Source organism: Lactuca virosa, chromosome 1 (assembly GCF_052849685.1).
Source record: "Lactuca virosa cultivar CGN04683 chromosome 1, Lactuca_virosa_CGN04683_v6, whole genome shotgun sequence".
Taxonomy (NCBI): Eukaryota; Viridiplantae; Streptophyta; class Magnoliopsida; order Asterales; family Asteraceae; genus Lactuca; species Lactuca virosa.
This window is the reverse complement of record NC_136426.1, coordinates 64,927,340-64,999,428: the sequence shown is the minus strand read 5'-3', so window position 1 is coordinate 64,999,428 and position 72,089 is coordinate 64,927,340. Positions and strand designations below refer to the sequence as shown.

At 35.2% G+C, this 72,089-nt stretch overlaps 2 protein-coding genes across 3 annotated transcripts; both read left to right on the top strand.

The window, feature by feature from the left end:
* Positions 1-7,090: 7,090 nt before the first annotated feature.
* LOC145114538 (uncharacterized) lies at positions 7,091-10,054 on the top strand. Its single transcript, XM_079050572.1, has one exon. The coding sequence runs from the start codon at positions 7,091-7,093 to the stop codon at positions 10,052-10,054; it is 2,964 nt and encodes a 987-aa protein (XP_078906698.1).
* Positions 10,055-33,577: 23,523 nt separating this feature from the next.
* LOC145140932 (uncharacterized) lies at positions 33,578-61,816 on the top strand. 2 transcript variants are annotated; one of them, XR_013722413.1, is made up of 3 exons: positions 33,578-35,496; positions 35,569-35,653; positions 61,268-61,816. XR_013722413.1 is itself a non-coding variant. In XM_079074337.1 (3 exons), exons 2-3 carry the CDS (start codon positions 60,476-60,478, stop codon positions 61,595-61,597), a joined length of 1,053 nt encoding a protein of 350 aa, XP_078930463.1. In that variant the 5' UTR covers positions 59,394-60,328; positions 60,401-60,475; the 3' UTR covers positions 61,598-61,816. The 2 variants fall into 2 exon arrangements, 1 of the variants encoding a protein (XP_078930463.1); XM_079074337.1 differs by lacking the exons at positions 33,578-35,496; positions 35,569-35,653 and adding exons at positions 59,394-60,328; positions 60,401-61,198.
* The last annotated feature ends 10,273 nt before the right edge of the window (positions 61,817-72,089 follow it).

Genomic DNA, 72,089 nt, shown 5'->3' with positions numbered 1-72,089 from the left:
TCACCAAGAACTCGTAATGCCCGTAACGCGTCCTGAACGCCGTCTTCTGGATATCCTCATCACGCACTCTCATCTGATGATATCCAGACCTCAGATCAATCTTGGAGAACCAAGACGCTCCCTGCAACTGATCAAACAGATTATCAATCCTCGGCAGTGGGTAACGGTTCTTGACCGTTAACTTGTTCAACTCCCGGTAATCAATGCACATCCGGTGTGAACTATCCTTTTTCTTGACAAAAAAGACCGGCTCTCCCCACGGCGAGCTACTTGGTCTGATAAATCCCTTCCCCAACAACTCCTGAAGTTGTGAGGATAACTCCTGCATCTCTGGTGGCGCAAGGCGATAGGGCGCCGCTCCCGGAACCAAATCGATGTGAAACTCCACCTCCCTCTCGGGAGGCACACCCGGCAACTCCTCGGGGAAAACGTCCGGGAACTCACGCACTATCGGCACATCATCAACAGAACTAGGCCTCTCCGCTGCTACTCGTGTGTCCATCATGTAGGCCACAAACCCACTACAGCCCTGTTGTAGACTCTGCCTCGCTCTAGCAGCCGAACAGAATGCTGACCCTGAACGGGTACCCTCGCCGTACACCGTAAGAACTCCCCCACTAGGGTCTCGTATGGTCACCAAATGTCGCTCGCAGTCGATAACCGATCCAAACCTGCTCAACCAGTCCATGCCCACGATGACACAGACATCTCCCATCGCAATCGGGACCAAATCAATCGGAAACTCAACGCCGAAGATCTCGAGTACACATCCTTGGATCACATCAGTAGCATACACCGCTCGCTCGTCGGCTATAGAAACTCGTAGAGGTCGACTCAACGCCTCTCGCTGAACACTGATGTGCTGACTAAATGCTAATGACACGAAAGATCGACTCGCACCCGAGTCGAATAACACCAACGCAGGTACAGAACTCATAAGAAAAGTACCTAAGCAGACCACAATATAAGCACAAAATCTCAACTCAAAATAGGTAAGTAAAAGAATACATACCGGCCACGACATCGGGCGCTGCGCGGACCTCCTCTGCTGTCAACTGGAAGGCTCTCCCGCGAGCCTTCGGTGCCTCGGCCTTCGCTGGTCGGACCTCGATAGCTCTAGCAGTAGGTGTAGACCCCTGTGCTGATCCCTGTAGTAGCTGAGTGCATTCGGCCTTCCGATGGCCGGTCTGGTTGCAATGAAAGCAAACCGAGAATCCCTTGGGGCAATCCCTCGCAAAATGCCCCTCCTTCCTACACTTGTAACACACCCCAGCTCTGCACACCCCCTCGTGACTCTTGCCGCACTTTCCACAAGTGCGGCCCTTCGGACCCCCAGATCTCGAATCAGCGGGCTTTGCCCGCTTGGCTGCCGGCTGCGCCTGTGCCGGTCGCCTGTCCCTCCTCTGAGACTCGGCCTCCTCCCTGACCTGAGTCTCCAGCTCAATCTCTCTCTTCCGGGCATTTTCCTGAAGCTCGGCAAATGTCCGGTATGACGAGTTCGCCACGAACTCACGGATATCCCTCCTCAGTATGCTCAAGTACCGACTCATACGTGCCTGCTCAGTCGACACGTGCTCAGGGCAAAACAACGCCCTCTCGTGAAACATCCTCGTAATCACCGTCACAGACTCAGTTCCCTGCTTGAGGGATAAGAACTCCTGGGCCAGACGTTCCCTCTCCACAGGGGGAACATACTCATCTCCAAACATCGCGGTGAACCTCTCCCAGGTCACCGCAGTAAGCTCTGCCGTAGTGAAGTCTGCTGTCACAAACTTCCACCAGTCCTTCGCTCCCAAGCGAAGCTGGTTCAGCGCAAATCGAACCCTCAGATGCTCCGGACACGAGCAGGTGTAGAAGCATCCCTCGATATCAGAAATCCACCTCATCGCAGCAATCGGGTCCTGCGTCCCATCAAACTCTGGTGGCTTCGTGTTGCTGAACTCTCGATACAGCAACGAGTCACCCCCATGTGGCCTGGCAGCAGCGACGGCTGCGGTGGCTGCAGCAACAGCAGCCTCAGTAAGAGCAGCGTACCGCTCATCAAAAGTCTCGATCAGCATGGTCTTGATAGACCCGAACATCTCTGGTATCTCATCTCGAATGACGGCAACCACCTCCTCGGGAATCAACCTACGAATCTCTTCATCGCTGGTACCACTGGTACCACTGCCTTCTGGGTGGTGGCGCGTCCCAACCATGATGTCTCTGAAATACAACACAAAAGAATCAGAGACTCGTTCGAGTATACTCGCACTCGATACTCAACCCTACTTGTTCTTTAGTACCCTGAGGATTCTTACTTGGACTGCTCACCGATCCGGTGTTTCCAGTAGTACGGGCCCTTATACTACCTTCCACAGCGCATCAGTATTCACCCCAAGTCCTCCTCCTAGGATCCCAGATCACAAGTACTCTATATCTCACTAAACTCAGGCTACTCTCTAGTAGACCACTCATAAGTTCCTCGCTGCTACCTACTTACTCTCGAGGTATCTCATAGTAGCAGTAACTCCTAGGCTAAGGCATCACAAATCAGGCCACTCTAGTCCTAATATGAATACCTAGCCTACTCTAGCATGCATATCATATCATAACATATCTCATAACACATAATGTAAGGGTATTTTGGGAAATCACCGTTCAGGCGCTGGCTGATCGTACACACTGCTTCCTTTTGCCTTTCTCAAAATCTTTTACTCTCTTAGAAAAATTGTTTATTTTATGAAAACTTTCTCAATTCCTCAGTTTGAGTTCAGATTCACCCGAAGATGCACCCGAATCCCTCAAACCAAGGCTCTGATACCAACTTGTAACAACGTAAATTTCCAAAAACAAATTTTCAATTTAAAAACATACTTTCATTCATAAAATATCATAGTAATCCAATGTATCACATGTTATCACAATAAACAAATCCCAAGATCCTCAAATACATAAATCTTCTCAGTGTGTACGGATCATGCCGGCGCCTTCCCGTGATCATCGTTAGTACCTGAAACACATAACACAACAACTGTAAGCATAAATGCTTAGTGAGTTCCCCAAAATACTACATACAACATATACGCCACTCGAGGCTACAGTATGACCCTCCGGTCGATGTGTCTCAGCGGAACCCTCCAGTCCCGTAGCTCGTTGGACCCTCTGGTCCTGTCATAGCTCGTTGGACCCTTCGGTCCGGTCTGTATCGTTGGACCCTTCGGTCCGGTCTATATTGTTGGACCCTCCGGTCCGGTCTACACAACACATAGCATACACATATCACAATGCACATAATCTCATATATACACATAGCACACAAGACCCTCCGGTCTACATATAGATACCACTCTAGGTAATGTATAGTGAAGAGACTCACCTCGGGTATCTCGGATGATCTCGCTCACGAATATACTGATCTATCCCCCGCCTAATCACATACACAATATCCTCGAATAAATAATGGCTCTCAAAGGCTAGATTAAATCCCTACGATCTCTCAGAAGGGTAAAAGACCATTTTACCCCTCCTTGACCCAAAAGTCCAAATGTTGACCGAAACCCTAAAAGTCAACAAAAGTCAACAAAAGTCAACGGTCAACATTGACCAGACTCGCAGAGTGCACTAGAGTGACTCAGCGAGTACATGCATGTCCTCCTCGCCCCTGTCCTCACTTGACTCATTGAGTCAACCCTATACTCCACGGGTCGCGAGTCGCGGGGCAACCCGACTCGACTCGTCGAGTCCCTTATGGGCTCAGCGAGTTCCTCTCATGAAAACTCTCAAAAGATCCCTTGAGGTCAGATCTACTTCACCAACTATTAGATCTACCCTTCAAATGCTCAAATGTCACGTAAAGGTGTAACCTTTACGTGCATGCAACCCACAACAAGTCATAAATGGAGAAATAACTCTAAATATGGCAACCTAGTCTCCAATCCTCCATGAACAAACAAAAATCAGAATGGGGAAGGTTCTTTGGACCTCTATGGGTCCAGATCTGAGGCCTAACTCAGCAAGGGACCATAAACTCAACTCTTTAAGCCTTCAAAGGTTATAGAAAAACCCTAAATCATAGATCTTAACCCAAAACAGAAAGGAAGTTCGATTTGATACCTCAATAGTGTAGATCTGAACTTGAAAACCCTGGATCCACAGCTCCCTTGACCTCCTCTTGTTGGAAACCACTTCTCCTTTGTTAAAACACTCAAGAAATGGTGAATTAGCCTTCCTCTAGCACCACAAACGCTCTCTCTCTCTCTCTCTCTCTCTCTAGGGTTTCTCATGGGTGAAGTGGCCGCAATGGAGGCTATAAAGGCCTTTAAATAGGGCATAGGCCCCGAGAATTAGGGTTTCACTTAATAGCGCGGACTCGCCGAGTCCACGCATTGACTCGCCGAGTCCTTCATTAAATCAGACAAGAAATGCGCGATCCTACTCGGCGAGTCTGAGCGCCTACTCGCCGAGTCCCTCCTTAAAACTCAAAATAAATTCTTAAAATAAGATACCTGGGATTCCGGATGTTACAAATATTTAATTTTATTTATAATTTTTGTTTACATTTCAGTTAATCATCACCAACATTTTTAGAAAAGTCAAATCCTTATAGAAGTTGATGAGTTGTCTTTGTCGATAAATTTTAGTGATGCTTACATTTTTTCACTAGCATTTCAGCTTCCGATATTGATCACTTGAAGCTGTATGCCTGCCGTTTGTATTTTCTTGATCCTTAATTTAAATTGAATTTTATCTAATTTATAAGGTTACTACTTTCACACATGCAAACTTAGACACACTAAATATAGTCGGTGTTCCGTGATTAACATCCTATATGACCTTTGGACGAATTGACTTGAGTCATCAAGATGACGCGGTTTATCATTTATTTTACTTTCACACATACAAATATAACAAAATAAAAATAAAAATAAAATATAATTTATATTTTAAAAATATTAAAATTGAACAAATAGATCATATTCACATCATGTCACCACCATATAATGGAACAAATTTGCTACTTAAAATGTGAAGGCAGATACCATCTAAGCATTTCAATCTAAGCATTCCAACAACTAAACATGCAATAGTAGTAGGTCACTTTGGTAACATTTAAAAGATACTTGATGTTTAATGACCTATTGGACATGATTAATGATTGATGATGTTAGGTCTCTTGAAAATATCTGATACCCGATTACCTTATCCGACCCGTTTTAAATTCAGGTAAATCAGGTCGGCTAAATCTGGTATCGGATATATATTTTCAGGTATTCGGGTTATCCGGTTTTTTTAGACCGGGTATAGGGTATATGTATAGGGTTTCGGGTAAATTCGAAATACCCGATTTATTTTAAAAATAAAGGGCTCGTTAGGTAATATCCACACTTATCCATATGTTGTTTACGACTTTACCCTCATTCCCGATCAATGATTTAAAAAAAACCCTTGTCTATTTCTCGAGTCTTCCATCGAAGTATCGAACTCTACGAAGACAAAGAGACATCTCCAATAGACTTCAAACTTAACTCAACTGGTCGTCACCGGTCATCAAGTCGTCACCAACTAGTAAGTGATTTTCTTGTAAATGATTTCGAAAGTAGGGTATTGGCTTCTTGCATTCTAGTTTCTTGTAAATGGTATTATTTTTGTGAAAGAATACTTAATATCTCAAGTACTATTGACTAAAAAATCTCAATGTTCAAAGTTTGAGTAACTTCGTTTATGTCTCGTTTGTTTATATAAATAAAACTAATAATGCACGACATATTTACTTCATTACATTTATTTTCGGGTAATACCCGAATTACCCAAACCCAACCTACTACCCGAATTTAATTCGGGTCAGGTAACATGCATTTTTTTAACATGAAAAACCCAAAAAATTTATCCGATCAACACCCTTAGATGATGCTCTTAAACCGTCTTACACGCAACTCTATTGTCGAATATACAACCTTTCTAGAAAGATTGCATTTGAGTCGTGCAACTTTTATGTTAAAAACACTCTTGTTTTTATTTGTTGATAAACTTTCCTAACAATTACACTATTTTATTATAATTTCTTTCTAATTCTTCCACCTACTCAACTAATACTATCAACAAATCTCTAATTTTATTTTATCATTTATCAGAAACTCCACCAAACAATTAATACTAATTCTTTACCATTTAAGTTAATCACTTAAATTTTTATATAAAAAAAGATAATCTTAAAAAACAATAAAAAAAATAGATTACAATAAATATGTTTCATAGATTAAACTATTTTAAAACAAAAACATGTAAAAGATAGGCAAAATTTAGTAATAACTAACAAGTGGGGGAATAAGGATCATGGTTATGATTAAAAAAGGTTGTCAGTCAATGGGTGACTTTGAGATTCCTTCTTTCACGTTTCAGTTGACTTCAACTTTGAGATTCCTTCTTTCACCACCCTTTGAGTTTGTGATAAACCAGTTGGTCAGACTTATAGATCAGACATGTATCAATGTTGATCTATCAAAATATTCAACAAATTGGGTTCTTAAAAATAAATATGATGAAGGCATACCATATGTTTTACTTCATGATTCCTTCTTACCTATCATCCTCTGTGATTAATCAGTGTATGATATTACAAAGGTTAATGGACTTATTTGTACAACAAACTTATAAATTTTTATCAAACATTCAACGGATTGAGTTCATTTTTTCAATAAGGGGATTTAACACTTTCTCTTCATAAATGGATGCAATCCATCTCTAGAAAAATACTACTTTCATGAATCAAACCTAGTTATTCTTGCTATTTCCTCTGTTAACTGAAGTTGACTTTTGAGTGGAAGGTTAGATGAACTTAAGACATTCATGAAATACTAAAAAAATAAAATTATATACGCAGTCACTGTCATTATGCCAATACTATGTTTGGTTGACTTCAACTTCATCAAGATTCCTTCTTCCTCCTCTCCCTTATCAACCAATGGTTCATGATTCCAAACAAATCTCAAACCCCATATCATCTTCTTAATCAAGAACCTATATAAGGATGTCCAGTTCTTAATCAAGAACCTGCAAAAGAGTTTTCAAGAATCCTGACAGACGTTGAATGTTTATTAAAATTCCTTCCATGAAGAGTGTTTTTTTGTTGGTGCTTTTCTTGATTTTGTGCATTACGTTCGTAAATGCACGCCGCCGATCCACCAAGGCCTTCGAATATGATAGAATCGATGACGTCAAGAGGGAATGCTCTTCAATCTTGCCTCCCGATTTCGATCATAAACGTTACGGAAATCAATTGTACAGACTTCCAGAAAAATTGTCGTTCGTTAATGGAGATTGGTGGCAGGATTTGGATAAGGCTCCACTTATTCCATATGATGACAAACCAAATGGCTTTTTGGTTCACAGTTCGCCATTCAACTTGATTTCTTTCTGGATTACTGACGTAGACGATGCTCATCGGTCCAACAATTCAGTTAACATTAATGGGGTTTTGCAGCTGAGCGTAATGACGGGGGAATTATTCACTTCAAAACCCTATGAGCGATATCCGATGTTTAACATGTATCCGGGGAATTCAGAGTTACGAATGTCGTTCCAAGGTATTGTAACCTACACCGAAGAGAACAATGGTGAGATTGTAATGTGTTTACTAGGAAACGCAATGTTACCTTCTCGTGGCCCCGACCCAAATAACCCATGGGGATGGGTTAAAGAACCCGGGTACATAAACCAGCCACCACACATCCAAGATGACCGAATTTTGATGGTTGTTCATTATCCGGATACGTTTACAGTGAAGAAAAGAGGCATTTATGGCAGCTTGAAAAGTTTAAACCCAAAATCCAGCCAAAAGTACTTTGAAGAAATACACATTTCTGCTTCCTTAAGTCGTTCTGCAAACTACGAGTTTAGTTCTGAAAAGCTTGTATCCAACTTCAAAGGGTGTGAAACCAGTTTCGTAGATAAAGATCTTGATACCTTGAAAGGGGCTAACATTTGTTGTAAACTTGAGCACTTTTTAAGGGAAGATCCTCTTACCGTTGTGCCGAATTGGAGATGTAACGGGACCGAAGACTTTTGCAGCAAGTTGGGTCCGTTTGAGTCGGATGCAAGCATAAAAGAGACTAATGGAAGCTTTAAAGGCGTAGCACTTCATCTTCAAGATATTCGATGTGAAAAACCCTGTTCGGAGACAGAAGGTAAACATGGTGGATCTGTGAAGGTTGCTATGGTTATTAGAGTGGGTCCGCCTTCAGATGATATTTATTATACTACAAGACAGAGAACTGGGCTGAAGAAGATGACGCTTTCAGCTGAAGGGGTGTGGGACCCATCGAGTGGGCAGCTTTGCATGGTTGGTTGTCGTGGATATGGAATTGTGTATAAAGAAGGAGATGGTTGTGATCCTCGTATCTGTTTATACACTCCACTCATGTTTTCCATCAAACAAAGAAGCGTCATTCTTGGAAGCATTTCGAGTATTGAAGAGAGTAATATGTCTTATTTTCCTTTATCGTTTAAGAAACGAGTGGATTATGCACAAGAGCTATCATTTAATCAGTACTATGAGTACTCCAAGATCGAATTAGCACAAGCTGTTGTTGAAAAACACGAGCGTTACAGCTTCGAAACCGTGATCAAGAAGAGGTTCTTGAGTTTCCCAAAAGTCAAACTTCCAGAATCTCTTGATTCTTTTCTAAATGGCCTGTCCCTTCTAGAAAAAGATCTCACGTTTTACCACCCGGCGTCCACGCCACGTCGTTCTCGCTCACATCCCTATGTGGAAATAGAGATTCTGTCGCTTGGGCCTTTGTTCGGAAAGTACTGGACTCTGCAAAATGATTCAATCATAAGAGAAGACACTCCTTTGAATGTATCAGCTCAACTTAGTGTCACTGGAGCCAACTATGGTAACTTTTCTGAAGTTTTCGTAGAAGGGTTGTATCATCCGATTGTCGGGAAAATGTATCTTGTTGGTTGCAGGGATGTAAGAGCCTATTCCAATCTTTTATACGAAAGTACTACGGATCTTAAAGACGGGTTTGACTGTTTGATAGAAGTCGTGGTATCGTATCCTCCTACCACAAACCGCTGGCTTGTGAACCCAACTCCTAGGGTTTCGATAGCAAGTCAAAGGAACAATCTCGATCCATTGTTTTTCACACCCATCAATCTTCAAACCGTCCAGCTAACGTATCAGGATCAGCGTGAAGGCATTAGTAGTTCCAATCGAGGTGGCCAGGGTACCTTACAGGTTCTCACACCTTTAATAGGAATCTGTTGCATTTTGAGCCAGCTTTTTTACATTAAACATAACTTGGACTCCGTTCATTACGTTTCGCTCGTGATGATTGCCACACAAGCACTTGGGTACGGCTTTCCACTAGTTACAGGAGTCGAATCGCTTGTTGATTTGAATGAAAGCTCTTCTAATTATACGATGAATCAAAGGATTCAGGTTATAGATTACATGTTCAAGAAGATTCTTGTACTGATTTCATTCTTATTAACACTCAGACTCTACCAGAAAGTTTGGAGATCCCGGATCCGATTACTTAGCTATCATATGCCATCCGACCTTCCAATTCTCCTCATTATAATCTTTATCCACGTGTTTGGGTTTGGATGGTTTATCATCGTACACAAGCTACAATCATGGTTGGTCAGATTAGATGTGTACCTAAGGCTGGTACAAGATTTATTTTTGCTTCCTCAAGTTATCGGGAACTTGATATGGAAGATCGATTGCAAACCACTACGGAAATCATACTTTGTTGGGTTAACGGTAATTCGGCTCCTCCCTCATGTTTACGGTTACATATCACTGACAAATTTATATCCTTCTTCTGCTAAGTTTTCGGAGTTCATGCAACGATATCTCAAATTCTACTCGAAGCAAGGGGCTATTGGAATACATGCAATTACTATTTTTCTTGTGATCGTTGTATATATTCAACAGACATGGAGTTACGAGAAACTAGGTAACATATTCACTTTGTATACTTTCCACATCGGTCCATGGCGTATGAACGGTTGTTACCGGTGGAAGTGGAGGCTGAACCAAATTCCGGTTTCAATGGGCTCATGATGACGCTGCAACGACGAAGGGGGTGGAAGTAGAATCTACATATCTATTATCTAGATATATTTTCAATCACACCATTGAGTTGAAACTTCCATTACTTTTCATATTTTCAATATCTTTTAATAATGACTATTACTTGTTTTAGCATAAACATGATATATAAACGATTACACTTGATTTTAGATTCTCTCTTTAATTCTCAAGTTTATTTCAATTGTATTGAATTCTTTTTTCACCTTTATTTTCATGGCTTATAAGAGAGGCTATCTTTTTGCTTCATGTTTATTTGAAACCTACGTAACTTATTAATTTCTAACTAGTTTTAACTTTAATACATTAAATTCATTTGTAATTTTAAATTTAGTGTCTCTTTATCAATTTTCAAATAAAATATATTTAAATTATTTATTTCTAACACATATTGATTTGCAACATATAAACTTTGGGTTATCTACAGAAAATTCTCAAACTTTTTTCAAAAGTTTCAATAAAATCCTAAAAGTTTTTTTTTAACAGAAAAATCTCAATATTTTGAAAAAAATCATATAATCATTTGCTATTCAAATATAAAAAAAAAGATTTTTTTTCGTTAATTTAGGCAAAAATCAAAATATTGGGACTTTTCTATTAAATTTTTTTTAAGACTTTATTGAAACTTTTGAAAAAAGTTTGAGACTTTTATGTAGATAACCTTATAAACTGTGCATATTCCAACTAATTAACCATCATTAATTTGATTTTTTTACATTAAACTCATTTATTAATTTCAAATTTACACACCTCATTAATTTCTTACTAACTAATTGTTAGTAATTTGACTATTATTAATTAAACTTATTTGTAATTTTAAATTTAATGCTAACTCTTTAATTTTCATAAAATATATTTAAGTTATTAATTTCTTACAATGTATTGATTAGAAACCTACACAACTCTTCAACTATCAATATAAAATATAACTATCAATATAAAATATAGTTAAACATTATTGAATTATATCAAATAAACTTTAAAAAAAAATCAAAGATTCAACAAAAAAAAAATATAAAATATACTTAAGCATTATTGATTTATATCAAATGTTGCCATTCCAAAAAAAAAAAACGTAATGTCAAATTAATCAAGTAGTTAAAAACAAAAATGTTCCAAAATGCTAGGTTTTTTTTATTAAATAACGATATCATTAGTTAAAAAATAATATTTAAAACAACGTTATGTTATTTTGAAAACAATGTTGAGGTTTGAAAAGATAATAATAAACGCAACAAAAAAATTGTCAAATAATTTCTTAAATTAATTAACGATAACAATAGTTAAAAATAATATCGATTCATAACATATATTTATTTTTATTTACGCACAATCTATATATATATATATATATATATATATATATATATATATATATATATATATATATATATATATATATATATATATATACACTATGGAGATGATAAGAGTATAAACGATCCATCTATAGTAATTAACTTTAATAATAATTAAAAAACAATAATATATCATTGTTTTGCATAACCCACATACAATTGAGATGATGTAATTTTGTTATATCTTTATCGTATCATATATTTTAAATATTGTATATTAACTTAATAATAAAATTATTATTGTATAGTTCATGAAAATAAAATATTTTTTATAACATACATTTATCAATATTTTAACTATATAATTATATTCGACACATCGAGTGAATATTCGCCTATGAAACATATATAACCATCGGCAGCGGTTGGATTTTGAGCATAACCATTCTCTTACACTATAAAAGAAAAAAAAGATTAATTAATAATTAATTATTTTTGTTAGTATGTTTGATGTTTTCATGTTTTAGTCATACTATATTACATTAACAGCTAAAAAAGAGGTTGTTTGGAAAAAAAAGTAAGATACTTGTATTATCACCGATGCTTATAGCCGACTTGATGGAAAAGTGTTCCTCAATCAAACGTTAAATGTTAATATCTGGAACAAAAAATATATAGATTTGGAGAAGGATTTTGGTTGTGTAATACGTGCTAAAAAAACGTGTATCATTTTAGAGAACGAAATTTTTAACTATATAATAAAATAAACTTATAGTTTTTCTTTACCATTTTAAGTGAAATATTAGGGTTTTTAATCTTTTTAACATAAAAGTATATTTATTAGATAGAAAAGTATGGAAAAAGGTGGTTATGTTTGACATAAAATTGTTGTTTATTTATATATTAGTTCTTGCGTGTAAATTTTGTTTGTTTTTTATGATTGGTTTATATGAAATAACATTTTTACCTTTTGATTTTTTTTATCCTTTCATAGATATAATTTTAATCTATAAAAATGCGAAATGATATGGGTCCAACCACACCTTAAACCTTAAACATTTTCTTCTTTCCTCCTTCGTTTGCACACGTTCCTTATCACCTTTCCTCCACTCCCTCCCATATCGTCTTCTCTACTCCCATTATCGTTCACCACTCCCCTTAACCCACCTCTAGGTTCCATCTTTCCCAAACAACAAAGCTTTCAAAAAAAATTCAAACTCTCCATCTTCTTCATTAATTTGTTGTTGGATTAGTGTCTAAGCCCGTAACTATAATTGATATGTACTTGACCCGGTTGTGCATGGTCCTTTTGGGTTGCCTTCACCAAAGCAACTTGACAAGGTAATTTAAAGAGAGAGAGAAGATATTGTGATTTATTAATATATTATAGGAATAATATATTAAAGGAAAAATCATATTATTTAATTAGTATTGGTCATAAGTTAATTAGGAATTAATTTGGTGACTAAAAGGGATTAATTAAATAAAGGGGTATAAACTGCCAAATGTGTGATAGTTGAGTTTTGGGTTAAGGAAACCTAATGGACTTAAGGGGGAACGAAATTATGATGGGGATCCATCATATTTTCGTCCAAGGCCTTATTCCAGAAGGTTCCTTGGGCTGCTTGGTGATTAAGCTGTCCATTAGGGTTTAGTCTGAAACCCTAGTAGCCTGCAATATAAATAGGACCCCAGACTATGAAAATCGGCTACACTTGATTCCAAGGGAACCCTAGGGCCGATTTTAGCACCTCTCACCCTCTCTCATATTGCCTTCTTGCTTGTGGGGTTTGTGAACCATTAGAGGAGTTACAATTGTGACTCTAAGCTCAAGATCAAGAAGATTACAAAGGATTCAAGCTACTTGAAATAGGTAAACTACTTAGATCTTTTTTATTTATGATAATTTCGAATATATATGATAGATCTAGTTTTGTAAGTCTTGGATTCAAAGCATGTACAATAGAGAAACCTAGATCCAAGCATTAAGGTTTGTATGAGCACATAGGATTGTTTCTTATGCATAAAACCCATCAGTGGTATCAGAGCCTTGATTGGTTTCAATTGTATGTGATGCTTTAACTGTTTACTTGTTGAAAATCGTTTTTTGTGCTAACTGTTTGATGAACTCGACGAGTTTCCATGAGGAACTCGACGAGTTCCAAGTGGACTCGACGAGTTTTGACGTCAGAAAGAAAGATTTTCGGGATTTTGTTGCTGTTTTGTCATGGGATTAATGCCTAAATCGGTTTTGAAGTATAAAATCCGAATTTTATAATATTTGCATGATTATCCTTGCCAAATCAATAGATAATTTCAAATCTTTTAATATTAGTTGTTTATATGATAAATATGGAATATTTAAATTATTTGGTAATTATCTCATGTCTAAAATGGATTAGATCAAATATAGATAATTATGAAATTAATTGTTTAATTTAAATTATTTGTTATTTGATCCCTTTTGTTTTGAAAAGGCTCAAAACTTGCCCTCAAGTTTTGAAATTTGAATTTTGTGATTAAAAGTTTAATTTTGAATAATTTAAATTTCAAACCCTTAGAATTTTACAAGTTTAAAATTCATCCCTATACTATTATATTATTACAAGCTTAATTAATATATATGTATAACTTTAAAATGCTAGTCTTACCGTTAGTAGGCCTCATTCACGAAGCCAGTCTATAAGGTGGGTATAAGGTTGCTGCCTATAAAATGGCGCTTAATGGTGTACATTCACACCCACCGCTTGCTTGACTGGTGGAGGGTCGTTAGCCGAACGGGTAGGATAGGGCAATCCTCTCCTCATTAAAAGTATAATGTAAGATACAAAGTAACTACATGTTTTTCAAATTACCAATCTTAGTTACTTTAGGGTAAAATGTGAAATTGATGCTATTCCATGGAATTACACTTTGTACCCCTGTCAAACGTTAGTGGAGCGTGCGTGGCTAACCGGCACACTAATTTGGGATTGACATTGGTGACAAAGGGTGGCTCGAAGTTTTATCATAGATCAATGGAGCGTGCGTGGCTAACCGGCACATTGATTAGGTGATGAAGACATTGAGTGCACCATGTTGATTCGCATGGTTATTCACAAACTTGTTTGCGATCCTCGGCATCCCAGTTGCAAAGTTGAAGTGCATATCCAGATTTAAACATGCCATTGAAAGGTTCAATGAATCTCAAAAGATCTAGGAGTTTTCATTACATTTAAAACTTAATTTCTTTTCGTTTTTCATGATGGAAATTGGTAAATCATCATTTACCTACCTTCAAATATTCTGCAACTAGATTACGGCATCCCTCTTCTAGGTTGTAGAGTATTGTGTAGGATCCTTGCCTTGATGTTTCATTTGGGTGTTACATCAAGGATTCTCATCAATTAACTTGGATTTTCTCCCGTTTTGTAGATGTCTGAATCTAACCGTGGTCTTCCCGAATCCCAAGGAAAAAGTGTTCTTGTTGAAAGGAAAAGGTTGTTCCACAATCAAAATGATGAATCTAGGTGGACTAGCTTGGCTTCACTTCCTCTTCCTCCTCCCGTTGTTCTCCCAAACCCACAAGACCGAAGAATTGAAAGGTTGAATATCACTAAGGCCCTATTGGCGATGAAACATGAAGATGGTAAACCCGTGTGTGCTCGCGTCCTAGGGATGAAATCACACATTGATAGGTTGATTATGTTAGGAGCGTCTTTCCCAAATAAGTTTGATGTGGACTGGGTTCTGCAGTCACTTCCTGAATCATATAATAAGTTCAAAAGAGAGTATTATATGATGGATCGTTACGCAAACCTCATTGACCTAACTTACATGCTCATCGCTGCCGAATCAGAAATGATTTGGCGAAGCAATGGAGCATATTTGTTTGGTGAATCAACCAACCATGCTTCTGAGGACGTTCCAGAAGAACCTGTCTGTTTCTGCTGCCAAGAGAAAGGGCGTTGGATAGAAATCTGCCCTAAGCACCTGAAAAGTCCAAAAGATGGGAGAGTCAAGGAGTATGGCTCTACTTCAGGTAAAATCCGCTATCTAACTTTGTTAAGTTCCTATTCATTGATTCTTAAAACATCGTGTGATAAGATTCCATTAGTATGTTTTGCAGGATCAGGGAAAAGAGAGGAAACTTGATGGAAGAGCAAAATGAGTCTGATCGCAAAGAAATGGATCACCATCACATGGATTCGAAGATCAGACTTCGAGCTTAGAAAGTTATGATAGATTTGTTAGGAATATTTGACTACATAGTTCATCAGTTGATTTTGCATTGTAAGGACATGTTTTCCGCTGTTTTTATAAATGAAATGAATTTTTTGGTTTGAATTATTTATATCCTTGCAATGAAATCGTTGTGAAAAATTGATGTTCGTATATTCCCGCAATGAATGGATGTGATTCTTAGTTACTTTATGGAAGTATTGAAATCATCTAAGTAAGGAAGGTTTCCATCACCCAAGTTTCAATTGGACAGAAGCTTGGAATCACATGATATGAATCATGTGGTGAATGGAAATCTTAGTACTTAAGATAATTCCATGTTCACATAAGAATGTGATACAAATATGGATTAGGGGATCGAGTTCACAATGTTGTGCACTAGTCAAATCCGCCATAAATAAAGTGAGATTATTCGTCTTGGTTTGCTAAAGACTTAGTAGACGTGATTATATTTACAAGTTTAAGTATAATTCAGATCATTGGAAATGTCTCAATGAAAGGCAGGACGAATAATAAGAATCAATTAGGCAGAAAGATAAAAGTTTCTCTATTCTAAGAAGAAGGGAGAGTAGCTTTTATTATGTTTTATGATCGTCTTAATGATTGAAAACCATATCTCAATTGATCCTCTAAGTGAGTCTTAGTACATTTGTATGGCTAAGAAGAGGAATCGAGAATTGTGAAAATGGTTAAATCAAGAAGTCAATCATACTTTGTTCCAATATCAAATCTTAGAGTTACACTCCAAGATTGTGACTTGAGTGATATAGTCTTTATTAGAAATGTTCTTACACCTGTACATTTTAGTAAGTTGTGATGTCTTGAATAAAGACAAAGACCAACTGGTACCATATTGTGTGTAGGTTTGTAACACTTATCAAATGTGAAATAAGGAAAGTTTCTTATTCCTGCACATTTGAAATGGGTAAGTTGTGATGTTTTGCAAAAGACAAAGAACAACTAGAACCAATTATGTGAAGTGATAGTCTTGATAAAAACTACACTAATTCTTGAGTATTTGTTTTGTCAATGAATGTTTCTTGACAAGAGAATCTTATATGTCAAGGAGTCAGTGTGAGTCTTAATGGCCTTGAAAGGTTTCAAGAACAAATCAAGAATAAACCTAATTGATCATCACTAGCACACGACTTGAGGTTTATAACCTATCGTGTTGACGTTATCTTGTTTCCGTGCCATTCCAGTTGAGTTAATTATGCATGTGAGTTCTGTGAGTTCTCATTTGAATGCACAAAGACAAAGCACCTTGATCAATGGAAAGTACATTGATATGTAGGGGTGAGTTACTTGGAAGACATGGTGGGCACTCGTGTTACCATGAGACAAGAAATCAAGATTGAACAAGTTCAATCCATATGGTTTTGGATTTGTCGCAAACCTTCGTTTTGACAAATTCACATAGATAGGAACACATACATCTTAAAATCTAAGTGTCATGAGGTTTCCCTCCTTCATGAAAATAAGTGTGAGGAAATGCTTTCACTAAGAGAGATTTTAAGAAGATAGCAATTGTGAAAAATTGTATTCTCAAATTCGATTATGATTACGACATCCCTTTTCATAGTTCGAATCGTGAGATTTGACAATTAGTCTGAATATTTGGGACTTAGTAACATAAGTTTTGAATTTGTCTAGACACACATATGAGCTTTCTAAGGCAAAGGTGTATGAGTTTAAGAAGCTTAGATAAAGGCTTATCAAAGCATCAAGTATTAGAAATATGAACTTAAGGAATTCAATAAGCATTGTTCTCTGGAAGTTCAACTGTTTTCTGAATACATGTCAAAGCTAGTGGGAGCATAAGTGTTATGCTGGTAAGAAAATAATCATCGTGTTAGTGGGAGCATGATTATTAAATTCAAGTATTGCAAGTTAGCAATATTAATTATAGAAAACAAAGATTCACTTTGCAAAGTTGAAGGGGTTAAAAGGTTGTTTTGCTATAATTAAGGGAGAGAATATTATACTTCATTTCAAATCTAAAGGCTTAGATTGTGGAATTTTAATCAAATTTAGTCAAATATATATGAATGTTGTGTTGGAATAGTTCAACATGAGGAAATTATATATATGGAAAGGATAATTGCATTCTCAAAATTCGTTTATGATTACGGCATCCCTCTTCATAGTTCGAATTGTGAGAACATGGCACATAAAATATTATGGCAAAAGACTGATGAAGTATCATTATGCATCGTGTTCCATACTCTTCGGGTATAGGATCGATTGCATATGCTGTAATATTTGACCGTTCTAAAATTTTCCAAATGCCTAGGGCATTAAGAGGGAAAAGGGACTAGAACCTGTTTTGACTAAATAATTGAACAGCTATCAAAGGACGATCTGAGGTTCACTGAGGATTTGTCGCTTGTGAGTAGTTGGAAGTATAGTAATGGATGGACTATATTGACATTATTATGAATAGATAAGATTCTATTAAGAATGAGTTGTCATATGGCAAATATGGAAATGTTTCCATTAATGGGAGTTGGATGTTAAGAAATATGTCTAGATTAGAAACTTTTATGCGAGAAGGATGTTCAAAGGAATGTACTTTGAATGTGAGACTTCGCGTCTATGGAATTGTCTTGTAACAATTTCCGATAGAATACCTTGTAATTTCATTAGCCGGGTCTTGGTGACTTTTGTGCTATGACATTACAAAAGAATCATTGCATAAAATGTTGGAATCTGACATATTATAAAAGTGGCAAGAATTTGGTATTCTTTTAATAAGGATTGGGGATTGTGAAATGAGTTTCATTGGAAAAGTTTTCAATTGATCTATTTCACAAAATATGGACCATAGAAAACCAAAGTGTACATGCTTGGAGCATGGGACAATTGTGGTTATAATCCAAGAAGAAAGTTGATTATCTAAAACATTAGAACAATGAATAATGGGTAGTCAATATGGTGTTAAATAAAGGTGTTTTATTTACGCTCAAAAGGTTTTGGGGCCATATAGGATTAAGTATTATTATTGAGTTTCACTTTGCATGTTTTGACTTCCAGAATAACTAGGTTATTCAAACATCCACAGTCAATCATACGTTGGGAGTAGGTATGAAAGAAGATTGTCATGAATTGGTGTGTGGATTGTCTAAAGTGTATTAGACATAAGCAAAGTTTTGCTGCAACGTTCATGAGTGCTTATAAATATGATTTGAGCATTGGATTAAACCCACGCTCACATGAATCACTTCATGGATTTTATCAGGAGTGATTGTGAGACGATAATATCTAATATTCTTGAAACCAAGACGTGTGAGTTGTTACTTGCTGATCGGTTGCACATTGATAATATGTAAACGCACCAGTAACTTGGTGTTATAAAACTTATTGTTATGTGTGATTCGATAAGTAAGTGCAAGCGAGCATTTTAGTCGAAGTTTATCTATTCCTTTTATCCAATGTGGATAAGAGCGATATCTGTGGGCCCCTCGATGATCTAGTGATGACACCCTAAGCGCTTGGCCAAGCCGGGACTAAGTTGATGTGTTCAATTGTAGTCTGTTGTCAGTCGTCATGAATTGGATGTCGGGAAACAAACTTATAGACAAGGAGAATGATTTAAATCTGTGTCTCAGTCTATACGATATCTAGAATGGAGGAATATATGATCCCTTATCTAAAGGACACGCTATCTGATAAGATCAGAACTGACAGCGGTTTCTAAAAGCTACGATTGCTAATCGGATCCTGAAGTCATATGTGAGATATAGTTACTAGACTTATCCAAGTGGGAGACTGTTGGATTAATGTCTAAGCCCGTAACTATAATTGGTATGTACTTGACCCGGTTGTGCATGGTCCTTTTGGGTTGCCTTCACCAAAGCAACTTGACAAGGTAATTTAAAGAGAGAGAGAAGATATTGTGATTTATTAATATATTATAGGAATAATATATTAAAGGAAAAATCATATTATTTAATTAGTATTGGTCATAAGTTAATTAGGAATTAATTTGGTGACTAAAAGAGATTAATTAAATAAAGGGGTATAAACTGCCAAATGTGTGATAGTTGAGTTGTGGGTTAAGGAAACCTAATGGACTTAAGGGGGAACGAAATTATGATGGGGATCCATCATATTTTCGTCCAAGGCCTTATTCCAGAAGGTTCCTTGGGCTGCTTGGTGATTAAGTTGTCCATTAGGGTTTAGTCTGAAACCCTAGCAGCCTGCAATATAAATAGGACCCCAGGCTATGAAAATCGGCTACACTTGATTCCAAGGGAACCCTAGGGCCGATTTTAGCACCTCTCACCCTCTCTCATATTGCCTTCTTGCTTGTGGGGTTTGTGAACCATTAGAGGAGTTACAATTGTGACTCTAAGCTCAAGATCAAGAAGATTACAAAGGATTCAAGCTACTTGAAATAGGTAAACTACTTAGATCTGTTTTATTTATGATAATTTCGAATATATATGATAGATCTAGTTTTGTAAGTCTTGGATTCAAAGCATGTACAATAGAGAAACCTAGATCCAAGCATTAGGGTTTGTATGAGCACATAGGATTGTTTCTTATGCATAAAACCCATCATTTGTAACAAACACAAGGCTCAATTATTTCTAAAACTGACTATTGAGTATAGTTTATGTAATTTACCCTTGACTACTTATGTAATTTATTCTTGACCAAAATGTACGGTTTCAATCATTTGCAAGTTTCAAACCTTTATAGGGTTTTTGTATGCCCAATTGATAACATCTTGTAGTTGAATGATATATTTTTATTGTTTGTAAAGCTTTATCGTATAGAACAAAGGGAAGATTGGTTGTATAGAGAAATAGATCCCAAGAGAGGGGATGAAAAATATAATCATAAAGTTTATATTAGGTATTAGTAATTTCAAATTAATTTTGATTTTTATTGTTGATTTATTTTGACTTTTAACCGCATATACCGATTACCTTAAATCGTAGTCGGTAAATGACCACCAAATGCTTAGGCACCAATTAAATCGACTACCTAGGTTGATTTTTATAACACTGGTACTTAGGTTTATTGTAGGTTCACTAATCATTTGAACCAAAATCTTAATAAAAACTAAAAATCAAGTCAAAAATGTTAATAAGAAAATTAAAAAAAAGAAGGAAGAAGAAAAAATCAGCGAACCAAATCTGTAGTAAGTATTAAAAATATTGGTGAAACAGTAAAAGGTTAAAGTTTGGGACCATAAAAAAGTAGTGACTAAATTTGTAAATAATAGTAAAATCTAGTCAAAACTGTAAAAAGAAAAAATAGAAGGACCATAAAAAAATGAAGTAGCAAAATTATTATAAATATTAGAAATATTGGCAAAATCTATAACACAAAAAAGTAAGAATTAAGAAAGGTGGAGATAAGTGGGCTTCACACTATTCATCCAGTTGCATTTTGTTAGTAATAGAATTTAAGGTATTATTTTAGAGAAATTAAATATTCTTCTATATTTTCTTCCTATTTATTTTCCTACCCATGTAAAATATGACATGTGTCATATTTGGATAAGATTAATGATATTTTAATACATTTGTCATCATTTTAAATGGATAGGAAGATATATAGGAAGGAAAGTAGGAGGATATTTAATTTCTCATTATTTTATGACTATGGTTTTGGTTGTCCAACGGATGGTGGTTTTTAGAGTTAAGTAGAGTTGTTGCAGGGAATTTTAATGAGGAAGGGAGGAAAGAAATAAGGAGTTAAGAACCTCTGGTCAGATAGAAATTAAATAAATGATAATGAAAAAAAAATTCAAAAGCCTCCCGTGCCGTCTAGAGAAAAGGTCGTTAAAAGCCTGCAAAAAGAAAACAATCAAAATCTTCCTTCCAATTCCAAATGCCCAAGCTTCTCTGGACGTAAATGGTCCTCAAACCTGATACTTTTGTTCAGCTCTAGCCTTCAGTGTATCCCATGTTCGGACTTAGGAATAGATTTTTATATGGTTTGGTTTGTAGAGTTAAAAGTACACCCAATCCTCTTCAAATCAAAAGTCAAACCAATTTCCTGTTATAAAAAAAAAATCATTTCAGCGATAATATTAATCTTATGATATCATGTGTTGGGTCAAAATATTGGTTTATACTTTGCTTTTCTAGCAAATTGTATTTTTATGTAATATTTTATGTGTTTACGGCCGTAAACGGGTTTACGACCGTAAACCCGATCACGACCGTGAACTGTGTTCGGCCCATGTTCCCTATAAATATAGGTGTAAGGGGTGAGGAGTAGATTGATGAACAGAAGAGAAGGAGAGCTTAAGTGTATGAAACCCAAGGTGTTCTAGAGAGAGAAACTAGAGAGAAGTTTTTGTGTGTGTGAATCTTTTGTATCTGGATCTTCATTCTAATCAATTCATACATAGATTCATCATCTTCTTCTTCTCCTTCTCTTCTTCTATTGATCTGACATCATCCGTTTGATTGGGATTCCGCACCATCAAACGGATCTGATTGATACACAAGCATTTTGGGGACTTACATCATGTTTGGGCCTTTAACTTCAAGATTTCTTCTTTCTCCATCCTTTCAGAATAATGGATGGGTCACGATGCCTAATGTTAATAAATTATTTATGCAATTAATTTTTATTAGTTTATCAAAGTATTCATTGCATTGAACTTCTTTTCATCCGATCACTTTGATTTGGATTGTGTTATCCATCCCTGGTGCTTATACTTATTTTTTAGTCCATTCTTAAATGGTACTACTTCCATAAATCAAACCCAGTCTTTACTTTATGACATTGAGGTCTATAACAGGTTGAGTTTTGGCTACAAAAAGGCAAACCTCAAAAAAAAAAAGGTCAGATTCCTTATTCCTTTGGTTTGGATTGACTTTCGCTCATACCATGTTTGAGTTGACTATTAACTTTGAGATTCCCTATTCCCCACCCTTTGTGATCGGTCAGTTGTTCAGATTACAAGTTAATTGACTTATTGAATAAACATATATATGTTTTTATCAAAATATTCAACAAATTAGATTCCTTCTTCCATTACTTTGGTTTGGAGTTTGGACCAAGTATTATTTACCCTCCTTATTTGTCATAGATGGGTGCAGCTCTCGTCCTTGTCCCTTGAAAAATACTACTTCCATGAATTAAACCTAGTCATCCTCCATATGATATTAGGTTAATTCACGATTTGACTTTTACGGAAAAGGTTGGGTGAACTAAAAAAGAATCACTATATAAAAACAAAATTAGTAAGACAGTCACAGTCATATATGTTTCAGTTGACTTCAACTTCAAGATTCCTTCCTTGTCCTCCGTTTCTGATCAACCCGATATCATGTTCTTAATCAAGAACCTTTAAATGGATATGCAGTTCTTAATCAAGAACTTTCAAAAGAGTATTCAAAAAGAATTTTTTTTAGCTCACATTTCATAAGAATCTTGAAAAACATTGACTTTTTATTCAACTTCCTTCCATGAAGAGTGTTTATTGTACGTTGCTGCTTTTCCTGATTTTGTACATTACAGTCCTAAATGCACGCCTTCAATCGGTGGAACTCGATGAACCCACCAACGCCTTCGAATATGATAGAATCGATGAGGTCAAGAGAGAATGCTCTTCAATCTTGCCTCCCGATTTTGATCATAAACCCTACGGAAATAAACTGTACAGACTTCCAGAAAAATTGACGTTCGTTAATGGAGATTGGTGGCAGGATTTGGATAAGGCTCCATTGATTCCATATGATGACACGCTAAATGGCTTTTCAGATCAAAGTTCGTCATTGAACTTGATTTCTTTCTGGATTACTGACGTAGACAAGACTCATCGGTCCAACAATTCGGTTAGCATCAATGGGGTTTTGCAGCTGAGCATAATGACAGAGCAATTATTCTATTCAGAGACCTTTGAGCTATATCCGATCTTCAACATATACCCGGGGAAATCAGAGTTACGAATGTCGTTCCAAGGTATTGTAACCTATACAGAAGAGAACAATGGTGAGATTGTAATGTGTTTACTTGGAAACGCAGTGTTACCTTCTCGTGGTCCCGACCCAAATAACCCATGGGGATGGGTTAAAGAACCCGGGTACATAAACCAGCCACTACACATATACGATGATCAGATTTTGCTGGTTATTCATTACCCCGATAAGTTTACAGTGAAGAAAAGAGGCATTCATGGCAGCTTGAAAAGTTTGAATCCGAAATCAAGCCAAAAGTACTTTGACCAAATACACATTTCTACTTCCCTACATCGTTCTGCAAACTACGAGTTTAGTTCTCAGAAACTCATATCCAAAGCCAATTTCGCGAATAAAGATCTTGGTACCTTTAAAGGCACTAAATTGTGCGGTATTCTTAAGCGCTTGTTAAACTTAGATCCTCTTACCGTTGTGCCTAAGGCCTTGTGGTATACATACCACGAATGGAATCGTGGTCTAGTTGGCCACGATAACGGTGTTGGATTAATGTCTAAGTCCATAACTATAATTGGTAAGACTTGACCCGACCCGACATGGTCCATTTGGGTTGCATGGCATCATGCATTTGGATAGACTAAAATGAGAGAAATAACACTTAAGGTTTATTAATATATTATAAGTTCTAATATATTAATAAGGTTATTTAATTAGTATTGATCAAGAATTAATTTGGAATTAATTAAGTGATCAAAATGAGACTAATTAAATATATGGGTTGATTGTGTAAATCATTCATTCTTATATATGTGGGCTTGTGATCCAAGATTCCTTATGTTGGACTAAGTCCATGGGGTGACCCATGGATACTCCATGGAGGTTAAAATCCATGGAGCTTAAGGAATGGGTAAAGTTATGAGTTACATGGAGTAACCCTAATAGCCACCATATAAAAGAATCCCATGGCTCAAGAAATCGTGCACTATGTGTGAGTGTGAGGGCTAGACGATTTCAAGGAGTGTTCAAGTTTCTCTCAAGTTATTCCAAGTGTATTTGGTGTTGTGTGAACCATTTGAGGTGTCACACTTGGGGCACTAGGCACTCAAGCTTCATGAAGACATTCTACATCAAAGAGGTATGTATTCTATCTTGTTATATTTATTATTTTTGTATGCTAGATTAGGATAATACCTTGGATGTTCATAATTGTATGTATAATAGAGAAAACATAGATCCAAGGTATTTAGGGTTGCATGTACACTTAGGAGTGTTAGAATGCTCATAACCCAACAGTGGTATCAGAGCCTGGTTATTTTTCAATTATACTTGATGCAAGTTGCTGGAAAAAACTGAAAAAAATCGAATTTTTTTTGCTGTCGTGATAGCAGACTCGACGAGTCCAGTGATGGACTCGACATGTCCATGAACAAATTCATCCAACTCGTCGAGTTGGTTCATGCACTCGACGAGTTGGACCCCTGACGGCTTATCTTCGAGTTTTTTTTTGGCCTGTTTTGGATTAGAATCATTACCGCAAAGTGTTTTTGTTCATAAAATTTGTTTTTTGATACTATGGTAATGTTTATTCTCATCCAAATAAAGGATAATAATCAATGTTTCAAGTTTTATACATGTTTATATGATGCTTGAAAAATGTTGATTATGAATGTTCATGTTTATGAGTTTGTTTAGATTAATAGGAAAAATTATGAGATAGTTGTTTTCAATCCATTTTAATCTAAGAGTTGATTCCAAAGTGTGTTTTTGTAACTTGTCCTCAAGTTATATGAAAAGTCACATTTAAGAATCATAAAACTCATAAAAGTTGGCAAAGGTTACAGAATGAAGAGTCTAGTTCTAATTAAATGGTTTTATGACTCCATAACTTGTCCTCAAGTTATGGAGGTTCAAGAGTCTCTTCATTAAATTAAAAAAAAAAGGTGTAACCTTAATTAGTTCCATAAGTTACAATAAAAAAAAGTTATTTTTTTTATTAATTAGTTTAAAGTCTTCCATAACTTGTCCTCAAGTTATGGAACTTGAAGAGTTTTTTTTTTAATTAAAACTACTTTAAATTCATAAGTTATGGAATTAATTAGTTTTGAATAGTTTCAAAACTTGCCCTCAAGTTTTGGAATTTGAAAAGTTTTCACTTATGAATACTTTAATTCCAAGTTAGCCCTTAGAATTTTAAAAGTTAAAATTCAACCCTTATACTTTATAATATTATAAGTTAATAATATTTATATATATGTATAAGAGTAAAGTCAGTCTTACCGTTAGTAGGCCTCATTCACGAAGCCGGTCTATAAGGGGGGTATAAGGTTACTGCCTATAAAATGACAGTTTAATGGGTGTCCACTCTCACCCACCGCTTCCTTGACTGGTGGAGGGTCGTTAGCCGAACGGGTAGGACAAGGACTATAATTCTCCATTCATTAAAAGTATTAATGATAAATACTAAGTAACTAAACTCTTATTAATACCCAATCTTAGTTACTTAGGAAAATGTGAATTTGGTGCTAACCCATGAAATTACACTTTGCACTTTGCTTAAGTCGTTAGTGGAGCGTGTGTGGTTAACCGGCACACTAACCTGGACTTAACAAGGTAGGCAAAGGGTAACTTAATATTTATCATAGTATCGGTGGAGCGTGTGTGGTTAACCGGCACACAGATTAAGGGGTAAATATTAAGGGTACCAAGTATATTTGCATGGTTATTCACACCTTGTTTTGTGATCCTCGGCATCCCAGTCACAAAACCTGAAGGGCACACTCGAGATTGAAACATGCCTTTGAACAGTTCAATGAATCTCAAAGATCTAGGACTTTCAAATCCAATTAAAACCTAATAAATTATTTCGTTTTTCATGGTGGAAATTGGTGAATCGTCATTCACCTACCTTCAAATATTTTATAGCTTGGATTACGGCATCCCTCTTCTAAGTTATAAAATAGTTTGTTGGGTCCTAGCCTTAATATTTCAAATTGGGGGTCATATTAAGGACTTTAAATCAACTATCTTGAATATCTCCCAAAAAGATGTCTGGTCTAGACATTTATGATCTTCCCAAATCTCTTGAAACAAGCTTTCCTAAATGAAGATGATGTCCCATGGATATTATATTTCTTTCACCTCCTCCAATTATTCTCCCTAACCCACAAGTTCCTAAAAAGTTTAAGGTCACTCAAGCCCTATTGGCAGGGCAAGGTCTAGGTGTGATCACATCTTGGAGATGTAGTCACATATTGACAAGCCGTGAGAGTTGGGTGTCAAAGTCTTGAGAAAGTTGGTGGCTCAACTACTTTCTAAGTCACATAGTGAGTTCTTTTGGGAATCCTATGAAACAGACTAAGACAAGACCCTTAATGATCTTATCTATTTGCTAAAATCAACTTCCTAAAACGCTATGGACATTGACAATGATGACATTGGATATCCAGTAAAGCTCTCTCTTCCCAATGGAAAGGGATCGGCCATAGTCAACTCGGTTGACCCAATGGTAAAGAGAGAGGCGAAGTCTGAGATAGTCCCATTATCAAGGGTCCATAGGTAAATATTGCCAAAGGAAGGGGTATTGGTTGCGAAGCTGCCAAATTTACCTAAGGATGTTAAAGTCAATAAGTTTGGCTCTACTTCAGGTAAAGTCCATTGTCTAACTCTATTAAGTACATGCTGATTCTGATCGCGAAGATGGATTTCAATCGCATGGTTCGGTGATCAGAATTTTGGGCTATTACTTAAGAGTTATGATATTTATATTGCTTAGGAATAGATAACAACAAGGTTTTCATATGGATTGTAAGGATAAGTTTTTCCGTAAAGTTTTAAAATAAAAGAAAAAGGTTTTGATTTTATTTATTTTAAGTATCCTTACAATGGCATTTGTGAAAAGTTGTTGCTTATAAGATTCCATTGATAGCAATATTGGAAAAATGGATTTGATTCTTTCGGTTGTGGTAGTGTCTAATATTACCAAATAAGGAAAGATTCTCATCACCCAAGGTTCAATTGGACCGAAACTTGGAATCATACAAGTTGTATAGTATGATGAATGAGAACTTTCAGCTTGGAAAATTAAGACTAATTCCTTATGTGAATAAGGAAAGGACTAAGGGATCGAGTACACATTCTTGTGCACTGGTCAAGTCCACCACAAAAGATCAAGAAGACTATTCGTCATGATTTACTTAAGTTCAGTAAATATGGTTATACTTATAAGTTTAAGTATAAGTCTGTAGCATTGGAGAAGTTTCAATGTGAGACAGAACGAATAAGAAGAATCAAAGTATGGCAGAAAGATAAAAGTTTCTCAAATCTGAAAAGATGGGAGAGTACTTTAGTATCATGTTTATGATCATCTTAATGATTAAGATACCATATCACAATTGGTCCTCTAAAGTCATCTTAGTGCATTCTTATGACTAAGAAGAGGAGTCATGAATTGTTGAAATGGTTAAATCAAAAGGATGAGTCATACTTCGTTCCAAAACAATTCTTAGAGTCATACTCCAAGATTGTAACTTGAATGACATATCTTAAAGAGGATTTGTTAACACTAGTCAAATGTAAGAGTAAAAGGTTATCTACTCTTGTACATTTGAAATTGGTAAGTTGTGATGTTTTGGATAAAACAGAGACCAACTTAGGCCAATTGTGTAAAGTGTTAGTCTTGATAAAGAATCCACACTATCTCTTGAATATTTGACAAGGGAGTCTTATATGTCAAGAGGACAGTGGGAGTCTTAAAGCTCTTGAAAGTTTCAAGACTTAATCAAGAATAAAACCTAAAGTCCTTCACTAGCACACGACTTGAGGTTTATAACCTATCGTGTTGAAATTTTTGTGCCTATTCAAGTTGACTTTGCATAGGAGTTCTGAGAGTTCTAAATTGGTTGCACAACTACTTGGAAGCAATGGCAGGCACCTGAGCTGCCAAATGGCAAGAATTTAAGATTGCACAAGTTTAATCAATATGAGTTTGGATTTGTCACTAACCTTGTCTTGTGATTATGGTTTTGACAAATTCACATGGATAAGAACACATACACTATTAAATCTAAGTGTCATAAGGTTTCTCTCCGATTCATGAAAATGATGGTGAGGAAACACTTTCACTAAGTAGATTTTAGCTAGATAGCAATTGTGATATTTGCATTCTCAAAGTCGTTAGTGGAGCGTGTGTGGTTTACCGGCACACTAACATGGACTTGTGAGAAGTGACAAAGGTCTAAACAATTGAGACTATGATTACGGCATCCCTTTTCATAGTTTTAAAATTGTTTAGACACACATGTGAGCTATCTAAGAGAGGTGTATGATTTTGATAAAGTTTTATCAAAACAATCTAGTATCAGAAATCTGAACTTTGGTAAGAAAGTCAGCTGATTTCTGAGTACATGTCAAAGCTAGTGGGAGCATAAGTGTTATGCTAATAATCATCATGTTATTGGGAGCATGATAATTATGACAAAGGTTGCAAGTTAGCAATGTTAATTATAGAAAACAAAAGTTTCAATTCGTGAGGCTGCAGGGGTTGAAAAAGTTGTTTTGCTATAATTAAGGGAGAGGAAATTATACTTCATTTCAATTCTAAAAGCTTAGATTGAGATTTTAATCGTATTTAATCAAGGATATATATATGAATTTCATGTTGGAATGGCTCAACATAAGGAAATTCTATATATGGGTCCATTATTTGCGTTCTAAAATTCGATTATGATTACGACATCCCTTTTCATAATCTGAATTTTGAGAACTTGGCAAATTGAAATGGAAATATTATAGCAAAAGACTGGTTTAGTCTTTATGTGAGACATCATGAATCGTGTCCCATATGCTTCGGATATAGGATCGATTACATGTGCTATATTTATCCTTTCTAAAATTTTCCAAATGCCTGGGGCATTATGAAGGGAAAAGGTCTAGAATTGGATATGACTAAAATGATTAAGCAATTGTCAAGGACAATCTAAGGTTTACCAAAGATTGGTTGCTCAAGGACAGTTGGAAGTATAATGTTAATTCTGGAAGGACCATATTGACATAATCTGTAAGGAGGCAACTCTTGTTCAGAAGTGATAGTCAAAATGGAATATGGAAATGTTTCAAAGTTAGAAATTGTTCAATAAATCTGTGTAAGATTAGGAAACTTAATGCAAGAAGGATGTTTCCAAGGAGTTGATCTCCTTTGGAATGCTCTGTAATGTTTGTTGTCAAATCTTTCTGACTTTGTGCATAATCATTACAAGAGGATCAATGCATATAAGTTTAGAATCTAACAGATTTTAGTAAATGACATGAATTTGGAATTCTTGCATTTGCAGTAAGGAATTGGGAATATGAAATGAGAATCGTTGGAGTTATGTTCAATTGATCTATTTCACAAAGTAAAGATCATAGACAAACATAGTATGCATACTTGGTGTATGGCATGACTGGTGTTTAGAAAAACATAGTGTACATGCTTGGAGCATGGGACAACTATTGTTTTAAATTCAAGAATAAAGTTGATAGCTGAAACAGTATACAATGAATAATGTGTAATCATATGGTGATAAATAAAAGGTGTTTTATTTATATTCATAAGTTCTGAGACCATATTGGATTCGACTATTATTGTGTTTCACTTTGCATGTTTTGACTTCCAGAATAACTAGGTCATTGTTCTGATGGACTAAGTTATTCAAACCATCCACAGTCGGTCATATGTTGGAAGTAGATATGAATCAAGACTGTCATGGGTTGGCTTGTAGAGGTCTAAGATGTTGGACAAAGGGCTACAACACTCATGAGTGCTCATAAGTTCTGAGTATTGGATTCAACCCGCGCTCATTGGAATCACTTCATGGATTTTATCACGAGTGATCATGAGACGATAATATCTTATATTCTTCAAACCTAGAGATATGAGTTGTTACTATGAGTTGGTTATACATTGATTGCACGAAAAAGCATTGGTAACTCGATGTTATAAAACGTGCCTTTGTGTATGATTCAACAAGTAGTAGAACAAGCCATATGAGTCGAAGTTTATCCATTCCTTTTACCTTCGGGATAAAAGCGATATCTGTGGGCCCCTCGATGATTTGGTGATGACAAATGTAAGTGCTCGGCCGGGCCAGGACTGATTTGATTTGTTCAATTAGTCAGTCGTCATAAATCGAAAATCGGGAAACAACAAATGGACAGAGAGAATGATTATAATCCATGTCTCAGTCCATATGATATCTAGAATGGAGGAATATATGATCCCTTATTTAATGGACAAGTCATTGACAAAGGTCAGAGTTCATCGACAAGGTCAGAGTTCGACAGAAGTTTTTGAGAGCTACGATTGCCAGTCGGTTCTTGAAGTCATACGCAATAATAGTTTTAGACTTATCCAAGTGGGAGACTGTTGGATTAATTTCTAAGTCCATAACTATAATTGGTAAGACTTGACCCGACCCGGCATGGTCCATTTGGGTTGCATGGCATCATGCATTTGGATAGACTAAAATGAGAGAAATAACACTTAAGGTTTATTAATATATTATAAGTTCTAATATATTAATAAGGTTATTTAATTAGTATTGATCAAGAATTAATTTGGAATTAATTAAGTGATCAAAATGAGACTAATTAAATATATGGGTTGATTGTGTAAATCATTCATTCTTATATATGTGGGCTTGTGATCCAAGATTCCTTATGTTGGACTAAGTCCATGGGGTGACCCATGGATACTCCATGGAGGTTAAAATCCATGGAGCTTAAGGAATGGGTAAAGTTATGAGTTACATGGAGTAACCCTAATAGCCACCATATAAAAGAATCCCATGGCTCAAGAAATCGTGCACTATGTGTGAGTGTGAGGGCTAGACGATTTCAAGGAGTGTTCAAGTTTCTCTCAAGTTATTCCAAGTGTATTTGGTGTTGTGTGAACCATTTGAGGTGTCACACTTGGGGCACTAGGCACTCAAGCTTCATGAAGACATTCTACATCAAAGAGGTATGTATTCTATCTTGTTATATTTATTATTTTTGTATGCTAGATTAGGATAATACCTTGGATGTTCATAATTGTATGTATAATAGAGAAAACATAGATCCAAGGTATTTAGGGTTGCATGTACACTTAGGAGTGTTAGAATGCTCATAACCCAATAAACGGATCGTGCACACCACCCCGACGTTCCGTGGTCGTGCTTCTTCGTGTTCCCGACGACGGATTCAAACGAGCAATGTGATTGGTTGTTGGGTTTTTTGGCCGTTGAACGGCTATTTTGGCCGTTTCCTTTTTTTTTCAAACTCAATTCACTAAATATAAATAAACCTTCTATTATACCAAAACTTACACCCCATTCTATTCTCTAAAACCACAAAACACATACACATGGATTCCACAATACATATGGAATTTTTAAAAAGTTTTGACTCGGATGACGACGTAGAATTCGTCGAGACATTCTTCAATGTTGTGCAACACATTCACGACGAAGAAAGTTCGAATGCAGCTCGTACAAGGGCGGTCGTCAATCGTGATCGCCAAGCCGCACACGACATATTGGTACGTGATTACTTTGCCGATAATTGTCTTTATAATGACGACTCGTTCGAACATCGATTTCGTCTAAAAAAGGCTATATTTTTACATATTAGTAATGCTTTAGAATCTCGTTATGATTTTTTCAAACAAAAACCCGACGCTAGAGGAAGAATGGGTTTTAGTAGTATACAAAAATGTGCGGCTGCTCTTAGGTATTTGGGATACGGTATAGCATTTGATGCATCTGACGAATACTTGAAAGTATCCGAGAGGACCGCAGTTGAATGTGTAGATTGGTTTTCTGCATGTGTTTATGAGGTTTTTCATGAAGAATATTTGCGTAAACCTACTCAACATGATATTGAGATATTATATTCGGCTCATGAAGAGAGGCATGGATTTCCTGGTATGCTTGGCAGTCTAGATTGTACGCATGTGGCTTGGGAAAAATGTCCAACTACATGGCGTGGTCAGTTCACTCGAGGAGATATAGGTGAACCAACTATCATCCTAGAAGCTGTTGCATCTCAAGATTTGTGGATATGGCATGCCTTTTTTGGAGTAGTGGGGTCTAACAACGACCTTAATGTTCTTGGCCAGTCTCCACTTTTCAACGATATTTGGACCGGCAAAGCACCTGATATGACGTTCACGGTGAACGGGCACGCATACAAATACGGTTACTACCTTGGTGATGGGATATACCCGGATTATTCTACATTGATGAAGGCATACTCGGTTCCTCGAAGTGAAAAGGCAAATTTTTTTACAAGAAAACAGGAATCGGCGAGAAAGGATATCGAGAGGGCATTTGGAGTCCTTAAGCAGACATGGCATGTAGTGAAATATGCTACACGACTCTGGGATAAAGAAAGAATTAAACGAATGGTCCTAGCATGTATTATAATGCATAATATGATTATTGAAGATGAAGGTCGAGCGATTTGCACATATGATCCGAACGACGTTGTCGTTCTAATTGAGGAGTCCGTACCCGGAACGAATGCTTTTTTAGAGCGAGTTGTTGAAATTCGTAACAGTGAAACGTGTTTCAATCTTCGAGAAGATGTCGCGGAACATTTGTACCAACGTAGCATGAACGACGATTAGGATTTTTATATGTATGTTTGTTCGTTTTTTTAATTAATGTAATGTTTTTTTTTCTAGATTAACTAAGTAATGTAGTTTGAAGTTGTTATTTTATTTTTATAATTAATGAAAAAATAGTTTAAAAAAATGAATGCTTTTTAATTATAAAAAATGTAATTTTATTGTATTTTTGAATTAAAAAAATGTAATTTTATTGTATTTTTAAATTAAAAAAAATAAAAATAATGATGTGGAGTGGTGTGTTAGTGGTAGGTATCCATGTTAGTGGTAGTGGAATGTGGTGCTGATGTGGCACCCACCACATATGTGGCATGTGGTGGGTATAACGGATGGTCTAATTGGAGATGTAACGGGACAGAAGAATTTTGCAACAAGTTGGGTCCGTTTGATTCGGATGCAAGTATAAAAGCAACTAATGGAAGCTTTAAAGGCGTAGCACTTCATCTTCAAGATATTCGATGTGAAAAACCCTCTTTAGATCTACAGGGTTATAAACATGGTGGACTTGTAAAGGTTGCTATGGTTATTAGAATGGGTCCGCCTTCAGATGCTCTTTATTATACTACAAGACAGAGAACTGGGCTGAAGAAGATGACGCTTTCAGCTGAAGGGGTGTGGGACCCCTCGATTGGGCAGCTTTGTATGATTGGTTGTCGTGGAATTGTGAATGAAGAAGGCGATGGTTGTGATTCTCGTATCTGTTTATACATTCCACTCCTGTTTTCCATTAAACAACGAAGCATCATTCTTGGAAGCATTTCGAGTGTTGAAGAGAGTAATATGTCTTACTTTCCTTTAGCGGTTAAGAAACCAGTTTATTACTCAGATCAGCTATTACTTAATCAGTATTATGAGTACTCCAAGATCCATTTAGCGCGATCTGTCCTTGAAAAACACGAGCATTTCAGCTTCCGAATAGTCATCAAGAAGTGGTTCTTGACTTTCCCAAAAGTCAAAGATGCAGAATCTCTCGATTCTTTTCAAGATGGTCTGTCTCGTCTAGCCATAGATCTCAGGCTTCAACACCTAGTGGTTTCTTCCTCAGAAACCGAAGTGCTATTTGAGATTCTGTCGCTTGGACAGATGTTCAGCAAGAACTGGTCTCTGCAAAAAGATTCAATCATCGGAGAAAACTCTCATTTGAATGTATCGGCTCGACTCAGTCTCACTGGAGCCCAATATGGTAACTTTTCTGATCTTTCTCTAGAAGGGGTGTATCATCCACTTGTGGGAAGAATGCATATTGTTGGTTGCAGGGATGTAAGAGTCTATTCCAATCTTGAAGATGGGTTTGACTGTCGGATAGAAGTTGTGGTATCGTATCCTCCCACCACAAACCTTTGGTTTGTCAACCCAACTGCGAGTGTTTCAATAGCAAGTCAAAGGAACCAACTCGATCCATTGTTTTTTAGATCGATCAAGCTTCAAACTGTCCTACTGATTTTTCAGCAGCAACATGCAGACATTAGTAGTTCCAGTCGAGGTGTCGAGGGTACCTTATAGGTTCTCACACCTTTAGTAGGAATTTGTTGCATTTTGAGCCAGTTTTTTTACATGAAACAGAACTTGGACTCCGTCAATTACGTTTCACTCTTGATGGTTTCCATACAAGCACTTGGGTATGGCTTTCCACTGGTTACAGGTCTTGTTGAGTCGAATCAAAGCTCTTCTACTTATATGATGAATCAAATGATTCATGTTATAGATTATTGGGTCAAGATTCCTGTACTGATTTCGTTCTTATTAACACTCAGACTCTACCAGAAAGTTTGGAGATCCCGGATCCGATTACTTAGCCACCATGTGCCATCTGACCTCCCGATTCTCCTCATTACAATGTTTATCCACGTGTTTGGGTTTGGATGGTTTCTCATCGTCTACAAGCTACAATCATGGCTGGTCGGACTAGATGAGTACCTAGGGCTGGTTCAAGATCTGTTTTTGCTTCCTCAAGTTATCGGGAACTTGATATGGCAGATCAATTGCAAACCGCTGCAGAAATCATACTTTGTTGGGTTAACTGTGATTCGACTCCTCCCTCATGTTTACGGCGACAGATCATCCGCAATCGTATATCCTTCTTCCCAGATCGTGCAGCAAGGGGCCATTGGAATACCTGCAATTGCTATTTTTCTTGCGATCGTTGTATATGTTCAACAGAAATGGAGTTACGAGAAACTTAGTCGGACATTCACTTTAGGAATGTTTAGGCTTTTACCACTTCACTTTAGCTTACTGATCATCTTGACGATCTTCATCCTTCATCCCTCGCATCCGATTTTAGGGTTTATCAACTAAAAATGGTACTGTGTATGTGGAATTTACGTGTTCCTCATACGATTGCACCCGACCTTGAGAAAGATTACAGTGAGTTATTTAATCTTTTGTTTGGTGTTTCTTGGTTTGTATATTCAAAGCTCATCGATTTTTCTTTTTCAGATGGTCACGACAATTTCTTCACTTTAAAGATACATCATGGTGGATTTTTTACAAAGTTCCCTGGTAGAAAGTACGCCGAGGGAAGGTTGGCATTCTTTGACTTTGTTGACACTGATCTTTTTTCAGTTCGTGATCTAAATGACATGATTCGTGAGATAGGGTATTCTAAGGATGCCACAATGTACTATCATTATAGAATTCCTAATGTAGACTTAGATTTTGGATTGAAGGCTCTAGGAAATGATCAAGACGTTATATCTATGGCTCAATATGTCCCTCAAAACAGAGTGATTAATGTGTACGTTGAACATGGTTCTACAAGACTTCACACTTACTTCATGTCCCCAAGTAAAGTTGTTATTGAGCAACTGGATGATGATCCTTCTCCTGAACTTTATAGGATTAGGCCCAAGAAGAAAGGAATTGGTTCTTGTAGCAAGAAATTAGACATGAATGTCCCACTTAAAGAATCAACTAATCAAGAACAGAGAGAAGTGTTGGGTTTTGGTATACTACAACATCCTATGGTGCACATACAACCCTAAATACCTTGGATCTATGTTTTCACTAATTATACATGCAAATGGTTTCCAAGGTATTAATCTTACAACTAGCATGCATTTAACATAAAATTATAATATACTAGTTAGCATGACATACCTTTTGATGGAGCTTGAATTCTTGGTGTATTTGGCCTTAAAGAGCTTAGCCCCAATAGTGTGGAAGCCTCAAATGGAATCACAACACACCATGGACAAAGGATGAACTTGAGAGAGAATTCCATGCACACAAAAGACACCATGAACTCTAAAAAGATACCAGTGGCAATTTTGGGCAATGAAGTATCTATTTATATGTGGGATTTCTAGGGTCATGGATATAACCCAAATCCATACCCATGGGTTTTATGATCCATGGTTCATGTGGCCCAACTCTTTATGTATCCATACATAAACTTGGTCCAACATGGATCATAAGCCCAACACATATAAATATAACTAATTATCATAATTAGTCCCCATAGATTTAATTAGTCTCTTTCGACCACTAAATTAATTCCAAATTAATTCTTGATCACTACTAATTAAAACATATGATTTCATATTAATATATTATTACTTATAATATATTAATAAACCATAAATAACCTTATCTCAAAAGTTCATCCTAACAAATTGTCCTGATGATATGCAACCCAAATGGACCATGCTACTCTCGGGTCGAATACATACCAATAATAGTTATGAGCTTAGACACCTAATCCAACAGTCTCCCACTTGGATAAGTCTAAAACTATTATTCAAGTATGACTCCAAGATCCCGAATAGCAATCGTAGCTCTTAAAGCCGCTGTCAAACTCTGAACAAATCAAATGAAATGTCCATTAGATAAGGGATCATATATTCCTCCATTCTAGATATCATATGGACTGAGACATGGATTATAATCATTCTCTCTGTCCATTTGTTTTTTCCCGATTTCCGATTTATGACGACTAACTAATTGAACAAATCAAATCAGTCCAGGCCCGGCCGAGCACTTACGTTTGTCATCACCAAATCATCGAGGGGCCCACAGATATCGCTTTTATCCCGAAGGTAAAAGGGATGGATAAACTTCGACTCATATGGCTTGTTCTACTACTTGTTGAATCATACACAAAGGCACGTTTTATAACATCGAGTTACCAATGCGTTTTCGTGCAATCAATGTATAACCAACTCATAGTAACAACTCATATCTCTAGGTTTGAAGAATATAAGATATTGATCACTCGTGATAAAATCCATGAAGTGATTCCAATGAGCGCGGGTTGAATCCAATACTCAGAACTTATGAGCACTCATGAGTGTTGTAGCCCTTTGTCCAACATCTTAGACCTCTACAAGCCAACCCATGACAGTCTTAATTCATATCTACTTCCAACATATGACCGACTATGGATGGTTTGAATAACTTAGTCATCCAGAACAATGACCTAGTTTATTCTGGAAGTCAAAACATGCAAAATGAAACACAAGAATAATTGAATCGAATATGGTATCAAAACCTATGAACATAAATAAAACACCTTTTATTTATCACCATATGATTACACATTATTCATTGTATACTGTTTCAGCTATCAACTTTATTCTTGAATTTAAAACAATAGTTGTCCCATGCTCCAAGCATGTACACTATGTTTTCTAAACACTAGTCATGCCATACACCAAGTATGCATACTATGTTTGTCTATGATCTTTACTTTGTGAAATAGATCAATTGAATATAACTCCAATGATCCTCTTTTCATAGTCCCAAATCCTTACTGCAAATGCAAGAATTCCAAATTCATGCCATTTACTGAAATCTGTTAGATTCTAAACTTATATGCATTGATCCTCTTGTAATGATTATGCACAAAGTCAGATAGACTTGACAACAAACATTACAGAGCATTCCAAAGGAGATAAACTCCTTGGAAACATCCTTCTTGCATTAAGTTTCCTAATCTTACACAGATTGAATAATTTCTAACTTTGAAACATTTCCATATTCCATTTTGACTATCACTTCTGAACAAGAGTTTCCTCCTTACAGATTATGTCAATATGGTCCTTCCAGAATTAACATTATACTTCCAACTGTCCTTGAGCAACCAATCTTTGGTAAACCTTAGATTGTCCTCGACAATTGTTTAATCCTTTTAGTCATATCAATATCATACACCTTATCTTAGATAGCTCACAGGTGTGTCTAAACAATTTCAGAACTATGAAAAGGGATGCCGTAATCATAGTCTCAATTTTTTAGACCTTTGCCACTTCTCACAAGTCCATGTTAGTGTGCCGGTTAACCACACAGCTTCACTAACGACTTTGAGAATGCAAATATCACAATTGCTATCTACTTCAAATCTACTTGGTGGAAGTATTTCCTCACCATCATTTTCATGAATCGGAGAGAAACCTTATGACCCTTAGATTTAATGGTGTATGTGTTCTTATCCATGTGAATTGTCAAAACCATAGTCACAAGACAAGGATAATGACAAATCCAAACTCATATGGACTGAACTCAATCTTAATTTCTTGCCACCTGGCAGCTCAAGGGCCTGCCATTGCTTCCAAGTTGTTGTGCAACCAATTGAGAACTCTAAGAACTCATATGCAAAGCCAACTTTAACTGGAATGGGCACAGAATATGTCAACACGATAGGTTATAAACCTCAAGTCGTGTGCTAGTGAAGAACTTCAGGTTTTATTCTTGATTAGTTCTTGAGACTTTCAAGACCTTTAAGACTCCCACTGTCCTCTTGACATATAAGACTTTCTTGTCAGATATTCAAGAGATAGTGTGGATTCTAATCAAGACAAACACTTCACACAATTGGCCTTAGTTGGTCTTTGTTTTATCCAAAACATCACAACTTACCAATTTCAAATGTACAAGAGTAGAAAACTTTTACTCTTACATTTGATAAGTGTTTTAAACCTTCTTTAAGACATGTCACTCAAGTTACAATCTTAGAGTATAACTCTAAGAATTGTTTTTGGAACGAAGTATTAATCATCTTCTTGATTTAACCACTTCAATAATTCATAACTCCTCTTCTTAACTATCAGAATGCACTTAGAGGATGAATTGTGATAAGGTCTCAAAATCATTAAGATGGTCTTAAAACATGATACTAAAGTACTCTCCCATCTTTTCAGATTTGAGAAACTTTTATCTTTCTGCCTAAATTGATTCTTCTTATTCGCTCTGCCATACATTGGAACCTTTTCCAATGTCTCAGAATTACACTTAAGCTTGTAAGTATAACCATATTTACTGAGCTATAGTAAATTATGACGAATAGTCTTATCGATCTTTTGTGGTGGACTCTGACCAGTGCACAAGAATGTGTACCCGATCCCTTAGTCCTTCACTTGACTCACACACCCATGTGAACAAGTAGTTAGTCTTAATTTTTCCAATGCTCGAAAGTTCTCATTCATCATGCTATACAACTTGCATGATTCCAAGTTTCTATCCAACTGAAACTTGGGTGATGAGAATCTTTCCTTATTTGGTAAATTTAGACACTACCACAAATGAAAGAATCAAATTCATATTTCCACTATTGCTCTTAATGGAATCTTATAAGCAACACAGATTTTCACAAATGTCATTGTAGGTATATTTTAAAATAAATAAAATCAAAAGATTTACCTTTTATTTTAAAACTTTGCGGAAAAACTTATCCTTACAATCTATATGAAAACTTGTTGTTATCTATTCCTAAGCAAAATATCATAACTCCTAAGAAGTAGCTCAAGAATCCGATCTTCAAACTATGCGATAGAAATCCATCTACGCGATCAGATTCAGCATATTCTTTCTTTAAGTTTCTTCACTTTTCTTTGATTCTTAAAACATCAACATGTGACCCAGTCACATCATGTATCAAGAATCTCAGAATTGAAACTTAGCAGAGTTAGATAGTGGACTTTACCTGAAGTAGAGTCAAACTTATTGACTTTAACATCCTTAGGTAAATTTGGCAGCTTCGCAACCAATGCCCCTTTCTTTGGCAATATAAACATATGGACCCTTTGGTAATGGGACTATCTCAGACTTAGCTTTTCTCTTTACCATTTGGTCAACCGAGTTGACTATGGCCGATCCATTTCCATTGGGAAGAGAATGCTTTTTTGGATTCCCAGTGTCATCATTGTCAATGTCCATAAAGTTTTTAGGAAGTTGATCTTAGCAAATAGATAAGATCATTAAGGGTCTTGTCATAGTCTGTTTCATAGGTGTTCCAAAAGAACTCACTATGTGACTTAGAAAGTAGTTGAGCCACCAACTTTCTCAAGACTTTGACACCCAACTCTCCCGGCTTGTCAATATGTGACTACATCTCCAAGATGTGATCACACATAGACCTTTGCTTGCCAATAGGGCTTGAGTGACCTTAAACTTTTCAGGAACTTGTGGGTTAGGGAGAATAATTGGAGGAGGTGAAAGAAGTATGATTTCCATGGGACATCATCTTCATTTAGGAAAGCTTGTTTCAAGAGATTTGGGAAGATCATAAATGTCTAAACCATACATCTTTTGGGAGATACTCAAGATAGCTGATTTAAAGTCCTTAATATAACACCCAATATGAAATATTAAGGCTAGGACCCAACACAATACTTTTATAACTTGGAAGAGGGATGCCGTAATCCAAGCTATAAAATATTGGAAGGTAGGCGAATGACGATTCACCAATTTCCACCATGAAAACGAAATATATATTATTAGGTTTTAATTGGTTTTTGAAACTCCTAGATCTTTGAGATTCATTGAACTGTTCAAATGACATGTTTCAATCTCGAATGTGCCCTTCAGGTTTTGTGACTGGGATGTCGAGGATCACAAAACAAGGTGTGAAGTAACCATGCAAATTACTTGGTACCCCTAAGTGTTTACCCCTCAATCGATGTGCCGGTTAACCACACACGCTCCATCGATACTATGATAAACATTAGGTTACCCTTTGCCTACCTTGTTAAATACGAGTTAGTGTGCCGGTTAACCACACACGCTCCACTAACCGACTTAAACAAAGTGCAAAGTGTAATTTCATGGATTAGCACCTTATTCACTTTTTCCTAAGTAACTAAGATTGGGTATTTATAAAAGGTTTAGTTACTTAGTATTTATCATTAATACTTTTAATGAAGGGAGAACTATATTCCTTGTCCTACCCGTTCGGCTAACGACCCTCCACCGGTCAAGGAAGCGGTGGGTGAGAGTGGACACCCATTAAACTACCATTTTATAGGCAGTAACCTTATACCCCCTTATAGACCGGCTTCGTGAATGAGGCCTACTAACGGTAAGACTGACTTTGTTCTTATACATACATACATACATATATATATATATATATATATATATATATATATATATATATATATATATATATATATATATATATATATAAGTATTAACTATTAATTTAATTAAACTTAAACCATGTCTTTATGAAATTATTAACTCTTTTAATTAGACACTTTAATTAATTTAATGAAGTCCATAAAGTTTGAACTTTAACTTTTAAAATTCTTGGGTTTGGAATTAAAGTGTATATGGGGTTTGACTTTACAAATTCCAAAACTTGAGGACAAGTTTTGAACAATTCAAAAAAACTTATGGTTTCCATAACTTATGAATTTTAAAGTGGTTTAATGGAAAAAACCCTTCAAGTTCCATAACTTGTAGACAAGTTATGGAAGACTTTAAAAGCATTAAAAATGTGACTCTTCATTTTTTCATAACTTATGGAATTTTTATGGGTTTTAAAATTCATAAATGTGACTTTTCATGTAACTTGAGGACAAGTTACAAAAACACATATTATGAACAACTTCAAGATTAATTTGGATTGAAAACAACTATCTCATAATTTTTCCTATTAATCTAAACAAACTCATAAACATGAACATTCATAATCAACATTTTTCAAGCATCATATAAACATGTATAAAACTTGAAACTTTGATTATTATCCTTTATTTGGATGAGAATAAACATTACCATAGTATCAAAAAACAAATTTTATGAACAAAAACACTTTGCGGTAATGATTCTAATCCAAAACAGGCCAAAAAACTCGAAGATAAGCTGTCAGGGGGTCCAACTCGTCGAGTGCATGAACCAACTCGACGAGTTGGATGAATTTGTTCATGGACTCGTCGAGTCCATCACTGGACTCGTCGAGTCTGCTGTCCCGACAACAAAAAATTCGATTTTTTTCAGTTTTTTTTTCAGCAACTTGCATCAAGTATAATTGAAAACAACCCATGTCTCTGATACCACTGTTGGGTTTTGGTATACTACAACATCCTATGGTGCACATACAACCCTAAATACCTTGGATCTATGTTTTCACTAATTATACATGCAAATGGTTTCCAAGGTATTAATCTTACAACTAGCATGCATTTAACATAAAATTATAATATACTAGTTAGCATGACATACCTTTTGATGGAGCTTGAATTCTTGGTGTATTTGGCCTTAAAGAGCTTAGCCCCAATAGTGTGGAAGCCTCAAATGGAATCACAACACACCATGGACAAAGGATGAACTTGAGAGAGAATCTCATGCACACAAAAGACACCATGAACTCTAAAAAGATACCAGTGGCAATTTTGGGCAATGAAGTATCTATTTATATGTGGGATTTCTAGGGTCATGGATATAACCCAAATCCATACCCATGGGTTTTATGATCCATGGTTCATGTGGCCCAACTCTTTATGTATCCATACATAAACTTGGTCCAACATGGATCATAAGCCCAACACATATAAATATAACTAATTATCATAATTAGTCCCCATAGATTTAATTAGTCTCTTTCGACCACTAAATTAATTCCAAATTAATTCTTGATCACTACTAATTAAAACATATGATTTCATATTAATATATTATTACTTATAATATATTAATAAACCATAAATAACCTTATCTCAAAAGTCCATCCTAACAAATTGTCCTGATGATATGCAACCCAAATGGACCATGCTACTCTCGGGTCGAATACATATCAATAATAGTTATGGGCTTAGACACCTAATCCAACAAGAAGATGGTGTGTATGATTTTTCCATGTCCCTAGTTCCTTTTGAGCCAAACAAACAAGATGTGGTTAATGAGTTTAAGAATGATTCATATTTCCCTGTACCAAAAGAAACTGATACAATGCAAGAAATTACAGTTGATATTAATTTCCATGACCATAGGGAAATACTATATGATTTTGAGCCTTTTAGTAGTTATGGATATCAGAATATGGGTGAGTTTGAAAGAGAGGTTGAAGTTGAAGAAGAACGGGATGAAGAAGATGAACAAGGGCATGCAGAGGATTCAAAAGATGATTCAGAAGAGCATACAGAAGAAGAGGATGATTCTGACTACATTTTTGACCCAAAAGCTATTTTAGATGACTGGGAGGTTGATATGAGAGAGTTTAACAGCTGTGTGGATGAGGTTGAATGGTTTGGACAAGGACCAAACATAGAATTAGATTTAAATAAAGATGATGATTTCGGTGTGATCAACGATGATGAGTTTGAAAGTGCAGGATATGAGGAAGACCTAAGGAAGAGAATGTTAAAAAACCTGAACAAGAAGGTGCCTTGTTCTTCTGGGGTAGTTCATGTTACACCATTTTTTCTGGGTCAAGGTTTTAAAACCAAAAAGGATATACAGGGTCACATGAAGATGCTTTCAATAAAAACAAGGAGGGCCCTACACATGGCCAAAATGAAAAATTGAGAGTAAGAGTAAAATGTAAAGGGGTGGTTCCAGATTCCACTGGTGGTGGTGTTGGGTTTTGAGCATTCTAACACTCCTATGGTGTACATGCAACCCTATAAACCTTGGATCTATGTTTTCTCTATTATACATGCAAATATTAACTATTCCAAGGTTTCATCCTAACTAGCATATTATGAAGCACCTATACTACAAAGTTCTAGTTAGATGACATACCTTTTGATGTAGCTTGATGTCTTCAAGCTTTAAGAGCTTAGCCGCAATAGTGTGGAAGCCTCAAATGGAATCACAAATCACCAAAACACCTTGGAAGAACTTGAGAGAATATGTATGCACACTAAAATCGGCCCACTCTTATTTTCACATACTTGTGCCAATTTTGTGAGCCACGGACGCCTTTATATATTATGGAGGATTAGGGTTACATCCATGTAAACCCTAATACCCATGACCTTTCATTTACATAGGATCCATGGGTTAAAAGCTCCATGGACCATCCATGAAAGCTTAGCCCAACCTAAATGAACTTGGCCCATATATATAAGAGTCCATATTTAATTAGTTCTTTTTGATCACTTAATTAATTCTAAATTAATTCTCGATCAATACTAATTAAATAATATGATTCCATATTAATATATTAGAACTTATAATATATTAATATAAATCATAAATATACTATTCTCAAAAGACTATCCATATAAATTGTGCCGGTGAAGTGCAACCCAAATGGACCATGTCGGGTCGGGTCAAGTACATACCAAATATAGTTATGGACTTAGACATTAATCCAACAGTCTCCCACTTGGATAAGTCTAAAACTATTATTGAGTATGACTTCAAAACCTAACTGGCAATCGTAGCTCTTAAAGCCGCTGTCGAACTCTGACCTTGTCAATGACTTGTCCATTAGATAAGGGATCCTATATTCCTCCATTCTAGATATCATATGGACTGAGACATGGATTATAATCATTCTCTCTGTCCATTTGTTGTTTCCCGATTTTCGATTTATGATGACTGACTGATTGAACAAATCAAATCAGTCCTGGCTTGGCCAAGCACTCACATGTGTCATCGCTAAATCATCGAGGGGCCCACAGATATCGCTTTTATCCCGAAGGTAAAAGGAATGGATAAACTTCGACTCATATGGTTTGTTCTACTACTTGTTGAATCATACACAAAGGTACGTTTTATAACATCGAGTTACCAAATGCGTTTTTGTGCAATCAATGTATAACCAAATCATAGTAACAACTCATATCTCTAGGTTTGAAGAATATAAGATATTATCGTCTCATGATCACTCGTGATAAAATCCATGAAGTGATTCAAATGAGCGCGAGTTGAATCCAATACTCAGAACTTATGAGCACTCATGAGTGTTGTAGCACCACTTTGTCCACCAACTTGGACCTCTACAAACCAACCCATGACAGTCTTGATTCATATCTACTTCCAATATATGACCGACTGCGGATGGTTTGAATAACTTAATCATTCAGGAAGAGCGACTTAGTTATTCTGGAAGTCAAAACATGCAAAGTGAAACACAAGAATAAATGAATCAAATATGGTATCAAACCCTATGAATATAAATAAACACTTTTATTTATCACCATACTGATTACTCATTATTCATTGTTTCGGTTTTATCAACTTTATACTTGAATTAAAAACACTAGTTGTCCCATGCTCCAAGCATGTACACTATGTTTTTCTTAAACAATAGCTTTGCCATACACCACTCTATGTTTGTCTATGATCCTTACTTTGTGAAATAAACCAATTGAACATAATTTCAATGATTCTAATTTCACACTCCCAAATCCTTATCGAAAAATGTGAGAATTTCAAATTCCTATCATTTATCGAAATCTGTTTAGATTTTAAACTTATATGCACTGACCCTCCTGTAATGAATATGTACAAAGTCACAAAGACTTGTCAACAGTCATTATAAGGTATTCCAATGGAGATCAACTCCATGGAAACTAAGTCTCATATTCAAAGTACATTCCTTTGGACATGCTTCTTGCATTAAGTTTTCTAATCTTACACAGATAACTTCCACCTATGGAGACAACTCCATATTCTCATTTTGACTATCACTTCTGAATAAGAGATGCCTCTTTTCAGAATATGTCAATATGGTCCTTCCAAAATTAGCACTATACTTCCAACTGTCCTTGAGCAACCAATCTTTGGTAAACCTCAGATTGTCCTCGACAATTGCTTAATCATTTTAGCCATATCCAATTCTAGACCTTTTCCCTTCTTAATGCCTCTAGGCATTTGGAAAAATTTAGAAATGACAAATATTATAGCACATGCAATTGATCCCGTACCCAAAGCAAATGGTACACGATTCATGATGTCTCACATAAAGACATGATTCTAGACTAGTCTTTTGCTACAATATTTTTATTTGCCATGTTTTCAAAATTTGATTATGAAGAGGGATGCCGTAATCATAATCGAATTTTGAGAACGCAATATATAGAATTTCCTTAAGTTGAACCAATCCAACATGAAATTCATATATATATTCTTGACTAAAGATGATTAAGGTCTTAAACTAAGCCTTTAGAACTAATATGAAGTATATCCTCTCCCTTAATTATAGCAAAACAACTTTTTCAATCCCTGCAGCCTCACGAATTGAAACTTTTGTTTTCTATAATTAACATTGCTAACTTGCAACACTAACAATAATTATCATGCTCCCACTAACATGATGATTATTAGCATAACACTTATGCTCCCACTAGCTTTGACATGTACTCAGAAATCAGCTGGACTTCTAGAAATCAATACTATATTGACTTTCTTACCAAAGTTCAGATTTCTGATACGAGATGCTTTGATAAAACTTTATCAAAATCATACACCTTTCCTTAGATAGCATGCATGTGTGTCTAAACAATTTCAGAACTATGAAAAGGGATGTCGTAATCATAATCTCAATTGTTTAGACCTTTTGCCATCTGCTTCAAATCTACTTGGTGGAAGTGTTTCCTCACCATCATTTTCATGAATCGGAGAGAAACCTTATGACCCTTAGATTTTATGGTGTATGTGTTCTTATCCATGTGAATCGTCAAAACCATAGTCACAAGACAAGGATAATGACAAATCCAAACTCATATGGACTGAACTTATGCAATCTTAACTTATTGCCACCTGGCAGTACAGGGCCTGCCATTGCTTCCAAGTTGTTATGCAACCAATTGAGAACTTTTAGAACTCCTATGCAAAGCCAACTTTAACTGGAATGGGCACAGAATATGTCAACACGATAGGTTATAAACCTCAAGTCGTGTGCTAGTGAAGAACCTCAGGTTTTATTCTTGATTAGTTCTTGAAATTCTTTTTAGGATCTTTAAGACTCCCACTATCCTCTTGACATATAAGATTATCTTGCCAAATATTCAAGAGATAGTGCGGATTCTTTATCAAGACAAACACTTCACACAATTGGCCTTAGTTGGTCTTTGTTTTATCCAAAACATCACAACTTACCAATTTCAAATGTACAAGAGTAGGACACTTTTACTCTTACATTTGACAAGTGTTTTAAACCTTTCTTTAAGATATGTCACTCAAGTTACAATCTTCGAGTATGACTCTAAGAATTGTTTTGGAACGAAGTATGACTCAACTTCCTGATCTAACCATTTCAACAATTTATGACTCCTCTTCTTAGTCATAAGAATGCACTAAGATGACCTTTAGAGGACTAATTGTGATATGATTTCTAAATCATTAAGATGATCACAAACATGATACTAAAGTACTCTCCCATCTTTTCAGATTTGAGAAACTTTTATCTTTCTGCCTAATTTGATTCTTCCCATTCGTTCTGCCATACATTGAGACTTTTCCAATGTTTCAAAATTATACTTAAACTTGTAAGTATAACCATATTTACTAAACTTTAGTAAATCAAATAGTCTTAACGAGCTTTGTGGTGGACATGACCAGTGCACAAGAATGTGTAATCGATCCCTTTAGTCCTTCACTTGACTCACACATCCATGTGAACAAGTAATTAGTCTTGATTTTCCAATGCTTGAAAGTTCTCATTCATCATACTATTCAACTTGCATGATTCCAAGTTTCGGTCCAATTGAAACTTGGGCGATGAGGAACTTTCCTGATTTGGTAAATTTAGACACTACCACAAATGAAAGAATCAAATCCATTTTCCAATATTGCTGTCAGTGGAATCATATAAGCAACAATTTTCCACAAATGCCATTGTAAGGATACTTCAAATAAATAAAATTAAACAATTTTCTTTTATTTTAAAACTTTGCGGAAAAACTTCTCCTTACAATCCACATGGAAAATTGTTGTTATCTATTCCTTAGCAATATATCATAACTTCTTAAGCAACTGCTCAAAATTCTGATGCGATCGAAATCCACCTTCGCGATCAGAATCAGCATATACTTCCTTTAAGATTTCTCTCTATTCTTTGATTCTTAAAACATCAACATGTGACCCAGTCACATCATGTAATGAGGATCTCAGAATAGAACTTAACAGAGTTAGATAATGGGCTCTACCTGATGTAGAGTCAAACTTATTGACTTTAACATCCTTAGGTAAATTTGGCAGCTTTGCAATCAACGCCCCTTCCTTCGGCAAAATAAACATATGGACCCTTTGGTAATGGGGCTATCTCAGACTTAGCCTTTCTCTTTACCATTTGGTCAACCGGGTTGACTATGGCCAATCCCTTTCCATTGGGAAGAGAATGCTTTTTCTGGATTTCCAGTGTCACCATTGTCACTGTCCATAAAGTTTTTTGGGAAGTTGATCTTCTAATCAAATTTGCTTTACTATCGTTCCAAATCATTGCTGATTCAGCAGCACCAAGCAAATAGATATGATCATTAAGGTTCATGTCATAGTCTGTTTCATAGTAGTCCCAAAGGAACTCACTATGTGACTTAGAAAGTGATTGAACATCCAACTTTCTCAAGACTTTGACACCCAACTCTCCCGGCTTGTCAATATGTGACTTCATCTCTAAGATGTGATCACACATAGACCTTGCTTGCCATTAGGGCTTGAGTGACCTTGAACTTGTGGGTTAGGGAGAATAATTGGAGGAGGTGGAGGAAGAGAAGTATGGCTTCCATGAGCCAAACTCGGGAAGTCATATTCATTAGGAAAGCTTGGTTTGGGAAGATCATTGTTGTCTAAACCATACATCAACAATGGGAGAAATTCACGTAAAGTTGATTTAAGTCCTTAATATAACACCCAATATGATATATTAAGGCTAGGACCCAACAAACTTTTTTATAACTTGGAAGAGGGATGTCGTAATCCAAGCTGTAAAATATTTGAAGGTAGGTGAATGACGATTCACCAATTTCCACCAAGATAAACGAAATGTATTATTAGGTTTTAATTGGTTTTGAAACTCCTAGATTCTTTTGAGATTCATTGAACTTTTCAATGGCATTTTTCAATCTCGAGTGTGCCCTTCAGGTTTTGTGACTGGGATGTCGAGGATCACAAAAAAAGTGTGAAGTAACCATGCAAATATACTTGGTACCCTTAATATTTACCCCTCAATCGATGTGCCGGTTAACCACACACGCTCCAACGATACTATGATAAACATTAAGTTACCCTTTGCCTACCTTGTTAAGTCCAAGTTAGTGTGACGGTTAACCACACACGCTCCACTAACAGCTTAAACAAAGTGCAAAGTGTAATTTCATGGATTAGCACTTTGTTCACATTTTCCTAAGTAACTAAGATTGGGAATTTATAAGTGTTTAGTTACTTAGTATTTATCATTATACTTATAATGAAGGGAGAATTATAGTCCTTGTCCTACCTGTTCGGCTAACGACCCTCCACCGGTCAAGGAAGCGGTGACTGAGAGTGGACACCCATTAAACTGCCATTTTATAGGCAGTAACCTTATACCCCCCTTATAGACCGGCTTCGTGAACGAGGCCTACTAATGGTAAGACGACTTGCTCGTATACATATAATATATTAAACTTTTAATATTATAATAGTATAAGGGTGTATTTTAGACATTTAAAATACTTGGTGGTTTAATCTATTAATTAAACTAGACTTTTAATTTAATTAAACTCAAACCATATATTTATGGATGAATAATACTCTTTTAATTAAACGCTTTAATTAACTATTAATAAAGTCCATAAGATTTAATTTGAACTATTCAACAAAACATCATAATTCCAATTATTAAACTCAAAATTAAAACCATTTAATTAATTGTTTAAGTTATGAACCCAAGAGTTTTAGAATTCAATTCTTTTTTCATAAAAAACTTTTCTCAAATTCCAAAACTTGAGGGCAAGTTTTGTAATTCTTGAAAACCTTTGGATTCCATAACTTATGGAAGTTTCAAAAACCCTTAAGATCACAACTTTTAAAAAAAAACTTTTGAGCTCCAAAATTTTATGACAAAATATGTAACTCCTTAAAACATTTAGATCAAACTTTTAAAACTAATAAAATAATCATATCATTTTATCTTTTACTAAATTTGACCTAATTCAACTCATATAACAAATGATTCAAATTTTACAAATAATTCGTTTTTCATAAAACAAGTAATTATTCTCAAATTTGACAAACATCATGTTTTTTTCCCTTTTTTTTCCAACTTGAAAATAAAACATTTGCATCAATATAACAGAAAACAACCCATGGCTCTGATACCACTGTTGGGTTTTGAGCATTCTAACACTCCTATGGTGTACATGCAACCCTATAAACCTTGGATCTATGTTTTCTCTATTATACATGCAAATATTAACTATTCCAAGGTTTCATCCTAACTAGCATATTATGAAGCACCTATACTACAAAGTTCTAGTTAGATGACATACCTTTTGATGTAGCTTGATGTCTTCAAGCTTTAAGAGCTTAGCCCCAATAGTGTGGAAGCCTCAAATGGAATCACAAATCACCAAAACACCTTGGAAGAACTTGAGAGAATATGTATGCACACTAAAATCGGCCCACTCTTATTTTCACTTACTTGTGCCAATTTTGTGAGCCAAGGACCCCTTTATATATTATGGAGGATTAGGGTTACTGATGGGTTTTTGAGCATTCTAACACTTCCTAAGTGTACATGCAACCCTAATAACCTTGAATCTATGTTTTCTCTATATACATGCAAATTTCTTTTTCAAGGTTATTTCCTAACTAGCATGGCATGGGGATTACATAAAACATAAAAACTAGTAGAAATACATACCTTGTTGTTGCTTGGATTCCTTCAAGACTTTGTGAGCCTAGCACCCCAAATGTTGTGCCTCAAATGCTTCACACAACACCACAATACTTGGAATAACTTGAGAGAATACTTCTAGCACTCAAAATCGGTTATGCCCTCTCTAGTAACACTAGGTCATCTAGATCATGATTTTGCTAGCCATAGGGTTCCTTTTATAGTGTTGTCATAATTAGGGTTTACACATGAATGCCCTTAATTGTCATGACTCTTGATTTCCCATGACCCATGGATTTGTAACTCCCATGGACTATCCATGGAGCTCCATATGGTTATAACCAAACCCATAAACCATGGATCATTAATCCACCATAAAAGAATTGATGATTGTCATAATCAACCCTATATATTTAATTAGTCTCACTTTGATCACCAAATTAATCCTAGATTAATACTTGATCAATACTATAAATAATACTATTATTAATATATTAGAACTTATAATATATTAATAAACATGAGTGCCTTATTCTCTCATTTAGTCTATCCAAGTATTGCAATGCCATGCAACCCAAATGGACCATGCCGGGTCGGGTCAAGTACATACCAAATAAAGTTATGGACTTAGACACTATATCCAACCATAAAAGAATTGATGATTGTCATAATCAACCCTATATATTTAATTAGTCTCACTTTGATCACCAAATTAATCCTAGATTAATACTTGATCAATACTATAAATAATACTATTATTAATATATTAGAACTTATAATATATTAATAAACATGAGTGCCTTATTCTCTCATTTAGTCTATCCAAGTATTGCAATGCCATGCAACCCAAATGGACCATGCCGGGTCGGGTCAAGTACATACCAAATAAAGTTATGGACTTAGACACTATATCCAACAGTCTCCCACTTGGATAAGTCTAATAACTATATTTGCAAATATAACTTCAAAATCCGACTAGCAATCGTAGCTCTTTCAAAGTCTCTCGGAACTGAGATGATGATGATACGCAATTTAAGATAAGTGATCATATAATCCTCTGTTCTCATGATATCAGTCGGACAAACACATGGAACATGGTCTTACTTATTGTCCAGCATTTGTTTCTCGATCTCTGATTTGTTTCGACATAGAACTAAATTGAACACATCAATTAGGTTCTGACCGGGCCCGGTACATAAGTCCAAACCAAATCATCGAGGGGCCCAGATATCGCTTCTATTTCTAGAAGGAACAGATAAACTTGACTGATATGCTTGTACTAACTACTTGTTGAATTATTCACAAAGGCACGTTTTATAACATCGAGTTACCAATGCGTTTTCGTACAATCAATGAATAACCAACTCATAGTCAACAACTCATATCTCTAGGTTTGAAGATTTATATGATATTACCGTCTCACGATCACTCGAGATAAATTCCATGAAGTGATGCAAGTGAGCGTGTGTTGGATCCAATACTCAGCCCTTATGAGTACTCATGAATGTTGTAGCAACCATTGCATTGTCCAAAGCACTTTTAGACAAATCATACAAGCCAAATTCATGACAGTCTTAAATCAATACTTACTTCCAAAGTTTGACTGACTGTGGATGGTTTGAATAATAACATAATTATTTTGGAAGTAAAAACATGCAAAATTGAAACATAGTAAACAATCAACACAAGATAGTAACACCTTACTCATAAATAAATAACAACTTTTATTTATCATCAAATGTCAATTACATTTTACAAGTTTCAGGAATCTAATTATTGAAACTAATATCATCCTTCAGTCCAATGCGCCTCGCATGCTGTAAATGCTTAACCCTGCTCAGTCCCTTCGTGAGGGGATCTGCCGGGTTCTCATCTGATGATACCCTCTTAGCCACGAGGAGTCCTTCTTCTATTCGATGTCTGATGAAATGGTATTTTCTATCAATGTGCCTAGATCTCCCGTGATCTCTCGGTTCCTTAGCCAAAGCAACCGCACTTTCGCTGTCACAGAAAATTTCCATTGGCTCCTTTATAGCTGGTACAACTCCAAGGTCTCCGATGAAGTTCTTTAGCCATATCGCCTCTTTAGCCGCTTCACTTGCTGCTATGTACTCTGATTCACAAGTAGAATCAGCTACTGTCTCCTGCTTGGAACTTTTCCAAGTAATTGCCCCTCCATTTAGGATAAAGACCCAGCCTGACTGAGAGCGGAAATTATCCCTATCAGTCTGGAAGCTAGCATCGCTATATCCTTCCACTCTCAAGTCATCACTGCCTCCGAGGGTAAGGACCCAATCCTTAGTCCTCCGCAGATACTTGAGAATGTTCTTTACCGCTATCCAGTGTGCCTTGCCAGGGTTCCCTTGATATCTACTGACCATGCTCAAAGCAAAGGCCACATCAGGGCGAGTACAAGTCATAGCATACATGATCGAGCCCACAGCGGAAGCATATGGTATATGACTCATCTTAGCTATCTCAGCCTCTGTACTCGGACTCTGAGTCTTACTCAGCTTGGCATTACTCTGGATTGGTAATTCTCCTTTCTTGGAATCTTGCATACTGAACCTCTTCAGTACCTTATCCACATAAGTACTCTGACTAAGTCCAATTAGTCTCTTACTCCTATCTCTCAATATCCTTATCCCTAGGATATAGGCAGCTTCCCCAAGGTCCTTCATAGCGAAACACTTCCCAAGCCAGGACTTAACCTCCTGCAAGGTTGGGACGTCGTTTCCTATGAGAAGTATGTCATCCACATACAACACCAAGAAGCTAACTATGCTCCCACTAGCCCTGACATACACACAAGACTCATCCTCACTCCTAGAAAAGCCAAACTCTTTGACTTTCTCATCAAAGCAAAGATTCCATCTGCGAGATGCTTGTTTCAATCCATAAATGGATTTATCAAGCTTACACACTCTATTAGGGTATCTTGTATCGACAAAACCCTCTGGTTGAGCCATGTAAACATCCTCAGCCAACTTTCCATTAAGGAAAGCGGTTTTGACATCCATTTGCCATATTTCATAATCATGAAATGCAGCTATGGCTAACAATACTCTAATAGACTTAATCTTAGCTACTGGTGAGAAGGTCTCATCATAGTCAACTCCCGGAGTTTGAGTAAAGCCCTTCGCAACCAGTCGCGCTTTGTAAGTATGTACCTTCCCATCCATGTCGGTCTTCTTCTTGAAGATCCATTTGCACCCAACTGTCTTACGACCTGGTACATTGTCAACCAAGTTCCAAACTTGATTGTCATGCATGGACTGAATCTCGCTGTCCATAGCCTCCTTCCACTTAGCAGACTCAGGGCCTGCCATGGCTTCCCTGTAATTATTAGGATCATCCAAATCTATTAGTGTACTATCACTAATAAATGTATCACCTTCAGTGGTGATGTGATAACCATAATAAAAATCAGGTGTGTTCCTCACCCTAGTGGAACGTCTTGGAGGTACAGACTCATCTATCGGATCAACATGAGTTTCTTCCTCAGGTTGGTCGATAGCATTTGAGGTTCCTTCACCACTTGACTCTTGAAGTTCTTCAAGGTTAATTTGCCTCCCACTGTCCCCTTGGCTTATGAATTCTCTCTCACGAAAGAATCCTCTTCTTGCCACAAAAACCACATTATCATTGGGTCTGTAGAAGAGGTAACCAAAGGATCTCTGTGGGTAGCCGATGAAAATACACCTCTCACTTCGAGGTTCAAGCTTATCATGAGTCTTACGCCTCACGAAAGCTTCACAACCCCAAATCTTGATGTGGTCCAAATTGGGAACTTTTCCAGTCCACATCTCGTGAGGTGTTTTGGCAACCTTTTTAGTAGGGACTAGATTAAGGATATGGGCAGCAATCTCTAAGGCATACCCCCAGAAAGAGATTGGTAACGAAGCTCGACTCATCATGGAACGAACCATATCCAACAAGGTTCGATTGCGCCTCTCAGCTACACCATTCAACTGTGGTGTTCTGGGAGGTGTCAATTGTGAGACAATCCCACATTCCTTAAGATAGTCAAGGAACTCAATGCTAAGATACTCTCCTCCCCGATCGGATCGGAGCATCTTGATGTTCCTGCCCAATTGATTCTCCACTTCCTGCTTAAACTCTTTGAACTTTTCAAAGGTTTCTGACTTATGCTTGATTAAGTAAATATATCCATATCTACTGTAATCATCAGTAAAAGTCACATAATAGCGATTAGCATCCCTTGTAGCAACTCTGAAGGGCCCACACACATCCGTGTGTATAAGGTCCAACAAACCTTCACCCCTATCACAAGTACCTGTGAAGGGTGACTTTGTCATTTTTCCAAGTAAACAAGACTCGCAACTATCATCTGACTTGAGGTCAAATGATTCCAAGACTCCAGCCTTTTGGAGTTGGCCTATGCGCTTCTTGTTAACATGTCCAAGACGACAATGCCACAAGGATGCTTTATCCAAGCTATCTGAAGAATCAATATACAACACATTATTTCCTAGATTGTCTACAACATTCACGACTTCATATACAGCATCACAAGGTAATGCTTTAAAGTAAAATACATCATTGTAATAAACATTAATAGCACCATTTTTATTATCAAATGAAAATGAAAAACCTTGTTTGTACAAGCCATGAAAAGAAATAATATTTCTCGCCATTTCGGGCGAGTAACAACACTTATTCAAATCTAACATTAACCCATTATTAAGCAATAAAGAATAAACTCCTATCTTGGTAACAGGTGATGCTTTCCTGTTGCCCATGACTAAGTTTATCTTCTCGTGCTCCACTTGCTCACTTCTTCTTAGTGCCTGCAAATCAGTACAGATGTGAATACCACAACCTGTATCAAGCACCCAAGAATTAGCATTAGATGAGTTATTAGACAATATTGTGTAAATACATGCATGGGTGGGTTTAACCTTCCCATCCTTTACATCTTGCAGATATTTAGGGCAGCTTCGCTTGAAGTGTCCCTTATCCTGGCAATAGAAGCACTGTGCTTCCTTTGGGTTTGAAGGAGGAGTAATGGGACCTTTCTTTGTCCCACTTGAAGAGGAACCATCAAGAGTCTTACCCTTGGTACCCTTCGAAGGGCTTTTCCTCTTCTTACCCTTTCCCTGCCCAATAGCCAGAACAGGGGCTGTTGAAGGAGTAGAAGTAGCAACCGCTTTACCCTTAAGGCCATTTTCAGCTGTCCTTAAGAGTCCTTGAAGTTTGCTAAGTGTGACTTCCTCCTTGTTCATATGATAAGTCATATGAAATTGATCATAACTTGGAGGTAAGGAATGGAGAATGATGTCAATCGCCATTTCCTCAGGAAAGTCAACATTTAGCTTCAGCAACCGGTCAACGAACCTTTGCATCTTCTGCAAGTGACCGGTGATGGGTTCACCATCCTTCATCCTTGAGGTTATCATAGAGGAGATGATTTCATACCTCTCTTGACGCGCGCTCTGATGGTACCTTTCCATCAGATCCAAGTGCATCTCATAGGGGTAGAAATCTTCATAGGATTTTTGAAGTTCAGGAGTCATGGTGGCCATCATGATGCATGCTACTTTAGTAGCATCATTTTCATGTGCAACAAACTCTGCAAACTCTTCAGGAGTAGCAGTGGCTTCACTCACAACCTTAAGCTCCCTATCGAGGACATATTCTTTGTCCTCATAGCGGGTAATCATTCTGATGTTTCTGATCCACTCATTGAAATTGGATCCATCAAAGATGACCTTACCATACAAGTTCATAAGGGAAAAGGAGCCTGTTGGGTTTGAGCCAGAAGCATTGTTGGAAGACACCTGAAAGGAAAGAAAGACAAGTTTCATTAGATTAGGAATCCTTAATAATTCACCCAAATGAAATATTAAGGCTAGGATCCAACAAACTATTTATAGTTGGAAGAGGGATGCCGTAATCCATACTATAAAATATTTGAAGGTAGGTAAATGACGATTTACCAATTTCCACCATAAGAACGAAATATTTTATTATTAGGTTTTATTGGTTTTGAAACTCCTAGATCTTTTGAGATACATTGAACTTTTCAATGGCATGTTTGAATCTCGATTGTGCCCTCTCAAGTTTGAGACTGGGATGCCGAGGATCACAAACAAGGTGTGAATAACCATACAAATTAACTTGGTACCCTCAACAATATTACCTAATCGATGTGCCGGTTAACCACACACGCTCCACCGATCTATAATAAGGTCAAGTTACCCTTTGCCACTCTTAGTAGTCCATGTTAGTGTGCCGATTAACCACACACGCTCCACTAACGACTTGGTAAGGTACAAAGTGTAATTTTATGGGCTAGCACCAATTTCACATTTTCCTAAAGTAACTAAAATTGGGAATTTATAATGTATAGTTACTTTATAATTCATTATACTTTTAACAAGTATTTAAAGTCGTATCCTACCCGTTCGGCTAACGACCCTCCACCGATCAAGGAAGCGGTGGGTGAGAGTGGACACCCATTAAGTCACCATTTTATAGGCAACAACCTTATACCCCCCTTATAGACCGGCTTCGTGAATGAGGCCTACTAACGGTAAGAATGACATATTCTTATACATATCTATATAATAAAATTATAATAATAGTATAAGTGTTGATTTTTAAACCTTTTAAAAATCTAAGGTTTAATTTGGAATTAAAGTATTAAAGTATAAGACTTTTCAAATTCCAAAACTTTAGGGCAAGATTTGAAACTATTCCAAGTCTCTTCAATTTGTAACTTATGAGTTTTAATGGTTCATAAAATGAAGACTCTTCATTTTATGAAACCTCTTTAGTTCTTTAATCATAATTAAAAGAAGTGACTTTTGGTTATCCATAACTTGAGGACAAGTTATGGACACCATCATAGCCATTAAGATCATGAATTAAACACACATGGAGGTTACATATAATTCTTATGATCTTCTAAAAACTCATAAGAACACAAATTCATGTCAAGCAATTTCAAGAAATCATATAACTATATACAATACTTGAAAATTGATAAAAGCCATGTAAAATGGGTTAACATAATCATTATCATTTTGAAAAACAGATTTTACAAGTCCAAAACAGATTGGGATAATGATCTTAATCCATTTCCAGCAACAAAACTCGAAAAAACTGCCCAGCACGCTCCTACTCACCGAGTGCACTATTCTACTCGGCGAGTAGAATGAATTTGTTCATGGACTCGACGAGTCCTCCCCATGGACTCGGCGAGTCCAGTCGTCAGAATGCAGAATTTTCGATTTTTAAGCAGGTTTGCATCAAGTATACATAAAACAATCCTAGGCTCTGATACCACTCATTGGTTTTTGAGCATTCTAACACTTCCTAAGTGTACATGCAACCCTAATAACCTTGAATCTATGTTTTCTCTATATACATGCAAATTTCTTTTTCAAGGTTATTTCCTAACTAGCATGGCATGGGGATTACATAAAACATAAAAACTAGTAGAAATACATACCTTGTTGTTGCTTGGATTCCTTCAAGACTTTGTGAGCCTAGCACCCCAAATGTTGTGCCTCAAATGCTTCACACAACACCACAAGACTTGGAATAACTTGAGAGAATACTTCTAGCACTCAAAATCGGTTATGCCCTCTCTAGTAACACTAGGTCATCTAGATCATGATTTTGCTAGCCATAGGGTTCCTTTTATAGTGTTGTCACAATTAGGGTTTACACATGAATGCCCTTAATTGTCATGACTCTTGATTTCCCATGACCCATGGATTTGTAACTCCTATGGACTATCCATGGAGCTCCATATGGTTATAACCAAACCCATAAACCATGGATCATTAATCCACCATAAAAGAATTGATGATTGTCATAATCAACCCTATATATTTAATTAGTCTCACTTTGATCACCAAATTAATCCTAGATTAATACTTGATCAATACTAATTAAATAATACTATTATTAATATATTAGAACTTATAATATATTAATAACCATGAGTGCCTTATTCTCTCATTTAGTCTATCCAAGTATTGCAATGCCATGCAACCCAAATGGACCATGCCGGGTCGGGTCAAGTACATACCAAATAAAGTTATGGACTTAGACACTATATCCAACAGTTACATCCATGTAAACCCTAATACCCATGACCTTTCATTTAAATAGGATCCATGGGTTAAAAGCTCCATGGACCATCCATGAAAGCTTAGCCCAACCTAAATGAACTTGGCCCATATATATAAGAGTCCATATTTAATTAGTTCTTTTTGATCACTTAATTAATTCTAAATTAATTCTTGATCAATACTAATTAAATAATATGATTCCATATTAATATATTAGAACTTATAATATATTAATATAAATCATAAATATACTATTCTCAAAAGACTATCCATATAAATTGTGCCGGTGAAGTGCAACCCAAATGGACCATGCCGGGTCGGGTCAAGTACATACCAAATATAGTTATGGACTTAGACATTAATCCAACAGGTGGGCCCTCCACTGTAAGTAAAGTAACATCGAAGGGGAAAACTGTAATTTCACAAAAAGATTATTGTCCTTTTGCTATTCAGATATCTAGATCTACGGAAGAGGAACAATGGTTAGTGAAGACAGTTATTGATGAGCATTTATGCTTACAAAGTAGAAATGTGAAGGCATGTACATCTAGATACCTGGCAAGCACTATTCTCCAAAAAGTGGATTCCGACCCTCGCATCCCAGTAACAACCTTATAGGAGGAGCTTCAAATGGATTTGGAATTAAGCATATCAAGAATGAAGGTGTTCAGGGCTAAATCAATTGCAAAGGAACAACTGTATGGTGACTACGAAAGGCAATATAATTTGCTGAGAGATTACTGTTTGGAGTTACAGACCAATAACCCAGGTACAACAGTGAAGCTGGAAGTGTGTAATGAACCAAATCCTGATGTTGAAACTCGTATTTTCAAGAGGATATACATTTGTCTTGGAGCACTTAAGTTGGGGTTCAAATCTGGAAAAAAGGGAATTACTGGGATTGGATGGATGTTTCTTGAAATGACCACACCCTGGACAAATTCTAACAGTTGTGGGTCTTGATTCCAACAATGGAATATATCCACTAGCTTATGCAGTTGTGGAAGCTGAGACAACAAGCTCATGGACATGGTTCTTGGAATGCCTTGGTGGTGATTTGGATTTGGATGCATCATGCAACTTCACTTTTGTATCTGACAGACAAAAGGTATGAATACATATAACATAAGTCTCTTTTAAAGCTTGTAACAATACTAACTATAAATTACATTATATGTAGGGAATAATACTTGCAATAGCAAAAGTGTTTCCAAATGTAGAGCATAGATGGTGTTTGAGACATATACATGAAAACATGAAGCTGCAATGGAGGGGAGAAGAGTTTAGAGATCACTTGTGGAGGTGTGCTAAAAATACAACCATTAGACATTTTGAAAGGGCAATGAATGAGTTCAAAGATTTCAGTGCAGAGGCTCATGAATGGCTAAGTAAGATTCCTCCAGTTCATTGGGCTAGGTCTCATTTCACAGGTAGAGCCCATTCAGATTGTCTGTTAAACAATATGTGTGAAGTATTTAACTCTAAGCTAGAGCATGGTAGGGACAAGCCTATCATTACCTATTTAGAGTACATTAGAGTGTACTTGATGAAGAGACATTGCATTGTACAAAAAGAAATTGATAAATGCAAAAGTATATTAACCCCTACTGCAACTACTATACTTGACACAATCAAAACAGCTGCAAGAAAATATAGGGCACTCTTCTGTGGTTCTGGAAAATATCAAGTGGCTGGTATGATGTTTGATCAGTATGTGGTCAACTTGAAAGAGGGGACTTGTAGTTGTAGGCATTGGGAGATAACAGGGATAGTCTGCAGGCATGGAGTTTGTGCAATATGGGAACATATTCAAAATGGTGAAAAAGCCCAACAACCTGAATATTGGGTGCATCCTTGTTATAAACTAGAAACATGGAGGGCAATGTACTCCAACAAAATAGATCCAATCAATGGCAGGAGCATGTGGCCAAAATCTAGATGTCCAACCACTCTTATACCCCCTACACATCACACACAAGTAAGTTGAATGTTAGTTAACATAGTTTATTATTCATCCAGATTTATGATTTCCTTACTATTTATGTAGGTTGGAAGGCCCAAGAAAAAGAGGAGGAGGGCTATAGATGAGCCTACTAACCAGTCAACAAACCTATCTAGGAAATTCTTGACTGTTACTTGTTCCAAGTGTCATAATAAAGGACATAATTCTAGAATATGTAAGGGGCAAGGGGGGTCAAGTCAGAGAGCAGTAGGTGGATCAAGTCAAGGTGGTGTGGGTCGATCAAGTAAAAATGCAGTTGGTGGAACAAGTCAAGGTTCAGTGGGTGGATCAAGTGAAGTTGTAGTGGGTGGGTTAAGAGCAAAGAAGATGGACAAGGGAAAAAAGCCTCAAGTGCAGAAAGTGGGACCTAAGTGAAGTTAGATACACATGAAAGCATGACTAATCAAGTTATTTGGATACCTTTTGTTTAAGCTTATAAACTTGTATTGATGCTTTTTTCAAACATGTTTAATCTAGATACTTACATCTTTTTGCAACGACCTATATTAGTGATGTAATTAAGTTGATACTAGCCATATTATGTCATGCTACATTTCTAGTTGTAATGATCAATGTGGTGAACATTTCCAGTTACTTATCATGTTTTGATCTTGTGTGTTTCTCATTCCATTCCATTGTTTGATAAATGACCAAAACTCATTCCATTCCATTGTTTTTTGATAAATGACCAAAACTTATTCCATTCCATTGTTTACTTGTAATGTTTTGATCTTGTACTTTTCTCATTCCATTCCAATGTTTGATTAATGGACAAAACTCTTTCCATTCCATTCCAACATTCTTGATCAACGACAAAAAACAATGATTTAGAATTACCACAATACAAAATACCATTAAACTGATTAACCAAAACCATACATTACATTAAGATTCTAATACATGACATCCTATCCCAAAATCAATTGGTAATATCCCATTCCAGTTCTATACACCCATTTGACATTACATATCCAAAATACACTTACCAAATACATCCCCAAATCCAACTACTACTTAGTGCATACATATATAAACGAAAAAAAAGAACCAAGACATAAGAAGCATCCACTTCAGCTTCACAGCATCTGCATGAGCTTGAATCAACATCATTTGAACATTGTTCAGTTTCCTTAGCAAGCCAGGAATCATCTCTACAGCTCTATAGCACATCAGATCGTCCACCCACCCAAGAAATGGACAGCTTCGACCGTTTCGAGCACAAGACTAGAATCGCCTAAACTTATTCCATTCCATTGTTTACTTGTAATGTTTTGATCTTGTATTTTTCTTATTCCATTCCAATGTTTGATTAATGGACAAAACTCTTTCCATTCCATTCCAATATTCTTGATCAATGACAAAAAACAATGATTTAGAATTACCACAATACAAAATACCATTAAACTGATTAACCAAAACCATACATTACATTAAGATTCTAATACATGACATCCCATCCCAAAATCAACTGGTAATATCCCATTCCAGTTCTATACACCCATCTGACATTACATATCCAAAATACATCCCAAAATACACTTACCAAATACATCCCCAAATCCAACTACTACTTAGTGCATACATATATAAACGAAAAAAAAAGAACCAAGACATAAGAAGCATCCACTTCAGCTTCACAGCATCTGCATGAGCTTAAATCAACATCATTTGAACATTGTTCAGTTTCCTTAGCAAGCCAGGAATCACCTCTACAGCTCTATGGCACATCGGATCGTCCACCTACCTAAGAAATGGACAGCTTCGACCGTTTCGAGCACAAGACCAAAATCGCCTTCTTGGGTTGAGGTCTGTCCAAGATGTGACTCTCACAGCAACACTTCCACACATACAAATCACCATTCTTGGAAGAGAGGAGAGCTTCGATTTTTCAGAGATGGTAGCTTGATTTTTCTGAACGTTGGCTAGGGCTTTTTAAAGGGGGTGGAGAAGGTAATGTGAAAATACCAAAATACCCCCATATTTTTTTAACTTAATCACCCAAACGGCTACAAACAGACGGCGTTATGAAAAAGGACCTCCAATGCAACTTTTACAAACCACAAGGGCCAAACGAATCAAAAAAAATAGATAGGGACTAAGTTCTTTACTTTTGGCAAACCACAGGGACCATTTTTGTAATTTTGTCTAGCAATTATGAAAAAAGTAGTTGTGTTAGACAAAAAAAATATTGTTTAGTCTAAATTGTCTATAATAAGTTTAGATTTTTTGAGTTTTTGGTGATTGAATGATGTGAAATGATCATTTTACCTTTTGTATTTTTTATCCTTTTATTTTAAGAAAAAATGACTTAAAATAGAAACAAAGTATGATAAATGTATGACAAATAACATTGAATATTTATTTATGCATGTGTTACCGGCAAACTATAACATTTGTGTACACATATGACAATTAAAATTTACTTTTTGTTCAAAAATACCATTGGGGCTGTGGGCATAATTAGTTACAAGCCATGTGTCATGACTCGTGTCATCCCATATGGCAGCTGACATAGATTTTAGTGTTGATAGTATACATATTTACCATCAAACTTTTTTATAAACATTTTATCATTAAATTTTTCTATACATATTTTACCATTAATCTTATATAATTTGTTCGAAAAATAATATTTAAAAACTACATATATTTTAATATAAATACGTATTTTTACTTATAGATAAAATATTTTTTTATTACATTTTTTTTGTTTAAATACTCATTATTTGTCAAAAGATTTTACCTTATTAATCCAAATAAACTACCCCATTGGTCTGATATATTATATGACAATTTCTTTTGATTAAATACTCATTTGCAAATCCAACAAATCAATTTAAGGATAAAATAAATAGTGATTCAAAGGTGAGGTTCTTTGATAGTTTTCTCAAGTGGGTGAAACGAATCAATTGGATAACAACGATTTCCATTTCATAAGTGATTCTCGATCATGAAAAGTGCAAAGTCTAAAGTATATAGTATACGACTTTTATGGCTTCATCGAAATTCAATTCTAGTGATTAAAGGCAAGTTCAACTTTGTTGTTGGCTCATTGTGACTTGTTATATATATATATATATATATATATATATATATATATATATATATATATATATATATATATATATAGAGAGAGAGAGAGAGAGAGAGAGAGAGAGAGAGCTAGGCTCAAATGTTTTTAGCAAATATTGTGTGCCTAAATGCACCAATGAGAATTCAAGAAATAATAAACAATTAAGTAAATCATTTAAGGGTATTCTGGACATTTTGTACTTTTTAATTAAGGAATCATTTAATTGAAATCCTGCAATTAAAGAAATAAAATCAATATTTTTTACCTAGTCTCTCTCTTGCATCGTGTCTTATATTCAAGGAATTACCAAGATGAATGATCGACACCCCACAACACAACCGATCAATACCTCGATTTCTTCTTTCTTCTTCCAGTCGACGCACACCACAGATAGAATGAGTCGATCGCTTTTTTTTTTCTGATGCGCACACACGTTCCTCATTCTCGAAGAATATTAACAGCCACCGGCAATAAATGTGGATTGTGATATTCGTTCTTGACTCTCATTCTCGAAGATGTTCACGTAAGTATTTTATTCTTTCATGTAATTGTGTTTTGATAATGCATTCATAATTGCATTTGCAAATATTATTACCTTTTTTGTGGATATGTAATCTCCGTAAGATACTAGTTTCTTCCAATTAATTGTGCAATTGTCGTAAGTAATTTTTTTTCCCAAAATTTTTAATTCAAGTGAATGGTTATTCGTGTTTATGCAGTCTCAAAGAGTAGACTATGAAATAAATAAATGATTTTTTTTCTTGATTTTATGGGAAAAGGGTTCCATATATAGGATAGGTAAACCGTAAGTTATCAAATTTTGTCAATTTTTTCATTTTGTTCTTGTGGAGTGGAGTTGGTTTTTATGTATATTACTACTTACATCAAATTTTTTCAGGAACAATGTTACATTAATTGCTTTATGAATCAAACGAACAAATTTGAACAGGTAATAGAATTAAAAAAAGTTTGTATCTTATTTTTTATAGTTATTCAACTTTTAATATCGTCATTAGTTTTGTTAAAAGAACATATACCTTATTATGTTAGAATATACATCATTCTATTAGAATTTACATCATTATTTTAGAATAGTATTGTAGGTTAACGATCTACTAATGGTGAAAACAAAAATTAAACATTGTCATTCTGTTAGAATATAAATCAAATCATTTTATTAGAATATATTTTATAACAAAAACAATATGGTATGCATTATGTTTAGGAAGATTTGAGTAGTAATTGATGAATTTTGTTTTTTTGGATTGTCATATGAATTTGGTTGCAATATAAAATGTTGAATAAAGTTGATGTTGATATTCTTGATTACAGCTTCAACAAAGAATTATTCTGTTAGAATATTCAACAAAGAATGTATTATTCTGGTAGAATAATATACAATAGAATGTTGAGATTTTGGCCAGCGAGTGCAGGTAAATCTAGGGTTTCAAATTTCATTCTTCTCACAACTTAGATCTATCAGAATATATTCTATGTGTTCTCTCACATTCTATGTATTCTACCAGAATATAAAAAGTGATAGTTAATTGTAAGTAACATGTTTTTAACCCTTATTAGTTTTTGTTGTATTTGTGATAGGAATGGCTGAAAGCATGAGTTGAAGACCTAATAATGTTGTTATTTTAATAATGTTGAAGAATGAATAAAGTTTGATCATACTCTAATTTTAATAATGTTGTTATTTTTTAAGAATTTTATTCTTTTGTGTTGATATTCTTTTAGAATATGTATAATTATATTAAAATGTATAAGACTTTTAGTCTGTAAGAATATGTATGAATTTTTATTTAAGTTCGGATGTATAAGAATATATTAGAATGTTGTTATTTTTCAACCTCGGATTTAAGAATTTTGTTATTCTTCAATAATATTCTAATAGAATAAAATTCTGAAAGAGCATCATTCTAACAAAAAAAATATTCTGACAGAATAAAATTGATTATGTTTACAAATTACGTTAGAATTAAAATTAAATTAATTAAAAAAATTCAAAATTTTAAAATTATGAGAATTAATTATCCCTAAAAATCCGAAAATTTCCTTTTATAATTGTAGTTAATTGTCCAAAATACCCTTTTGCTAAAGTTTTGGTGATTATATGGTACATGCTATCCCATTGTAATATCATACACTCTCAAATCATGTCCATTGATTAATTTCATCCGTTGGTCCAGATCTGTGCATTCTGGCACACAATAGTTAGTAAAAACAAAATAACCTAACCCTATATACATATATATATATATATATATATATATATATATATATATATATATATATATATATATATATATATATATATATACCTTAATAAGCATTTAGCATGTTTTGCTGAATTTTAAGAGGTACATGGTCAAATGCAATATGTACAACCATTTAAGGCATTAAAGAAATACGGAATACAATCTGGTCAAGATGAATCAGTCAAAATGTAACCAATATTTCCTCAATTTTAGCCAATTGAATTGGTAAATCCAATTTAATTGGTTAGATCAACATTATATAGCATCTCAATCCTCTTCAATCTTTAGTTTCGTCAAGAACATTAAAGTTGATGTTGATATTCTTGATTACAGCTTCAACAAAGAATTATTCTGTTAGAATATTCAACAAAGAATGTATTATTCTGGTAGAATAATATACAATAGAATGTTGAGATTTTGGCCAGCGAGTGCAGGTAAATCTAGGGTTTCAAATTTCATTCTTCTCACAACTTAGATCTATCAGAATATATTCTATGTGTTCTCTCACATTCTATGTATTCTACCAGAATATAAAAAGTGATAGTTAATTGTAAGTAACATGTTTTTAACCCTTATTAGTTTTTGTTGTATTTGTGATAGGAATGGCTGAAAGCATGAGTTGAAGACCTAATAATGTTGTTATTTTAATAATGTTGAAGAATGAATAAAGTTTGATCATACTCTAATTTTAATAATGTTGTTATTTTTTAAGAATTTTATTCTTTTGTGTTGATATTCTTTTAGAATATGTATAATTATATTAAAATGTATAAGACTTTTAGTCTGTAAGAATATGTATGAATTTTTATTTAAGTTCGGATGTATAAGAATATATTAGAATGTTGTTATTTTTCAACCTCGGATTTAAGAATTTTGTTATTCTTCAATAATATTCTAATAGAATAAAATTCTGAAAGAGCATCATTCTAACAAAAAAAAATATTCTGACAGAATAAAATTGATTATGTTTACAAATTACGTTAGAATTAAAATTAAATTAATTAAAAAAATTCAAAATTTTAAAATTATGAGAATTAATTATCCCTAAAAATCCGAAAATTTCCTTTTATAATTGTACTTAATTGTCCAAAATACCCTTTTGCTAAAGTTTTGGTGATTATATGGTACATGCTATCCCATTGTAATATCATACACTCTCAAATCATGTCCATTGATTAATTTCATCCGTTGGTCCAGATCTGTGCATTCTGGCACACAATAGTTAGTAAAAACAAAATAACCTAACCCTATATATATATATATATATATATATATATATATATACCTTAATAAGCATTTAGCATGTTTTGCTGAATTTTAAGAGGTACATGGTCAAATGCAATATGTACAACCATTTAAGGCATTAAAGAAATACGGAATACAATCTGGTCAAGATGAATCAGTCAAAATGTAACCAATATTTCCTCAATTTTAGCCAATTGAATTGGTAAATCCAATTTAATTGGTTAGATCAACATTATATAGCATCTCAATCCTCTTCAATCTTTAGTTTCGTCAAGAGCATCCACGGAAAACACTAGAACATTCACCACCATCGTTTACAAGAGTAGATGTTTATGGTTGAAGGTGATAGGAGGTGAGACCTCTAATCTTTATGGGCTTTTGATTTCTTATTTTTTTTCTTCGTTTGTAACATTTTCCAGGTCCTCAACATTCTCTCCTTCTCCACTAAGATCTAGGTGAGAACAAAATTTTATTCTTTTTCTGAATAGGGTTTACAGTTTCTTAAATATTTTGGGTTTGTTTTGAAGTTGAAGATGAATACCAAGAGATGAGTTTTTACCTATCTTTTCTCAAAATTCCTTCACACTCCATCTCCTCACTTTTGATTCGATTTCAAGCCCTAACCTTCATTTTTTTTTCTTTTCTTTTTATGTCTAATGAAGTTGATTAGCTAGGGCGACGACCATCTCTTTTGTATTTCTTCAGTTCTTTTGGGTTCCCGTCTACAATTCTACATCGATAGCCTGGTATCAGGTAATTATCGATTTTTTGGTTTTCATGGTTTTTCTTTCTTTTGTTTATATTTACTAAAGTCGCTCTATGCTTAAGAAATTATTTATGAAATTGAATGGTTGATGCGATATCAAGTAGGAAAAGTACATAAGATATATATATATATATATATATATATATATATATATATATATATATATATATATATATATATATATATATATATATATATATATATATATATATATATATATATTTGTAGCTGATGATAATGACTTTTGTTAGGGAATAGATGACGATGAACCAAGTTAAATAGTCCGAGGTTTTATTTCCCTTCATCCTATGTTAGTGAGGTAAAGTCCCTTGCTTCATTCCCTCATGTTTTTTGTACTTGGAACGTATCTCAGTCATCTCCTCTGTCTCTCCCTCTATCCCTCAATCAAAGTAGGTGAAATTTGACTCTCGATTCAACTGATATTGGTTTGCTCTCTATATCGTCCGATTTCATCTAGCTTCTGGATTTTCATATAATTTCTATTTTCAGGGTAAGAGCATCTCTCTTTATTTCTAAATTACATTTATTTGATAATGCATGCCAACTATTCGATGATTTGCCCAAATGAAAACTTTGATGTATATGGTATCGCAAAATGATATATTTGCCTCCTGTTGCATGTGTGTTTATCAGGTGTGTGTGTATTATATGTGTGTACTTGGAAGCTCATGAAAAAAGGAAAAACAAAAAAGCTTCCCTAATTTATGTATCTGTTTACCTCCATTCTTTCATCTATGTCACCTATTGTGAATTTTTTTCACTTGAACATTGAACCATATCTACACACAACAATTCGTATATCTATGATGTTGCTGACAAGACTACAAAAAATTTCCATATTATTTTTCGACATTCCTATGGCAGCTAACTAATGGTGTTGGATATGGTTTATGGTTAGTTTCCTTTCTTAATCAAGATACTTACATAATATGATGTTTCTTTTTGTGTGTGTAGCTTTCTTTTACCGTGGATATTTAATTTGAACTATAGTTACTACTTTCTGGTTGTGGTTTCTGGTGTTTGCATATGTGTCAAGTTTAGGAAGCTGCATTTAGACCATTTGTTACCGGAAAGCTTTTGTTTATGTTTATATTTGGCTCAACTATGAAAAAACCTTAAAAACAGTGACTATAACTGACCAAGAAGTTCGGTTTGTTGAACTTGGTGTTCCTGTCATTTGTGTAGCTACTTGAGCACCTGATTTTTACATCTCAGCTATTATTACTAAAGTAGCTGACCTGACCATCGTTGTTAAAATTCATTTTATTCAACAGATATGATAGAATATGAAGCTCTTTTGTCTTTAATGAAGTAAATAGAGGTTCTGCAGCTTTTATGGGATGCAAGAGCATATTTTTTTCCTTTTGAAGGTAACTTTCTCACTTTCATTTCCTTAGGGTTTCAATATAACGATATGTTTATTTATGATTTAAATGGTTAGTTTCAATTTAGTGAGTTTTTTTCTTTAAGTACAACCATGGTGCAAAGTCACTTCCATCCATCATGTACCATAAAAATAATAATTAAATATCATTTTTATAATTGGTTACTTTATTGTGAGGACCATCATATTAGTTGGGAAAACTTACTAAAATAATATTCAAATTAGAAGTCATTGTATACTTTTAGCTTTAAAAATCATTTTGCTTTCCAACCTTACGACAAAATGCCATATTTTAAGAACTAATACACACTTCAGATTATATTCTTAAACTAATCACACTTTGAAGCAATACACATTTCCCGAACTTAAAATTTGAAATGACCAATTGAAGCAAAACCAATACTGACAACACAATAAGAGTAATATATGAATTCATTTTGTATGTTTATTCACATTTATAAATAAACGTTATTAGAAAAAGTACAGAATAACATGAGTTGCTTAACTCTATATAAAATAGATCCTCAATTTCCTACAATTATTTAACAATTAGATTTGGAAGACGTGTAATCTTGGTTTTTTTATCAATTTGATTATTTGTTTCAAAGCTTAGATCTTTCATCAATCAAGAATCTATCGTGCTTTTTATTCTCATGACATATCAATTACTTGAAATGTTCTATATGTAAAATAGTCATAAAAATACAATCTTTTTTGTTTCAGTTTGTGATTTGATTCCATGTTTCAAAATATTTAACAACAAGATTTCTCCTGTTTTTCTATCAATTTCTACCCAAATACCCATGTAAAAAATCATAATGATAACTTGTCTATTTTTAAATGTTTTTACCAAAATGAGTAAGAATATGTGTTGGTAGCTTCTAGAAATGGGTTTTGTTCATACGATTGAGTTAAGAAAATTTCACCCTTCTTTTCAAGTAAATGGAAGTCTTCAATTCCATACGTTTCTTTCTTCTTCAAGTCTTTTTTGCTTCTTTCTTTGTATAATTTGAGGTTTTACGGTTGTATTGTACATTCAAGTATCTAAATGCTCTATATAAGAAAATCAGTTTGATGCTTAATGGTAGTTAAATGGTAGTGTACTTTTTTTAATATCTGATGCTTAATAACAATTTACTTTTAATTTTGTTGCTATTATTAGACTAATGGGATGATAAGTGTGTTAATCAGAGATGTCAGAGATGTCAGGTTGCCGCAGGTAGAAAGAAATGCAAAGAGGAAGTGAATGGTGCTTTATGCAGTCCAAAATTTTATTTTTATTGTAAAAATGAAAGTATAATGTTATAATTGGATATATTTTTCGAAGTACAAACTGTTTATATAGTTTTTAGAGTACAATGATGTAAAAGAAATAATATGAGATTAAGATGTTATTATAAACAAATAAGTGAAAGTACATTTCTATTTCTTGCATTAAGCCATTTTAAAAGGACAAAAAAGAAGACACGAATGTTATATGATGCGCCTCTATGTGTATGTGTCTGTGTAAAAATATAATGAAGGTCTGTAGATATGGCATTTTGACTTGGCTTGATATGTTTTTATGAAAAAAGTGATTTTTTTTGTCTTATCTTTTAAAGGTTGTATTTATAGCCTATGATCCACATTATTAATAGAAAATAAACATTTAAAAATAAATAATTTTTTTGGTAGAAATTTATTAAATTATTTTTTTAAATAAAAATAAATAATAAGTTATCATTATACATAAATGTTCCAAATAACCATCAATTTAAAAATTAAACAAACATGAGAGGCGGTCACATTGGTCTACATGATCTATATTTTCTTTTCTTATTGTAAGTTTCAAAATTTCAAATATTTCGTTCAAATTTTCAAATTTTATTTTTAAAATTTCAAAATATTTTTTTTCTTAGGATATATAAATACTTGAATAATATTTTTAATAAATAACTCATATCCTAAAAAATAAGTAAATAACAATAAAAAAACTGACATATTTATTGATTTTGTTAGCGGATAAGTAATATTTAACTTAATAAAAAATAATTCTAATAAAATTAACAATCTCATCTAGGCATCTATTAGTCGTTTGACATCGGTCCACCGCCTAAACCAATTAAGCGTCTCCA

Coding starts and splice junctions, on each gene's coding strand:
- LOC145114538 (XM_079050572.1), top strand. CDS start 7,091: ATGAAGAGTGTTTTTTTGTTGGTGCTTTTCTTGATTTTGTGCATTACG.
- LOC145140932 (XM_079074337.1), top strand. CDS start 60,476: ATGAAGCTGCAATGGAGGGGAGAAGAGTTTAGAGATCACTTGTGGAGG. Junction 61,199..61,267: donor CCCCTACACATCACACACAA/GTAAGTTGAATG, acceptor CTATTTATGTAG/GTTGGAAGGCCCAAGAAAAA.